Here is a 71,884-nt window from a genome sequence, read left to right as displayed (position 1 = left end):
AGAGCTATGGGACAGTCACTATGGTCTCTTGAGGCTCGCAGAGGGAACACAAAAAAGAAAGAGGGTGTACCTACAAGCACCTCTCTCACCCTCCAGCCTAGCAGATCTCACCATCCATCGCGGACCATATGCACCCCTCCACCCTTCTCTGAGACTTGCTATTTTCTAACTCCAACCTGTCAGCACATAATATATATTTTAGTACATTTCTTTGCTTATTTATATAACCAGAGCTCAATTCAGCTTTAGCCCTTAAAAATTCTCAGCTTTGATCCTACTAATTCCATAGCTTTGAAAGTCTGGAGTTTTCCCAGGAATTTTTGTTAATTCCCAGGGATTTATACTTCTCAGCCTGCTTTGTTTTCAACTCTGGCTTCTCTTTTTGCCTTGCATAAAGACAGACATAGAATTCAGCCACCATTCCAGAGAGCTCATCTCTATCTGGCACCCCTGGTTGGCCTCCTGTGCCCTAACATTCCTGAGGGCTGCATGCTTCACACCTACATGCTTCACAGTCACCTAAGGGCTGGCATCTCCTACCTCCTGCACCAGGTTTTCCGGCAAGAGCCTCTTTCACTTCAGAGAACCTTTCAGGTTCTCCCCAAAACATCCACTTTTTTTTTTGAGATGGAGTTTCGCTCTTGTTGTTCAGGCTGGAGTGCAATGGTGCGATCTCAGCTCACCGCTACCTCTGCCTCCCGAGTTCAAGCAATTCTCCTGCCTCAGCCTCCTGAGTAGCTGGGATTACAGGCATGTGCCACCACACCCGGCTAATTTTATATTTTTAGTAGAGATGGGGTTTCTCCATGTTGGTCAGGCTGGTCTTGAACTCTCAACCTCAGATGATCTCCCCACCTTGACCTGCCAAAGTGCTGGGATTACAGGCATGAACCACTGCATCCAGCCAAAAACATTCACTTTTACAAGAAAGCTTTAGTGACCAATGTGGCCTCTGTTAAAGATACTTTAAGATTGGCAAAAAGGGAGAGAGGTGCCTGTGGCAAATCTTTTTTTAAGAAAGTTTTTAAAAATTTGTGGAAAAATACACATAACAAAAATTTACCACTTGTGATACTGTGATTTATAATAAGAAATATATTTTAGCTTTTGTTCCCAGTTCCTGGCATAGAGCTCCTAAAGCCCTGGTAATTTCCTAAGCAATGGGGCGCTAGAAGAATCTTTGGTCTTTGACATCAGTCTCTGGCAGAGCTCTTAAGCCCTTGGACATTCCTGGGGGTTGGGGTGTCTTTTGTTCTAATGAGGTGACTCTTGGTAGGCTCTTATACAGAGGCTGGTCACCAGAAAGATTAGGGGATGATTAGAAGCTTGGAATTTTCAGCCCTACCACCCATTCTCTGGAAAGCAGAGAGGGACTGGAGATGGTTAATAATGGATCCTGCCTATATGATGAAGTGAAATAGAGGGCTAGCCTGATTAAGCCCACCAAACAACCTGCCTTGCTTGCTTTTCATTGCTGACTTCTGGTTGACCTGAAAACCTATATAGTGAAAACTCACATAGCCAAACAATATCTAACTAAACTCCCACTAGCTCCTTATCAATAATATTTCTGATGTACATGCCACTATGGTAATGGTTGCTTAAAGTTGTTTCTCAGGAGCTAGGGGGAAGCTCTTATCCAGTTTGAACCAGTTGAGACCCCTGACCCTTTGGCTGGGCCTGCACAAATGTGCGAGATGTCAGAGGGCCCAAAATTCCTCCCTCAGATCATGCTAACATTGCCATTTTCTGAATATGTGTCCTCTAAAGAGCCACAAACCCTGGCTGTGCTTGTGCAGACCACCAATTTCCTCATTTTTCCCACCTCCAGTCACCTTTCCCCATGCCTTAGACCACCCCACTTCTTTATCCCATAAATGTCCTCAAGCCCTGTATTCAGGGAGGTAGATTCAAGAGCTGTTCTCCCATCTCCTCACTGGGTCGCCCTGCAAATAAGGTATTTTCTCTATGGCAAAACTTGTCATCTCAGTGATTGGCTTACGGCACAAGGTGGAAGAATGAGCCTGGTTCGGTATCAGAAGCCTCTATAAAAATCCCTGAATTACAGGGCTCAGAGAACTTCCAGGTTGGTGTATGTATCCACATACTGGGAGGGTGGTACACCTCAACTCCATGGGAACTGATGCTTTTGCTCTCGGGACCCTTCCAGACCTTGCCCTATGTCCCTCTTCACATTTATCTGTGCCCTTTATCACATCCTTTATTTTAAGATAAGCCAGTAAATGTAGGCAAGTGTTTCTCTGAATTCTGTGAGCTGTCTTAGCACATTATTGAACCTGAGGATGGGATCGTGGAAAGCCAGATTTTATAGCCAGCTGGTCAGAAGTACAGGGGACAATGTGGGACTTGTGACTGGCATCTGAAGTGGAGCAGTCTTGTGGGATTGTGCCCTTAAGCCATGGGGTTTATGCTAACTCTGGTTAGTGTCAGAATTAAATGTAATGTTAGGCAGCAGATAATTGGTTGGTGTTGGAGAATTGATTGTTGGGGGGGATCCCCCACCCCTACACATCTGCTGACAGAAATGAAGCATTAAGAGGAAAACAGCTGGTTTTTCCTTATTTACCATTTTAGTTGTTTTATTATGTGTACAGTTTAGTGGCATTAAGTAAATTCACATTGTTGAGAAACCATGGCCACTGTTCTCTCTAAAACTTTTCTTTTCATTTTGCAAAAATCAAACCTGGTACCCATCAGACAATAACTTCGTCAATTCCTCCTTCCCTGCAGGGCCTGGCAACTACCATCTTACTTTCTGTCTCTATGAATTTGAAGAATTATACAGTATTTGTGCTGCCTTATTTCACTTAACATAATGTCCTCAAGGTTCATTTAGCATAACAGTTTTGAGGTTCATGTAGTAGCTTGTGTCACAATTTTCTTAAGGCTGAATAATATTCCATTGTAGGTCTATGCCACATTTGATTTATCTGCTCATCTCTTGAACTCTTGGCTATGGACTTGGGGGTACAAATACCTGTTTGAGACCCTGCTTTCAATTCTTTTGGGTGTATCCCCTTAAGGGAAATTGCTAGATCAACAGCCAGATGCAGTGGCTCATGTGTGTAGTCCCAGAACTTTGGGAGGCTGAGGTGGGTGGATGGATCACTTGAGATCAGGCATTTGAGATCAGCCTGGCCAACATGGTGAAACCCCGTCTCTACTGAAAAAAAAAAAAAAAATACAAAAATTAGCCAGGTGTGGTGCCACATGCCTGTAATCCCAATTACTCAGGAGGCTGAGGAAGGAGAATTGCTTGAGCCCAGGAGGCAGAGGTTGCAATGAGCCAAGATTGTGCCTCTGCATTCCAATCTGGGCAACAGAGGAAGGGGAAGACTCCATCTCAAAAAAAAAAAAAAAAGAAAGAAAAAGAAAAAGAAGTTGCTAGATCATATGGTAATTCTGTTTTGAATTTTTTGAGAGACTGCCATGCTGTTTGCTGTAGCAAATACCCCATTTCACATTGCCACCAACAGGGCACAAGGGCTCCAATTTCTCCACATCCTTGCAAACATTTCTTTTCTTTTGTTTTTCTTTTTTGATACTAGCTATCCTAATGAGTGTGAGGTGGTATCTCATTATGGTTTGATTTGCTTTCTCATAATCATTAGCACGATCTCGGCTCACTGGAACCTCTGCCTTCCAGGTTCAAGTGATTCTCCTGCCTCAGCCTCCCAAGTAGCTGGGATTACAGTCGCCTGCCATCACTCTGGCTAATTTTTTTTTTTTTTTTTGTATTTTTAGTAGAGATGGGCTTTCACCATATTGGCCAGGCTGGTCTTGAACTCCTGTTTCAGGTGACCCACCCACTTCAGCTTCCCAAAGTGCTGGAATTACAGGTGTGAGCCACCATGACTGGACTTTTTTTTTTTTGAGTTGTAGTCCCACTCTGTCATCCAGGCTGGAGTGCAATGGCGCCATCTTGGCTCACTGCAACCTCTGCCTCCTGGAATCAAGTGATTCTCCTGCCTCAGCCTTCTGAGTAGCTGGAATTACAGGTGCACACCACCACACCCAGATAATTTTTTTTTTTTTTTTTTGTATTTTTAGTAGAGATGGGGTTTTGCCATGTTGGCCAGGCTGGTCTTGAACTCCTGACCTCAGGTGATCCACCTGCCTTGGCTTCCCAAAGTGCTGGGATTACAGGCATGAGCCACTGCGCCCGGCCTTGGCCTATTTTTCAATCAGATTTTTGTTGCTGTTGTTGTTGGAGAGTTGTAGGAGTTCTATATATAGTCTGGCTATTAACACCTTATCGGATATATGATTTCCAAATATTTTCTTCTGTTTTATGTGTTGCTACTTCACTATGTTGATTTTGTTCTTTGATACCCAGAAGTTTTAAATTTTGATGTAGTCTAATCTATTTTTTTCTTTTGCTGCCTGTGTTGTTGGTGTCATGTATAAGAAACCGTTGCCAAATCCAATGTTATGAAGTGTTCCCCCTATGTTTTCTTTGAAGAGTTTAAGTTTCTTTTAAAATTTACATTTAGGTCTTTGATCTATTCCTAGTTAATTTTTGTTTATGGTATAAGGTAAGAGTCCAACTTCATTTATTTTCATGTGAGTATCCAGTTTTCCCAACACCATTGTTGAAAAGACTGTCCATTCCCTTTTGAATGGTCTTGATACTCTTGTCAAAAATCTTTAGAATATATAAGCAATGGTTTATTTTTGGCTCTGTATTCTATTTCATTGTTCTACATGTCTGTCTTTATGCTTGTACGACACCGTTTTGATTACTGTACAATAAGTTTTGAAATCAGGCAATGCGAGACCTCCCGCGTTGTTATTTTTATAAAATTGTTTCGCTATTTGGGATTTCCTATGATTTTTAATATTTTTTTAAAATTCTGTAAAAATAGTCATTGAGGTTGAGACAGGGATTTCATTGAATTTGTATATCACTTTGGGTGGTATTGACATCTTAACAATATTAAGTTATCTAATCTGTAAACACAGGATGTCTTTCTGTTTATCGATGACTTCTTTAATTTCTTTAAAATACATTTTGTAGTTTTCAGTGTATGTCTTTTGCTTACTTGCTTTACCTTATTTCTAAGTATTTTAATCTTTTTGATGCTACGCAAATAGAATTGTTTTCTTCATTTCCTTTTCAAAATGCACATTGTTAGTGTTTAGAAATCCAACTGATTTTTGTGTTTTGATTTTGTATCCTGCAACTTTGCTCAATTTGTTTCTAACTTCTAACATTTTAAAAATGCAGTTAATAAAGTAATACCTGTCTGTATTTTTAAAATTGGAAAATACAGAAAGGAAGAAGAAATAAATATCCATTACCCAGTCACAATTATGTTTTACATTTTGGTGTTCCATTTGGTTGGTTTTCCATCCTTTTTAAAAATCAAGCTGCAAAGTAGCACTTATATATCCCATCATATGAACCTCCCTTTACTATTTTGAGGATTTTGATGGCTATATGATATTTGATCAAGTGGACATGCTATGGTTTACATAACCATTTCTTTGCAATAGGACTTTTAGTTTGCTTCTAATTTATCACTTAACTAATACTACAGGGAACAACTTTGTACATGAAATTTTTCTATCTTTAAAATTGTTTCCATAATACAAGGTTTATTAATTATAAAAACAGTTCCGACAGTTCACAATTGTGAGAACTGGAAGTGCTTCCTTCTCACCTTCTTGTCTTTTTCTTTAGTGGTAACCACTGTTAACAATTTAGTATGCAGTTTTCTCTTAGTTTTAAAATTGTGATAGAATACATGCATATGAAATTTACCATCTTAACCATTTTTAAGTATACAGTTAAGTGGTATTAAGTTGTGAACCCAAAGTATTTGGGACAGATCTCAATCAATGTAGACAGTTTATTTTGCCAGTGTGAAGGATGCACCCATGACACTGCCTCAGGAAGTCCTGACAAGGATGCAGGATTTTTCTCGGCCTTTTTGCTGGACTCACGGTGGGGGTGCCCCATCTACTCAGCCTGCCACATTCAGCCCTCTTGTGAGAGGAAGTATGTGAGTGAGTGAGTGTGTGTGGGATCTGGCCGGCTGCTCTGGGCGCTGACACAGGAGCAAGCTCCATGCAGTGCCTGCAGCCAGACCAGGCATGTAGCCTTGAGGGGAATGCAGTGGCACCCGGACAAGGGTGCCTGTGACCCTGAAGCCCCAGAGCGGGTGTTAATGTGCTAATTAGTTCTTTTAGTTCTGCTTTCCACAGCCTGATGGACGGCAGATTGTTAGCAGCTCAGTTGGCCCCTGGCTGTGTTGCGTGGGGTTGCTGCACTCTGACAGCGAGGGCAAAGAGCCAGTGTGACAGCCTTTCTGGGTACCCACACTCAGTGGATCCCAAGCTCTTGTCCAGTGTCCAAGAAGAATGAGGTCACACTTGCTGATTGAAGGATGGTGGGGACGGAGAATTTTATTGAGTGATGAAAGCAGCTCTCAGCAGAGGGGAGCTGGAGAGTGGACGGGAAGGGCAGGTCGTTTTCTTCCCCAGAAGTCAGGGGGTCTTTGCCCTCAAGTCAGGCCATTTCCTCTCTGAAGTCAGGCCTTCTCCTCCCCAAAGTCAGGCCATATCCCCTCTACTGACTGAGTCTGTAGTCTTTTTTTTAAATTATTATTTTATTATTTTTTAAAGACGGGGTTTCACCATATTGGTCAGGCTGGTCTTGAACTCCTGACCTCAGGTGATCCGCCCGCCTCAGCCTCCCAAAGTGCTAGGATTACAGGCGTGAGCCACCGTGCCCGGCGAGTCTGTGGTCTTTAGAGACACATGATGGTGGGACAGGCTGTAGGTAGTACTGGAAAAAGCAACATTTGATTGGCTAAAAGGCATTATTCAGAAAGATCCAATTGGGAGAGGGCAGGCAAACAGGAATAGAAATTACCACTCTGCTCCATAGGTTTCAGGCTGTTTTTTGACTTAAAGGTGGGGTTTCACTAGGGACTCACCCTATCTGCCTATGATTTCTCTGCCTCCTGTCTCTATTAATAATGACATGTGCCCAAGGGGGTCGGGGCATGGCCTAATTTTATACATTTTAGGGAGACATGAGATGTCAATAAAGTACATGTAAGATGTACATTGGTTCAGTCTGGAAAGGCCACACAACTTGAAAGAGTGGGGCGCTTCCAGGTTATAGATAGATTTAGAATTTTTCTGCTTGGCAATTGGTTGAAAGAGTTATGTTATTATCTACAGACTGGAATCAGGCCTGGCATGGTGGCTCATGCCTGTAATCCTAGCACTTTGGGAGGCTGAGGTGGGAAGTGGGTGGATCATGAGGTCAAGAGTTTGAGACCAGCCTGACCAACATGGTGAAACCCTGTCTCTACTAAAAATACAGACATTAGCTGGGTGTGGTGGCTTGCACCTGTAATCCCCGCTACTCAGGGAGGCTGAGGCAGGAGAATGGCTTGAACACAGGAGACAGAGGTTGCAGTGAGCTGAGATTGTACCACTGCACTCTAGCCTGAGTGACAAAGTGAGACTCTGTCTCAAAAAATAAAATAAAATAAAATAAAATAGTGAAATAAAATAAAGACCTGGAATCAGTAGAAAGAAATGTCTGGGTTGTGACTGATTAGGAGTTGTGGAGACCAAAGTTTTATTACGCAGATGAAGCTTCCAGGTACAAGGCTTCAGAGAGAATAGATTGTAAATGTTTTTCATGAGACTGCAAGAGTCTGTTCTATCAGTAATTTTGAAAGGGAAGAGGGCATAATGAGACCTATCTGCTCCCTGCTCCCCATCATGGCCAGAACCAGTCCCCCTAGTTAGCCTTGGAATGGTCTTGCCAAGAGAAGTCCATTCAGATGGTGGGGCAGGGGGTGGTTAGAATTTTATTTTTGGTTTACAAAGTACATTCACATTGTTGTGCAACCATCACTACCATCTGTGTCCAGAACACTTTTTATCTTGCTGAACCCAAACTCAATACCCATTAAACAGTAACTCCCTGGAATTCTCCCCTTCCCTCAGCCTCTGGCAACCACCATTCTACTTTCTGTTTCTATGAATTAGACTATTCTAGAAATTTCGGATAAGTGGAACTATTCAGTATTTCTGTTTTTGTAACTGGCTTATTTCACTTTGCAAAATGTGTTCAAGGTTCAAACTCGTGTTGCAGCATGAGTCAGAATTTCTTTCTTTTTTAAGGTGAATAATATTCTATTCTGTGTATTTATCACATCTTGCTTACCCATTCATCTGTCACGAAACACTTGGCTTTCTTCCATCTTTTTGCTATTGTGAATAATGCTGCTGTGAACACGGGCATATGGTGATCTCTTTGAGACCCTGCTTTTCAATTCTTTTTGGGTCTATACCCTAAAATAGAATTGCTTTATCATATGGTAATTCTATTTTTAACTTTTTGAGAAACTGCTATACTGTTTTCCAATGTGACTGCACCATTTTTAATTCCCACCAAAAGTGCACCATGGTTTCAATTTCTATACATCCTTGTCAACACTTTTTATTTTCTGTTTTTTTTAAATAGTAGCTATCATAGTAGGTATGAAGTAGTATCTCATTATCATTTAATTTTAGTTTTCCTTTTTTTTTTTTTTTTGAGGCAGGGTCTCTCTCTTATTGCCCAGGCTGGAGTGCAGTGGCACAATCATAGCTCATTGCAGCCTTGACTTCCCGGGCTCAAGTGCTTTTCTCACCTCAGCCTCCCGGGTAGCTGGACTTCAGGTACGCACCACCCTGCCCAGCTAAGTTTTGTATTTTTTGTAGAGACAGGGCTCTGCCATGTTGCCCAGGCTGGTCTCAAACTCCTGGGCTCAAGTCATCCTCTTACCTCAGCCTCCCAAAGTGCTGAGATAATAGATATGAGCCACCATGCCTGGCCTGATTTGCATTTTCCTAATGATTAGTGATTGTTCTAACAGTTTTTTTTTTTTTTTTTTTTTTTTTTTTTAGTGGACTCTTCAGGGTTCCCTACATAAAATATGTCATCTAAGAAGAGAGAGAATTTTATATTTTTTTGTTTTACCAATGTAGATGCTTTTATTTATTTTTCTTGCCTGCTTGCTCCAGTGAGGACTTCCAGTACTGTGTTGAATAGAAGTGCGAAAGCAGGCATCTTTATTCTTGTTTATGATCCTAGAGCTTTTGGTGTTTAACCATTTAACATGTTAGCTGTAGGCTTTACGTATATGGCTTCATTATATTGAGGTAGTTTGCTTTTATTTCTAATTTGCTAAGTACTTTTCGTCATGAAAATATGTTGAATTTTGTCAAATGTTCCTTCTGAATCAGTTGAGGTGATCATGTGGTTTTGCACTTAATTGTATTTAATTCTGTTTATGTGGAAAAAAAATTTTTTTTTTTTTTTTGAGATCAAGTCTTACTCTGTCACTCAGGCTAGAGTGCAGTGATGTGATCTTGGCTCACTGCAACCTCCGCCTCCCGAGTTCAGACTCTCTAGCCTCTGGAGTAGCTGGGATTACAGGCACCCACCACCACGCCTAGTTAATTTTTGTACCTTTAGTATAGATGGGGTTTCACCATATTAGCCAGGCTGGTCTCGAACTCCTGACCTCAGGTGATCCGCCTGCCTTGGCTTCCCAAAGTGCTGGGATTACAGGTGTGAGCCACTGGGAACGGACACATTAATTGTTTTTTGTATGCTAAATCATCCTTGCATTCCAGAAAGGAATCTCACTTGGTCATGGTATGTAGTAATTTTAAAGCATTGTTGAATTCTGTTGGCTAATATTTTGTTGAGGATTTTCACGTCAGTGTTTATCAGGGATACTGGTCTGTAGTTTTCTTTTCTTGTAGTGTCTTTGTTTGGCTTTGGTATGGGGTAATGCTGGCATTATAGAATAAGTGGGAAGTGACCTCTCTTCAGTCTTTTGAACAGTTCAGGGGGATTGCTGTTAATTTTTCTGTAGAATTTTCTAGTGAAACCATCTTGTTCTAGGGTTTCTGTTCAAGTTTTCTGTTTCTCCAGATTCACTCTTGGTAAATTGTGTATTTCTAGGATTTTATTAATTTCATCTAGTTATCTTATTTTTCATCATGTAAGTATTCACATTACTGTCTTATGATCCTTTTTATTTCTGTAAAAGCAGCAGCAATGTCTCCTTTAACTTCTGATTTTAGTTATTTGAGTCTTCTCGTTTTCTTAGTCAGTTGGCAGTTTTGCTGATCTTATGGAAGAACCAACTCCTGTTTTATTAATTTTAAAAATTGTTTTTTATTCTCTATTTTGTTGATCTCCGCTCAAATCTTTATTATTTCTTCTTCTCTGCTAGGTTTCAGTTTCATTTGTTCTTCTTCTAGTTCCTTAAGGTATAAAGTTACATTATTGATTTGGGTTCTTATGTGTTATATAAGCAATTACAGCTGTACATTTATTTTTAGTACTGTGTTTGCTGCATCCCACACATTTTAGTACATTGTGTTTTTTTCATTTGTCTCAAGATATTTTCTAATTTCCCTTGTGATTTTTTCTTTTGATCCATTGTTATTTAAGAGTATATTGTTTTGTTCTCTCTTTTATTGTCTTTAGAGATGAGCTCTTGCTCCGTCATCCAAGTTGGAATGCTCAAAGCTCACTGCAGCCTCAAATGCGAGGGCTCAAGTGATCCTTCTACCTCAGCCTCCTGAGTAGCTGGGATTAAGGAATGTGTTGTTTAATTTTTATGTATTTGTGGATTTTTCAGCACAACTTTTGCTATTGGTTTCTTTCCATTGTGATTGAAAACAATATTTTGTATGATTTTAATCCTTTAAAAATCATTAAGACTTGTTTTGTGGCCTAACACATGAGCTATCCTGCAGAATGTTTCATATGCACTTTTAAAACAGTATATTCTATTGTTGGGTAGATTGTGTTGTTTATGTCTGTTAGGGCCATTTGGTCTATAGTGTTGTTCAAGTTCTTGTATTTCCTTATTGATCTTCTGTCTAGTTGTTCTATCTGCTATTGAAAGTGAAGTACTGAAGTCTCCTACTATTATTTTCAAGTTGTCTATTTCTCTCTTCAATTCTGTCAGTGTTTGCGTTATATGTTTAGGCTCTAATATTTATTGCATAAACGTTTATAATTGTTACATCTTTTTGATGAATTGACCCTTTCACCATTATATAATATTCTCCTTTGTTTCTTTTAATAGTTTTATTTTTACTTAAAGTCTATTTTTAGGCTGGGAGTGGTGGCTCATGCCTATAATCCCACACTTTGGGAGGCCTAGGCAGGTGGATCATCTGAAGTCAGGAGTTCAAGACCAGCCTGGCCAACATGGCGAAACTCCTTCTCTACTAAACACACACACACACACACAAATTAGCCAGGTGTGATGGCATGTGCCTGTAGTCCCAGCTACTCAGGAGGCTGAGGCAAAAGAATTGCTTGAACCTGGAAGGTGGAGGTTGCAGGGAGCCGAGATCATGCTACTGCACTCCATCTTGAGTGACAGAGTGAGACTCTGTCTTAATTAAAAAAAAAAAAAAAAAAAAGAGTCTATTTTTTTTTCCTTCGTGTTTCTCTCTGTCTCTCTCTTCTCTTTTTGGAATTCCAATAGTGTATAAATTGGTTCATTTGATGTTGTTCTGTATGCTTCCTAGGCTCTATTCACTTTCCTTCATTTTTTTTCTTTTTTCTTCTCAGATTTGATAATTTCAAATGATATTTCCTCAAGTTCACTGATTCTTGTGCCCATTCAATTCTGATGTTGAACCCCTCTAGTTAATTTTCCAATTCAGTTAGTTTATTTTTCAACTCTAGGCTGTTTGGTTCTTTTAAAAAATAACTTCTACCTCTTTGCTGATATCCTATTTTGTTCATGTACTGTTCTCCTGATTCCTTTAATTCAATGTCTTATTGAGTATATTTAAGACCATTTTTTTAGTCTTTGTTCAGTAAGTCTGAAACTTGTGTTTCTTTAGAGTTGATTTCTGGAGATTTATTTTGTTACTTTGATCAGGCCATATTTCCCTGTTTCTTTGTATGCCTTGAGGTCTTGTACTGGAAAGAAGGCATTTGAAAAAATGGCCACCTCTCCTAAGGGACCCAAAATCCACCCTTTCTACCTACGCAGTGCTCCACTCTGCTGGTTTGTGCTGCTCTGTCTTGATATTCCCCCCAAAATATTTTAAATTAATTTTTTCATTTTCATTTTCTTTTTACTTTTATGAGATAGAGTCTCACTCTGTCGCCCAGGCTGGAGTGCAGTGGTGTGATCTTGTCTCACTACAACCTCTGCCTCCTGGGTTCAAGCAATTCTCCTGCCTCAGCCTCCTGAGTAGCTAGGACTATGGGCACACACCACCATGCCTGGCTAATTTTTATATTTTTAGTAGAGTTGGGGTTTCACTATGTTGGTCAGGATGGTCTTGAACTCCTGATCTCAGGTGATCTGCCTGCCTCGGCCTCCCAAAGTGCTGGGATTATAGGTGTGAGCCACTGCACCTAGCCTATTCTTTTAGTTTTTATGCAGAGCAACTCAACTGTCCCATGACCATACCCAATCTGAACACCTAAACCCATCTTCATATGGAGAATAGGCCTCTGTTTTGTATATCCAAACACTTAAGGTTTCTGCAGAGTAATATTTGTGGTTTGTTTTGAATTATATCTATGGATACTTTCTCTGTAAATCGTTTCCTTATTTTTCCCTTTCTAGTTTTTTCATCAAAATAATTCTGGTCTGTAAATAATGCTCTTTTTTTTTTTTTTTTTTTTGAGATAGAGTCTTGCTCTTTACTCCAAGCTGGAGTGCAGTGGCATGATCTCGGCTCAGTGCAACCTCCGCCTCCTGGGTTCATTTGATTCTCCTGCCTCAGCCTCCCTAGTAGCTGGGACTACAGTTGTGTGCCACCATGCCCAGCTAGTTTTTGTATTTTTAGTAGAGACAGGGTTTCATCATGTTGGCCAGGCTGGTCTCAAACTCCTGATGTCAGGTGATCCACCCACCTCAGCCTCCAAAGTGCTGGGATTACAGGCATGAACCACCATGTTATTTTAAATAATTCTTAAAATTAGTAATTTTTTGGCCAGGTGTGGTGGCTCATGCCTGTAATCTCAGCACTTTGGGAGGCCAAGGCATGTGGATCATGAGATCAGGAGATCAAGACCGTCCTGGCCAACACAGTGAAACCCTGTCTGTACTAAAAAATACAAAAAAATTAGTTGGGCATGGTGGCACACACCTGTAGTCCCAGCTACTTGAGAGGTTGAGGTGGGAGAATTGCTTAAACCCGAGAGGTGGAGGTTGCAGTGAGCTGAGATCGTGCCACTGCATTCCAGCCTGGGTGACAGAGTGAGACTCTGTCTCAAAAAAAAAATTAGTAATTTTTCTTGAAAAATATTTTTGTATATTTTATATAACTTTATACCTAGGCGTTTTATTATATAAACATTTAAATATATGAATATATTTATATTTAAAAATCACATCTATATGATGAAAGCAGAATATCTATATATCTGCTTTAGTTCTGATTCTTAGTCTGGCATATAATTAAGTTGTAATATTAACAGCTGTGTGATTTAAAATTTTAAGCTGCTGAAATGAAACTCTGTATCCTTTCTTTAGTTTTATTTCTTCACTTACCTAATAATTCTAATTATCTTCTACTGGTTATGCTCCTTTGGCTGAACCCTGACTGCTACACACCCATATTCTGAGGCTTTGCCAGAGGTGACAAGCCTGTTTTCTTTTACAACGTCAGATTCTCTGAAGTCCTCTAACCTCCAAAGGACTTAACTTCAAGACTCCTCTACTCTTTCTTCACTGTAAGATTTTTCCCCCGTCCCTTTACACATCCTATCATCTCTGGCATTACTATTTATGGCCTGATTCTGCCTTGAATGACCGTAAAGCCCCCAAGACTCACATGTGTAAAAAATCCTTCGTAGTTTAAGTTTGATCAGCTCCTAAGAGAGAATTTCTGGGTGACAGAAGGAACTATAAAAATGGTCCATCAACTGCATTCTTCAAAAACGTTGATGTCATAATAGGCACAGAAATGCTGGGGAAGTTTTATAGATTTAAGGAGACTAAGGACATGTAATAACTAAATATAGTATGAGGTTCTAGACTGGAACACGTACTGAAAGAAAAGGATGCCATAAAGAACATTTTTGGCTAAATTGACACAAATAAAATAGAGTAGATTAAATGAAATTCCATGTTTCTGTTCAATTTACCAACATTGATAACTATACTGGGGGTAGGAAACAGAACATCCTATATTTTAGGACATACTGAAATATTTAGGGGTAAAGGGTAAGATATATGCAACTTACAATTTGATATGTCTTGGATTTGTGTCCCTGCCGAAATCTCCAGCTGTAATCCCCAATGTTGGAGTTGAGAGGTGATTGGATCATGGGCGTGAATTTCCCTCTTGCTGTTCTTGTTACAGTGACTGAGTTCTTATGACATCTGGTTGTTTAGAAGTGTGTAGCACTGCCTCCTCTGTTTCCTGAGGCCTCCCCAGCCATGCTTCCTGTACAGCCTGTGGAACCACAAGCCAATTAAACCTCTTTTCTTTATAAATTACCCAGTCTCAGGTAGTTCTCTATAGCAATGTGAGAAGAGACTAATACAAAAGTGCCAAATTTTAGACAAAAGAGTAGTAATGTAGATGTATGTAGAGAAAGCAAATGGAGGCCAGGCGCAGTGACTCATGCCTGTAATCCCAGCACTTTGTGAGGCCAAGTGGGTGGATCACTTGACGCCAGGAGTTTGAGACAGCCTGGCCAACATGGAGAAACCCCATCTCTACAAAACATACAAAAAATTAGTGGGTGTTGTGGTGCACGCCTGTAATCCCAGCTACTCAGGCGGCTGAGACGTGAGAATCCCTCGAACCTGGGGAGCAGAGGTTGATCGTGCCACTGTATTCCAGCCTGGGAGACAGAGTAAGACTCTGTCTCAAAAAAAAAGAAAAAAAGAAAAAAAAATGGAACAAGATGCTAAAACTCGGTGAATCTGTGTCACAGGAATAGTAGTGCTCTTTAGTATTCTTGCAACTTTTCTGTAAATTTGAATTTTTCCAAATAAAAAGTTTTAAAAAATAGCCCATGACTCTGTTCCCCTAAATTTTATCTTCCCTTTGAGAGTCTCTGATTTTAGTCTCACAATTACCCAAGATGTCTGCTAGTCCAGCTTGAAATGTTATACCAGATTCTGTCTCAGGCAAGCACAGTAGGATATACTTATATCACAACTGAGGTTCTAACATCCATGTTTACAGAATATAGAAAAGGAACGTGAGGGGAAGTTAAGTAAAGAATATACATTACAGGCCGGGCACGGTGGCTCATGCCTGTAATCCCAGCAGTTTGGGAGGCTAAGACGGGTGGATTACCAAACATCAGGAGTTCGAGACCAGCTGGCTAACATGGTGAAACCCCATCTCTACTAAAAATACAAAGAATTAGCTAGGCATGGTAGTGGTGTCTGTAACCCCAGCTACTTGTGAGGCAGGAGAATTGCTTGAACCTGAGGTGAAAGTTGCAGTGAGCCAAGATCCCACCACTGCACTCTAGCCTGGGCAACAAGAATGAAACTTTGTATCAAAAAAAATTAAAAAATATACATTACATACAAAAATACAAAATGAATGTAGAAATACAAAGAATCACATTTACATGACTTCAGATACTGAGAATCAGAGTGTAGATTTTGGAGTCAGTAACATCTGAGTTCTAACCTTTGCTCTGTCACATGCTAGTCATGTGACCTGGTACAGGACATTTTACCTCTTTCTACTTTAACTTCCATATCTTGGACAGGGGCTTATAAATCCTCAGTGTATCTAGCAAAAAAAAAAAAAAAATTATGAAATATAGGAAAAAGTAGGAAATGTAGAAAAAATGTCTAAATATATATATATGAAGAAGATTCCTGAAAAAGACGGGTAAGGAAGAAAACTAGACACCAAATGGTTTCCTACTCCAAGATTTTAGAGACTTCACTGGTATTCCTGGAGTCTGAAAAGTTTTGTGGTTTCCAAGAATTTCTGCTTGCATTGCGGTAGGAAAAAGATTGGGGAAAGAAAGGGACCTTATTTCCTACAGTCCTTCTGAGGGCCACATGAAAGCCATATGTGTACTTATTTAGTACCTAGGACCTTCTGACGCTTCCTTATATTGCTAGTGGAAGTATAGATTGTTAAACCTCTTCAAAGGTATTTTGGCAACATCTATCCAAATAAGAAAATGCAGATGTGCAAAATGAAGGTTGTATAGGAATATTCACTGCAATATTGTTCTAAAAGCAAATTCATTAAGGGATCAGTTGAATACACTATTATCTATTCATATAAAGACTGCAATCATTATGCGACATCTTCATATTCTGACAAGAAATGATTTCCTATACATATTTACCATAGAAAGCAAGTTGTGAAAGGAATGCTACCTTTTTGGAAAAGGGGTTGGGGGGAGGTTATGCACATACCTATCTACCTCGCCAAGGTGCTTACTTACATTGTCTCTGGAAGGCCACACAAGAAATTTAACTTTTTCAGAAGAGGAGTTTGGAGACACGGGATGGAGGGAAACTTTTCAGTCTATTCCCTTTTATATGTTTTACACTTGTTACCAAGTACACATGTTACCTTTTAAAAACTGTTTTTTTTTTTTTTTTAAAAAACAAATTTACCACTACTTCTTACCACCAAAACCTTCCCCCATCACTTAGCTCTTCTCCAGGGACTTGACTAGTGCTGGCAGCTCACCACCCCTTTTTTCTCCAGCAAGAAGCCACTGGTTTAAGGGAAATATGAGAGGTGGGGTGGAAATACTCAGGTGGACATTTACTTTTCACTCTATATATTTTATTTTTATATTTACAATCATGTGCATGTAACACTGTTACAGGAAAAGGGTCCCAATCCAGACCTCAAGAGGGTTCTTGGATCTTACTCAAGAAAGAATTCAGAGTGAGCCTGCAGTGCAAAGTGAAAGCAAGTTTGCTAAGAAAGTAAAGGAATAAAAGCATGGCTATTCCATAGACAGAGCAGCCCTGAGGGCTGCTGGTTGCACATACTTATAGTTATTTCTGTAAGGTCTTTTAGGCTGACTGACCGTGCTGTGGATAGCATGGTAACCTATGCAACCTGCATGTACACTCCAGATGAGTTCCTGGAACTGGAAAGTCTGAAGCAACTGGAAAACCACAAAAGGAGAAGAAATGATCAACCCCTGCAGTGCCTGATTAACTTGAGACATTCTTCCATTGTTCCTTATTCCTGCCTCAACTGATAAGGCAATTGGACTTTGTAACCAATCTTGGTCAACCTCGTGATTCCAGACTGTACGACCTCTTCCCAGCTTGCAAAAACTGCCCTGACCTGTAACTTCTGTAGCTTTCCACTGCCTACCCCAAACCTATAAAACCAACTCTTATCCCACTGCCCTGCACTGACTTTCTTTTTGGACTCAGCCTGCCCTCACCCTGGTGAATAAACAGCCACGTTGCTCACACAAAGCCTGTCTGGGGGAGGGGGCGGTCTCTTCATTCATAGCATGTGTTTTAACAATTTCCTGATGATATGTTAAACAAGGGGTGAACTATTTCATGCCTCCCTTTTTTTGGACCATATAGGGTAACTACTGACCTTGCCATGGCATTTACAAACTATCCTGGTACTGGTGGGAGTGTAGCAGTGAGGACGACCAGAGGTCACTCATGTCATTATTTTGGTTTTGGTGGGTTTTGGCTGGTTTCTTTACTGTTTTATCATCAAGGTATGAACTGTATTTTGTGCTGACCTCCTATTTCATCCTGTGATTAGAATGCCTTAACCGTCTGGGAATGTAGCCCGGTAGGTTTCAGCCTCATTTTACCCAGCTCCTATTTAAGATGGAGTTGCTCCGGTTCACACGCCTCTGCCATTACTTTTTAAAAACAAAAAAAAATCATTTTTATTAAAAAAAAAAAATTCCAGACTTCTTCCCTCACCCCACAACCCCCTAGCCCTTTTCATGAGATAAGCTCCCAGCTGGTCCTCCTCTAGCAAAAAGCCCAGGGCTTTCTGCTCTTGAGGGAGAGGAATATGGGTTTGGGGAACAACCCCAGAAGAAAGGTGATGGGTTAACTGTTTAGAAGGTTAGTGTTGGTTCTTTTATTCGATTAAACAGGGATACAAATATATCTACCAAGGAGTAGATAAGGGAGAAATAAGGACACTTTAAAAAAATTGGAATCGTTAAATGTGAAGCGAATTTGGAGTTAAAGAGCCAAACATTACGAAATAAGCAGAGGCGAGCACGCGCTGCATACCGGGATGTGTAGTCCTTCCAGGGCGGGCTATAGCGCGCCTGCGCAGAGGCTCCGTCGCTTCTCCGGGCGCATGCGTGCAGCAGCGGCGCCAGGACTGATTGCACCCTCGCGGCTGAGGCGGTGTTGTGAGCTGGGAGCTCGGCATGGCGGTGCCCACTGCACCTATGGGGCCCTCGGCATTGGGCCAGACCGGTCCCGGCTCGATGGCCCCGTGGTGCTCAGTGAGCAGCGGCCCGTCGCGCTACGTGCTTGGGATGCAGGAGCTGTTCCGGGGCCACAGCAAGACGCGCGAGTTCCTGGCGCACAGCGCCAAGGTGCACTCGGTGGCCTGGAGCTGCGACGGGCGTCGCCTAGCCTCGGGGTCCTTCGACAAGACGGCCAGCGTCTTCTTGCTGGAGAAGGACCGGTTGGTGAGCTGCCGGGGTTCGGCCCAGGCTAGGTAGAGGGACTGCAGTGAAGCGAGGTGCGGTAGTGGGAGAGCGAATGGGGGCGAACGAGGCCGCGGGAGTGAAAGGAGAGTGGGCCTGAGGGAGGGGGACGAGGAGAGTGTGGAGATGAGGAAGGAGTGAGGAGAAGGCGGAGTGTGGGGGTGACGGGGTCGTGAGGGATGAGGAGAGGAAGACTGGGGAAGTGCGGAAGTAAGGAGGTTGGCGATAGCGGGTGGAGGTGAGGAGAGAGTGGATGGGACCGGGCTGCCGGGGACATCCTTACTCGTGTGGAGCCGAATCGTGTGCTGATAAGGAGTGACTAGGGGCTGTAGTAGTGGTGGTGAAGAGGGCCCCTTTGGAAGTGATAGGGCGTCCCGTGGGAATAAGCGGCTGGGTTAGGAACGTTGATGGTAGAGTAAGGGTGAAAAACCAGGAAGGAGGAGGAGGCCAGAGAGGGCACAAAAGTAAGGGCATAAGTGTATAAGCTCAGAGCAACAGGAGGACTGGGGGAGAGAGAAAGGAGAAAGGGCTTGGAAGAACTGGATTCTGAGTTACCCTTATCTTTATTGATCCCAGCATACCTTGGTTTGAATAAGGTTAAAAAGTTACATGGGGAGGCAGCTTCATCTATGTGAAGTGACATCTGGATTCTGTTCTTTCAGGTCAAAGAAAATAATTATCGGGGACATGGAGATAGTGTGGACCAGCTTTGTTGGCATCCAAGTAATCCTGACCTATTTGTTACGGCATCTGGAGATAAAACCATTCGCATCTGGGATGTGAGGACTACAAAATGCATTGCCACTGTGAACACTAAAGGTGACTATTCAGAGAGAGAGAGGGTAATAGGAAGATAACTGCTTGTATTCATTCAGCAACCATGTTCTGAATGTCTTTTCTGTGCCTAGTACTCGGCTGTGTATGTGACATTCTGAGCTGAATAAGAGTTTCCATCTCCAAGGACTTCCCGTGCAGGGAGAGAGACATATATATATATAAATAATATATTTTATAATGGAGAGGTCTGCAAGGTGGATACCCAGAATAGAAATGAAAACAAACGTCTGCCTAGGGGAACCAGGGAAGGGCTGACCAAATTTGAGCAAACTCTTAGGATAGCCATAGACATTTAGTGGTCTGGGTGCAGGGGGTGAGTAATGGGGCGGAGGGCACAGCATGTGCAGAGGCATGGAGAATTTGGAAAATTCTGTTGAGTTAGAATGGTTGAAACCTGTCTTGGTGGTCTGGGAGAAAGTGACCAGAAAGTTGTGCAGTACATTTATAGGCTCTGTTATAAGTGTTGAGGCCATTATTATATGGACTCTAAGGTTTCATTGATCATAAGATGCTCCATTAGGAAAGAAAGTTGGTAGATAACTGTGATGCACCCAAAATTTTGAAATGCTTCCTGATACGTTTAAAGATATAGTATAGATATTAAAATGTGAAAAAAATATGCGTTTTAGAATGGAAAAGTTGATGAGATTTTTAATTGATGTGTTCAGTGTGGGCCACGGACTTTGTTGACAAGACACCGGAGGCAGAATGGTGTGGTGTTTTCCCCAAGTATACGGCTGCTGATGCATGAGTGATTCAGGGTGAACGTTAAAAACGATTTATGTAAATATTTTAATGTCTACTAGAAGAACTAGCTCATAGAATTTATTACTCAATTGAAGCTAAGTTTATTTTTAATTTTTGAGACAAGGTCTTGCCCTGTTACCCAGGACGGAGTGCAGTGGCACAATCTTGGCTCTCTGCAGCCTCTACCTCCTGGGCTCAAGCCATCCTCCTGCCTCTGCCTCCTGAGTGACTGGGACTACAGGCACATGCCACCACGCCTGACTAATTTTTAGTAGAGACAGGTTTTGTCATATTGGCCAGGCTGATCTTGAACTCCTGGACTCAAGTGATTTGCCTACCATGGCCTCCCAAAGTGCTGATATTACAGGCATGAGCCACCACACCCAGCTGCTAAGTTTATTTAAGTAAATATTTTGGGTCAATTTTAAGAAAAATTTTGAATAAAGAAAAGTATAGTGTTTAATGGATAGGACAAAAATTGTGATGTTGGCATGTGAATTACTAGAGTTTGAGAATTGCTGGTGTAAGAGAAAAGGGGGCTTTGGGGTCCAATCTGGGTTTAAAATCTTGGCTCTGTGACTTCATAGCTTTGATACTTTGGCTCATCTTTTTATCTTTTATTTTCTTTATCTATAAAATGAGAATAATAAAGTATATCTTAGAGGAGTATTGTGAAGACCAAATGGGGAAATGTTTAGATAAATATGCTGGACTCATTGTTGAATCATAAGTGGTAGTTCCCTTCTCTTGTCTAGGACCTTAATGAGTAAGCCCTGAAGAAAGTTCTGGTCTTCTTTCTAGGATAGCAAAATAAATTTGTGGAGGATTATGAGCAAACAGATTATCTTGTTGATTATGTCTGGGTTCCCAGGGGAGAACATTAATATCTGCTGGAGTCCCGATGGGCAGACCATTGCTGTAGGCAACAAGGATGATGTGGTGACTTTCATTGATGCCAAGACACACCGTTCCAAAGCAGAAGAGCAGTTCAAGTTTGAGGTCAATGAAATCTCCTGGAACAATGACAATAACATGTTCTTCCTGACAAATGGCAATGGTTGTATCAACATCCTCAGGTAAGGGGGACTACCTTAGGGGACTGTCATATCTTTGTGCTGAGTGCTGTGTCAAATATAGAGATGAATTAGATGTGAGTCTTTCCTGAACTTAAAACACAAATAGTAAGAAAGAATCCTAACCTGTCTTAAGTACAGTTGAGCATTATATTTTATATACTCTATGTTTTACTGAGTCCTTACAGAAATTCTAGGGGGTTGGTTGATGGTTTTCTTCTCATTTGACAGATGAGAGGTGAAAGGTTACATCAGAAGTCAGCTAGTGTGTTCTAGAACTGGATGCACCGTGAATTATGGCTAATTTGTGCTTTTTTTTTTTGAGACAGACTTTTGCTCTTGTTGCTTAGGCTGGAGTACAATGGCGCGATCTCGGCTTACCACAACCTCTGCCTCCTAGGTTCAAGCTATTCTGCCTCAGCCTCCCAAGTAGCTGGGATTACAGGCATGTGCCACCATGCCTGGCTAATTTTGTATTTTTAATAGAGACAGGGTTTCTCCATGTTGATCAGGCTGGTCTCAAACTCCCGACCTCAGGTGATCCGCCTTCCTCGGCCTCCCAAAATGCTGGGATTACAGGCATGAGCCACTCTTAAAGTTTCAACTTAAATATCACTTTCCCTTCAGGGAAGTTTCCCTGCTACCCCAAGGTTAGAGGTAGGTTAGAGGCTTATCTTCTATAGGAAGCACTTTTCCTTCTGTATTGTAATTGCATGTTCATTTGCCCATGTCTCCTGTTGGACTGTGATTTCCATGATGGTAGGGACAGTGTTTGCTTTGCTTAGTGTTGAATCCCTAATGTCTAGTCCTGTACCTGCTCCATGTAGTAGGATCTTAGTAAATATTTGTTCTCTAAATGAATGTAATTGTGGAATTGAAATTCAGGTCTGTTCAATTCCAGCCCTCCACTATCCCAGGTGAGAAATGCAAGGTCAAGTGAGATAGGTTCTGTGAGAGAAAGTCCAGGAGTTTGCTGTGGAATTAGAAGGAAAGAACATACATACCATATTGGGGGGTTGAAGGAGGCAGCTCGTGAGCTTGATCTGAAAGATGAGCAGAATTTTAAGAACTGACAAAACAGGCGTGAGTGAGCATGACTTATTTGAAGAGTGGCTAGGTCAGGGTTGTTGGGGTGCGGTAGCAGATAAGGGAAATAAGAGAGGGCATGATAATGGGAAGATGAAATCTAATTTGGGACTGGATTGTAAAACGCCTTTAATTTTATGCTTAGTATCTTGGATTTTATTTTGTAGGCAGTGGGGATTCTATAACTTTTTAAGAAAAAGCTTTTTATTATAAAACACAGATATTGAAAACCACATAAAACAAATGTATAGCTTAATGAACTCTTATAGGCTTTACTCCTGTGCAACCCCACCCGGCTCGAGAAATAGTTCTTTCCGGCCACCCCAGAAGTCCATCTGTGTGTTTTGTCGTAATTACCACTCCCTTCCACAAAAGTAAACACTATCCTGACTTGTATAGTGTGTCTTCATAGTTTATCGACCACATGTGCAGCTCCTAGATACCCTAGTTTTGCTCATTTAAAAAAAAAATTTGATATGTCTTTTGTGTCTGTTAAATTACTCAAAAGAAACTTCCTAAAACATAGCTGTTGAAAAACCAGACTGTTCATATGTGGAGATGCTCCCAGTTTGGCTTTTGCTGATTCCATATGCTGTTTATTTGTTACTCTGTTTTATAAAGAGATGCTTCTCATCTGTGATTTGGTTACCCAGTAGTACAGTTCATCTAGGGAAGGCAGGATAAAATTTTGATTCTTTCCTTTTGTCAGATAATGATTTAGTTTTCTGCCACCTCCAAAGAGGATCAGTTAGGTTTTTTATTTTTAAAGAATCATTATGGGCTCATGTTTTTAAACACAGTTGATGTGTTTCCATCTCTTGTAATCGTTATGCTTATTGAAGCTCAAATTATCCCATCTTTGGCCAATAAGAACCTCTTCAGGTTGGTTCCTGAACGCTTTTTTGATATAATCCCAATAGTCTTCTGTTTCTTGCTCTCTGGTTTGATAAGATGTTCCAAGTTCATCTTGTACATTTTTCGCCTTAGATTTCTTGCCTCAGACCTTTAATCAGAAAATTCTCTAAGAAGCCTTACATTCTGGCTGGGTGCAATGGGTCATGCCTGTAATCCCAGCACTTTGGCACTTTTGGAGGCTGAGGTAAGTGGATCACTTGAGGCCTGGCAAACATGGAGAAACCCCGTCTCTACTAAAAATACAAAAATTAGCTGGGCAGGGTGGCACAAGCCTGTAATCCCAGCTACTCAGGAGGCTGAGGCAGGAGAATCGCTTGAACCTGGGAGGCGGAGGTTGTAGTAAGCTGAGATTGTGCTCCAGTAGCCCGGGCAACTGAGTGAGTGAGACTCCACCTCAAAAAAAAAAAAGAAGCCTTACATTCTTTTACTGAGAAATGACACTGAAGTTAGAAATGTTCATTACTGCTGGGTTGGCCTAGGAATTACATGTGTGTATATATATATTTAAAGATAAAATATCTTGTAAATTCATATTGATAACTTCCAATTAAAATTGAGGACTCCAGGGATTTTACTAAACCTCTTCTATATTACAAATATATTTCTTTCCTTCCAAATTGAGTATTCTGGTTCTCAAGGGCACAGGGGATCATAGAATTAGAATATCTGATGGTTACTTATTACCTGTATCCCATGGTAAATATATAGATGTCTCAGAATTTCAGTATTACTGCCACTACCACCAGCGTGATGACTTGAAACAAAAAATATTTTTGCTTTTTGCATGTGCTCTTTCCATTCTTCCCCCATTAAAAAAAAATGGTACTACGTATTGTAGGAGTGTACAGCTGTTACATATAACCTCCTTTTAAACCACATATAGTTTTTGCAAGAAACTGTATATTCAGTGTTCAGCACTAGTCCTTATACTTGTAGTCCCTTGTCAGTTTTCTTGTTGAAGCTCATTCTGTAGTTAAGATTCCTCGGGAAGTGTTGATGTGAACATTACTCCTGGAGTTCTTACCATGACTTATTTACGTACTTGTAAAACTTACAATTTTATAAAACTGTATTGTGCTTATTGTTTGTATCTTTATGTTTGAAATTTAGTTTTGCTGGATATAAAAATCCTTGATTCGTATTTTCTTGCTTGTATGTCTTTCTTAAATATGATACTCCATTTTCTTTTGGTGTTAAGTGTTGCTCTCAGAAAGCCTAATAATCTAATTTTCTTTTTCTTTAAGTCCGCTAATTTTACTAGACTATTTCTTAATGTTGGTAGCGTTGGCTGTGTAGTCTTAGGTACGCGTTGTGCGTTTTAAATAATGTAGTTCAAAATCTTTTTATTTCAGGAACGTTATCTTGAATGACAGTTTTTGGTGGTATTCCATTGCCTTTGGATTTCTTCTTCATTGTCTCCTATGATTATTTTAGCACCACAGTCCTCTTCTGCAGTTTGATTGCTGTCTGTCTTGTGTCTCAGTTACCCAGAACTGAAGCCTGTGCAGTCCATCAACGCCCATCCTTCCAACTGCATCTGTATCAAGTTTGACCCCATGGGGAAGTACTTTGCCACAGGAAGTGCAGATGCTTTGGTTAGCCTCTGGGATGTGGACGAGTTAGTGTGTGTTCGGTGCTTTTCCAGGTAAGTGACTCTATCAGCACTTTCCTTGTTGGGTACATTAATTTGATTTCATCATGAGTGACATTGTACCCTCCTCTTACTTGGAAATTCTCATGACCACTCTGTCATAGGCTGGATTGGCCTGTAAGGACTCTCAGTTTCAGCCATGATGGGAAAATGCTGGCGTCAGCATCGGAAGATCATTTTATTGACATCGCTGAAGTGGAGACAGGTAACCTCATGAGAATCTACTGTCTTTCATCTTTGGCAGTGAGGACTTCTGTTATTGTGATCTCATCTCTGCACGTGACCACTTTACCAGCATTATCATGAATGAATTTGTCTCCTTTAGACAAGTGTGTTTATGTTTTGGCTGTGACTGCCAGGGATTGAGGGAGCAAAGAGTTAAGAAATAAACCGGCATGTCTGAGGAAAGTGATTTAGGAAAATATTTTGATTTTTTTAAACTTTTAATTTTGGCTGGGTGTGGTGCCTCACGCCTGTAATCCCAGCACTTTTGGAGGCTGAGGCGGGTGTATCACGAGGTCAGGAGATTGAGACCATCCTGGCTAACGTGGTGAAACCCTGTCTCTACTAAAAATACAAAAAATTAGCTGGGTCTGGTGGCACGTGCCTGTAGTCCCAGCTACTCCGGAGGCTGAGACAGGAGACTTGCTTGAACCTGGGAGGCAGAGGTTGCAGTGAGCTGAGATCACGCCATTGCACTCCAGCCTGGGTGACAGAGCGAGACCATCTCAAAAAACAAAACAAAACAAAAACAAAAAACTTTTAATTCTTCTGTTATAATAAAATCTTTAAATCACAGAGTAGGAGGAAGAAGAAAGCATCACCTGTGGTGCCACCATCTAAAGACAAACTTTTTTTAAATATTGTGGTATATTTCTCTTTATCTTTTGCCTATATATGAACTTGAAAAAACATTTTTTAAAATTTAAGGGATTACCAAGTTTTTGCTTTAAAAACAACAGAAGCTGGAAATAGAAAAATGGGAGGAGAGTATTCATTTTACAAAAGAATTTCCTCAGATTTGTTTTTTAATGTTGCTTTATTGTTTTTGGAAATCTGTGACACTCTTTGTAAAAAGATTGAAACTATAGAAAACCTTGAAGAAGAAAGTAAAGAATTTGAAATTCTACTATGTAAAGAATGCCCCTGTTAGTCATGTTGTGGTGAGCATTGTCCAGCATCCAGCCATGCAGATCCTTCATGTAATTGCATGTCCCTGTGACACAGTGACACTTTCCTGCTCAGTGACCTGCTCTTGAGTTAACCCACCTGCACTTCGATCCTGCTCTGCCCCCTGCTGGCTTGTGGGCTCTCTGTGCCTGGGGGTGCTCTGTAAAATGAGGTAATGATTGAATCTATCTCATAGGATTAGTAGGTGGATTAAACAAATTAACATAGGTAAGTACTTAATGGATGTGTCCTTTATTATGAACGTATTGATTGGTTTTTCTCTATTGTTTTCTATAGGGGACAAGCTATGGGAGGTACAGTGTGAGTCTCCGACCTTCACCGTGGCGTGGCACCCCAAAAGGCCTCTCCTGGCATTTGCCTGTGATGACAAAGACGGCAAATATGATAGTAGCCGGGAAGCCGGAACTGTGAAGCTGTTTGGGCTTCCTAATGATTCTTGAGAGGAGGTTGTAGGGAGAGGAGGCCCTGGCAGAGGTCTTCCTTTATGGGGTTGGTTTGATCTGTTCTCTTGGGGTTGGTGGGCACCCTAAATATTTGTAAATTGGTATAAATTGTAAACGCCTCTGGTCAGGCTGCCCACTCCAGTTCTTTTTTTTTTTTTAATTACCATTTTCAATTTTTTTTTTTAAAGAAAGAAAGAAAAAGAAAGAAAAAAAGAATGAAAGAAAGAGGAAGAGAAAAAGGGAGAGAGAACGGAAATCTTGCTCTATTGCCCAGGCTAGAATGCAGTCTAAAAATGGATATTAAAAACCTCTTTTATGCCAATAATTGTGCTTAACAATGGAGACAGGAAGGAATAAGGGAGGAAAATAACAAACAAGCAGCCAACCAATATTTCATTTAAACCTGTGAAATGCTATGCAATTACTGAGGAGTGATTTGCTTCCAATTATATAGTCACTTTGGAGTAGGTGTGATGTGGTAATGAGAAGAATGTATTGGGATGGAGAGTTCTGTAAATGTTTATTAAGTTTACTTGTTCCAGGTCTGAGTTCAAGTCCTGGATATCCTTGTTAATTTTCTATCTCGTTGATCTAATATTGACAATGTGATGTTAAAGTCTACCACTATTATTGTGTGGGAGTCTAAGTCTCTTTGTAAGTCATTAAGAACTTGCCTTATGTATCTGGGTACTCCTGTATTGGGTGCGTATATATTTAGCATTGTTAGCTCTCTTGTTGCATTGATCCTTTTACCATTATGTGATGTCCTTTGCCTCTTTTGATCTTTGTTGCTTTAAAGTCTATTTTATCAGAGGCAAGAATTGCAATTCCTGCTTTTTTTTTTCTTTCTCTAATTTGGTTGGTAAATCTTCCCCCATCCCTTTGTTTTGAGTCCTTGTGTATCCTTGCATGTGAGATGGGTCTGGATGCAGCATACCGATGGGTTTTGGCTTTTTATCCAATTTGCCTGTCTATGTCTTTTGATTGGGTCATTTAGTCAATTTAAATTAAGATTAATATTAATATGTGTGAGTTTAATACTGCCATTTAATACTAGCTGGCTGTTTTGCCCATTAGTTGATGGTTGATGTAGATTCTTCATTATGTTGATGCTCTTTACCATTTGGTATATTTTTGAAATGGCTGATACTGGTTGTTCCTTTCTATGTGTAGTGCTTCTTTCAGAAGCTCTTGTAAAGCAGGCCTGGTGGTGATGAAATCTCTGAGTACTTGCTTGTTCACAAAAGATTTTATTTTTCCTTCACTTATGAAGCTTAGTTTGGCTGGATGTGAAATTCTGGGTTGAAAGTTCTTTTCTTTGAGAATGTTGAATATTAGCCCCCACTCTCTTCTGGCTTGTAGCGTTTCTGATGAGAGATCTGCTATAAGTCTGATAGGCTTCCCTTTGTGGGTAACCTGACCTTTCTCTCTGGCTGCCCTTAGCATTTTCTCCTTCATTTCAAACCTGGTGAATCTGATAATGATGTACCTTGGGGTTGCTCTTCTTGAGGAATATCTTTGTGGTGTTCTTTGTATAACCTAGAGTTGAATATCTTCCTGCATTGCTAGGTTGGGAAAGTTTTCCTGGATAATATCCTGAAGAATATTTTCCAGCTTGGATTCATTCTCTTTGTCACATTCAGGTACACCTATCAAATGTAGATTAGGTATTTTCACATAGTCCCATATTTCTTGGAGACTTTGCTCATTCCTTTTTACCCTTTTTTCTCTAATCTTCTCGTTTTATTTCATTGAGTTCGTCTTCGACCTCTGATATGCTTTCTTCTGCTTGGTCAATTCGACTGTTAAAACTTGTGCATACTTCACAAAGTTCTCATATTGTATTTTTCAGCTCCATTAATTCACTTATCTCCTCTTTAAATTGTCTATTCTCGTTAGCATTTCGTCAAACCTTTATTCAAGGTGCTTAGTTTCTTTGCATTGGGTTACAACATGTTCTTTTAGCTCACAGAAGTTTCTTCTTATCCACCTTCTGAAGCCTGATTCTGTCAATTCATCACAGTCATTCTCCATCAGGCCTTGTTCCCTTGCTGATGAGGAGCTGCGATCCCCTGAAGGAGGAGAGGCATTCTGATTTCGGGTGTTTTCAGCCTTTTTACGCTGGTTTCTTCCCATTTTTGTGGATTTATCCACCTGTCGTCTTTGTAATTGCTGACTTTCGGATTGGGTCTCTGAGTGGACGTCCAGCTTGTTGGTGATGATGTTATTTCTGTTTCTTTGTTTTCCTTTGGTGGACGCCCCTCCCTCACAGAGCTGGACCTTCCCGGGTTCAGCTGTGCTTGCTGTGAAACTCTCAACCGTCAGCGTTTCCAATTGCTGTTTTTTTGTGGGGGTGGGACCAGTCGAGCCTGATCACCTGGCTCCCCGCCTAGGAGCCCGCTTTTTTTTTTCTTTTCCTAATTGAACGGTCGATTCTCTCCCAGGTGCCCCAGTCGCCCGCCGAAAAGGCGCCGGGATCTATGCAATTTCCCGTGCGGCGACTGCGCCAGCTGAAACAGTGGCACTGAGATGCGTGACGCTTTCTTGTCCAGGAGTCTCCTGACCTGGCTCCCTGTTTCAGTCCCCTTTTCAATCAGCTGAATGTGTGACTCTGCCTTCCCGGAGCTCCAAACGCCAACTAAAAGGGCACCCAGTCCTGCGTACTCCGCACTGAGAACTGCCGCGCCGGGACGCTGGCAAAACAGCTGCGCCAGCCAAAAGAGTCACGCTGGTGACCCATGAGGCTCCTCCGCTGGGCATCTCTTGGTCCGTGGGCAACAAAAATTCGTCTGGAAGTGTGGCATCCACCCACTCCCTGCACCTTCACTGGGAGCTGCAATCCTGAGCTGCTGCTAATCGGCCATCTTGGATCTCTCTCCTCAATCTTTATTTTTGTCCATTTCCATTAAGGCCTCAGCAATATCAGCCTTTTAGAAAAGGCTGGTTTGCAAGTCAAATGGAGTCACTTGGCCAGCTGATTTCTGAACATGGGGTGGTCCTGGTTGTTCAGTGTCTATGGTGCCTCACAGAAGAGACTGGCAGGAAGTCCTTTGCTTGACTTATTTACTTGATGTTACCTTCTTGAAGAGGTCTGCACCCCAGTTACCAGGTGTAGGTTCCCCCCACCCCCCCAAAATAGGAAAAAATGTCAAAGAAGTAAGATGAGGATCTGTGGGTGGGACAGCGTGTTGGGTGATCAAGGTTCAGTCTTCACGTGCAGCTGCCTTCTGAGCCACGGAGGGGGATGAAATCCAAGTTGCAGTCTCCTCCCCCAGAATCACCTTCTCCCACTGACTGAGATTATCCCTGCGTGCTTTAAGGAGAGGCTTCATGGGAGGGAGGATCTGGGTAAGGGTTGTATAGCAGGGAATGGCTACAGCATTGTAGAACTCAAGCTGGCCTTGTGGGACTTCATCCTTCTTGTCTCTGTCCATCATAGGAATAGGCTGTATTCCCAATTTCTTCATTTCATCACCCTCAGCCCAGAATTCTGCATATATATCTTTTGCCATCAATTTTGTAACAGGCCACAGTTTTGTCACAGAAGAAAGATCACAGGCAGTCATGATCAAACCAATTACGTGGTCTCTATGTGATTGATTATTAAGGTTTAGCGATCTTGTATGGTACATCTCCTCCAACTGTTTCCAAGTATAAAGCAAGGTCTGTGGCAATGATGGCTTTGTGGATGATCTCAAGCACCTGGTCATATTCACTGGAGCTCAGGGTGGAGAAGATACTGTGCCCTTCCAACTGGAGGATGGACACCGTCTGGGAGAAGTGCTGCTGCTCCATGGTGGAGGTGGAGTAGAGAGCTGCCAGAGGGTGGTCGAACTTCTGCAGGTAGCTGTTAGTAAAGCGCCTGTGGTCCAGGTCGTGACACAGACACGCAATCAGCAGTCCTTTGCGCTCAAGGTCTGTGAAAAGCGTGTGGTTGTTCTGAAGTATGGTGTACATGCAGTGCGCTCCAGTGACCGCATGCTTTCAGTTGTGATAGGGAACTCGCCGGTAGTTCTTCACAGACATAATAAAATGACACAACTTTTCAAGCTCAAAGCAGGATGTCCCACAGGACCGATGAACCATATGGACAAAAATTCCAGGCCACATGTTTTCGAAAGGACCAGTGTCAGTGGAATAATTCAATTTCTTTGCAGAGATGCATGGGAGGTGTGAATCGCATGAGGCCTTGCCACTCTTCTGCAGTACAAATGCTATGGTAGGCCAGCTTTTCCATTGTTACACATTTGCCAACACCTATCACGCTTCCTTGGCTGACGATGGGCATGCACAGGATGTTCTGCGTGGTGTAGCCTGTGTATAGGTCTACTTCTCTGTTAAAGCGTGGGTCTGCATAGGCATCTGGAATGTTCAGGACTTCCCCTGTTCTTGCTACATGGCCAGCAATTCATTTCTCTATTGAAAATCTTATCTCTTTGGTCTTCTTGAAGACAGGTTTTCCTTCCTTTTCCTCTCCAGTATCAAAAAGGTCTGAATATAGCTCCTTGTTCTTGTGGTCTACCTGGAAAAGTGCACGACGATCGGCACTCACCAGGTTTTTTGCATATATCATTATGTGTTCAAGTAGAGAATCTATTGCAACTATGTTATCAAAATATGTTTTTGATACATCGAGTATAAAGTCATTCAATTCAGTTTGGCAAGGCCTCTGCATACCTGCACCTGATGTATTGCTACTGAAGCCCGGGCAAGATTTGCTGTTGCAACCTCTTGGTGACTAAGACAGAAGGCTTCTTTGCCCCAGTGCTGTTACAGCTCAACAATACCAGTCAGGTCACCAATTGCAGTGACAATTGGTAAGCAAAGAACAGACTGGATGCTAGTCTGTGATCCCAGTCCAGTACATCGTGGAAATCGTTCATCCCCAAGGATGTCTTTTACTAGCAGTGTTTTCCAGGACTTGGCCACATAAGCAGAGATGGTGGTGCCCTGGGTGATGGGCCCAGCAGGGATGAGGCGGGGTTTTCCTTCCTTTATCCTAGGTGGTATGAATATGCACAGGCTATTATTGCACTCTCCAAGGAAATACAGTGCAAATCCATCAGCTTTTGTGGCTATTTTTATGATGCTGCTCAGTTCATAGAGGAGTAGCTGGTTGTCTCCTCCTGCATCCAGCCATTGTTCTGTGCAGCTGTTTAGTTCATATACAACTCCCTGCATATTCGTATCTTGGTACTTTCTGACTTCCTTAGGAGCCGATTCATCTTCTGATTTGTTATTCTTCCTCTTCAGCCATTTCTCTACTCTCTCTGCACTAAAACTTTCAGATACAAATTCATCTAATATCTTGAGGTGAAGAGAAAGATATGCCTTCACTTTTTCATCGGTAAAGGCTGCCTCCTCCTCCTGGGGCCGTCTCCCTGCCTCTCCCTGACCTCAGGAGTCTTTTGCTTTTTTTGTGTATTAGCTCTTTCCATTCTTTGCCCCGAGCATGAGTTAGCCTTTGTGGACTCTGCAGTGTGGGTAGTGACCCAGCGTACCTTGTCCTCCAGACCTCCTGTCTTCTCTGCTTTTGGGTACATGTTATACTTTGTGGACTTTGATAAAACTTGGACAATACCTAGTTTGGAGGGAGGGGAATGGAAGAGCATGGAAGTTTTTTAAAATAATTAAAAAATATATAATTTTGAGAATTGAGAGGAAGATCCAAGATGGCCACTTAGGAGCAACTCAGGATTGCAGCTCCCAGTGAAAGCGCAGAGAATTGTTTTGTAGAAGCTTCTTCTATGTGTCATCCTGTTCTACACTGTGTACTATGTGTCCCTGAGCATGGGCTGCATAATGTTTCAGGTGCATGAGTTGGATGTCCTGGCATCATTCAATTTCAAGACAGTTCCCTTATGGCCCAACATATATTACAAAGTTCTTTTAGTTTTAACAGAAGTCACCTACTTTGTTTGTGGATTGCTTTTTGTTCCAGTTGTGGAAGAATGGGTTTGGGATTATGCTATTTGAGTAACTATTCTTCATGTTGCCATCACTTCAACTGTTATGTTGGAATTCTCCTTGACATCACATTGGTGGGCTACTTTAGGTATATCGGAATTGTTTGTTTAGATTCTCTAATGCACAGAAATAATGTTAAATAGAATAACTGTGGAAATAGATTTGATTTTCTCACAGATTTTATAATTATTATCTAAGATAATAATACCTAAGATAATTTAAAAAAAAGTTTTACTGAAGATGGATTCCACTGGTTGTCTCTTTTGGCCCAAATATACTCTCAGGCCAACCCAGATACCATCCATGGGAGAGATGCTACCATCATAACATGTATTGGAAACAAAAATACATTGGTAAATAGACATATAAGAAGTATAGTGGCCAAGCGTGATGGCTTACGCCTCTAATCCCAGGACTTTGGGAGGCCGAGTTGGGCAGATCACTTGAAGTCAGAAGTTTGAGACCAGCCTGGCCAACATGGTGAAACCTGTCTCTATTAAAAATACAAAAATTAAAGAAAAAATTTGAGAATTGAGCATTTAATAAACTGACTTTTTTTTTTATTATGGAACTTCTAAGACTTAAAATTATTATGTCCTTATGTTGCAGTTTTGTGTTTTTTAATTTCAGAAAGAGAATTTAAATATTATAATTCTTTCATTTAATGTCACAACCAAGAGCTCTCTGAAATGTAAGGACAAAGCTAATTGGATGACTGAACAAAAATTTTGGCTTTGAGCTTCCTGGTGGCAAAGTGAAGAGGAGAGTAAGTCAGTTAGCTTTCTTATTAAAAAGAAAAACTTTCTGGTTCCTCATGGAAAGCAAAGCTTTATTAGTTCTTCCTTCTAAAAGAAATGGCTTATGTAGGGGATTGTTACTTAAGAGGTATTTTTTCATTATATTGTAATGGTTTTTGGTGTTAAAGCAGATACTGAGGCATATAGAAATATGTTGGTAGAAAATTTTAGAAAAAGATAAGCAAAAAGAAATATATTCCTAGCACCAAGAGATAACCACTATTAGAATTTTGATGTGTATCCTTCCAGAAGTTTTCCCATGCCCATATTTATATGTAAAAATATGTCTATTTTCATATGAATCTTGAAGGGTAGACAAACCAAGTGTGGCAAGATAAGTTAGGCAAGGTGCCCACCACCATGTTGGGGAGTATTAGAAACAACAAGTCTTAATAGACATTTGTAGTTACTGGGCATTCGCTACATGTCTGCTACTATAAAGCACCCTTTTATCAGCTGTTACTCAGCGTTTGCCGCAGCCTTCTTAGGTGGGTGTTATCACCATTTTTACTACCTCAGGGAGTTTAAGTAACTCAGTGTTACTCATCTAGTGACTTCAGATCTAGGGGAGCCTTCGCTTGCAATGGGCTACTCTGTTTCGGCAAGTATTACCATTCCCACTTCACAGAGGCATAAACCATGGCCATGAGAAGTCCACTGTTGGCCCAGGTTAGTCAGTGATCTGTTGAGCAGGTGCAGTAGTGTGCACAGTAGTATTTGCAGTAGTGTTTCTCACCTTCCCTGATGAAGGGTCTTTGCAATTGCAAACCAACTTGCCACCTCATTGGCAGAAGTTGAGTGTTGTTCATGTCACTATGAGTAAATTTTGATGCATTATTTCTTGTTTGTGCAACCATCTGTCATTCCTATGGTCTCTGCCATGTTTAAATACTCCCTCTAGAACTGGAACCAGATGCTGAGGGTTTGGGCTACGTCTTAATATTTGATTGATTCCCTCTTCCATCCTCATGGATTTTGTTCTCCTCTGAGTTTATGTAAATTAGTGATCCACACTACCTGTCACTTAAACAAGATGAAACTTTGCATTTAACTAGTGGGATACTTCTAACAACAGGAAAACACACATTCATGAGCAAAAGAATCCTAGTGTGTGTGAGTTTTTGCAGACTGTCAAGGTCTTGATGACACCATCTCTGTGCCTTGGCTTTGAAGTACCGGAGAAGTTCAAAGGTGGGTCCATCCTGAGGAAAAGACATGTGTCCCAGACCTGGGGCCCCTTTGGTTTGTGTGCATTTTCTAGTTTTGCAGAGCTGGAAGGATGCCATTCAGAGTCACAGCTGGCCACTTATGTGGTGTGTCGAGGCATTTTCTGCAGTTGCTGCTCCACACATCGGCAAGTCAGGAGTGAGTTGGGAGGTTGGCTATGGGCTAGATTTTAGTTGGCAGGGAAAGTCTAAGATTTGTTCCACTTGTTCACACACACACTTATTCATCATGGGCCCAAACAGACTGCAATATCAACGTACCAATGACCCATTGCTGTGTTGGCTGGAACGACAAATCAGACTGATAGGTAGTTAAGTTTATAGTATCATCTCTTTTGCTGAGTTCCTGATATCTGGATGGTGTGAGATCCAGAGTAGGATGAGCCATGCCAAATGGGAAGCTTGTGAGGTGTATGTGCCTTGTTCCCCCCACCTTAACTTGTGTGGGTGGGAGGCTGAGCAGCTGGAGTCCTGGGAGAGGGCCCTGAGTGGGGTTAGGAGGGGCAGGGAGTCCTGGCTAGAGGCAGGTAGATCCAAGGAATAGGCTAAGCCCAGAGCAGGCTCCTAGGAAGTCTTGCAGGGGCAGCAGGCGTGGGACTGGGGGAGAGAAGAGAGAGCATCTGGTTGGGGTGTGATGTGATGTGTGGGTGGGCTCAGTTTAGAGTGGCCAGGAATGGAGTAGAAATGCCTTTGAGCCCTTGCCTGTTTCTACTCCTTAAAGGTTTTAGTTACAAAAGGGACATTTAGAAATGTCTCCCTGCTTTGGAAGGAAAAAAGCCTATAGACAGAATTAAAGGGTAAGTCCTGTCTTCAGGTAGAGAGTAGAGGTTGAATATTAAATAGAATGTGTTGCAAACTCAGAGGTACGTGGATGTAGGTTAGGTGTTGCATTCTTTTCTCTCTCTGACATTGTGGTGCAATGGAAATAACGCTGGCTTCATGGGCAGAATCAGATTTGAATCCTGCTCCAGCAGTGATTTATGTGAACCCACTTTGTTCTTTCATTTAGTGGGGATAGTGAATCCCCTTTTCCTTGGGTCGTTAAGAAGCTTAAACAAGATACAGTGTCTGTAAAGTGTCTAGCACAACACCTGGCATGAGGGAGGTGCTTAATAAGCCTCCCCCTTGCTTAAGGTGGAGCAGCTCCTAGTGAGAGCACAGGGGCTGGCTGCAGAGACCTGTCACCGGTCCATCAGCCTTCTCAGTTCCAATGCCGCCGCCAAGCGAGCCACGTTTGTTCATCATTCCAGAGTGATTGCTGTGAAGGGAGAAGATGGATCCATAACACCCCGGGCACAGTGGGAGGTTCAAAGGAGAAATATGAGATCTGCTTTCTGTTTGCAATCTGTTTGGGTGCATGATGGATAAGTGTGTGTGTGAACAAGAGAAACGTAAGTCAGACTGCACAGCAACGGGTGAAGGACGAGGAGGGTAAACTCCTGTTAGCTGAGGTTGCTGGGAAAGGGTTGCATGGGGAGGGGGTGGCCTCAGTGCAGGCCATGGATAGAGTGGAGGTGAATGCAGGGGCAGGTCAGGGGACAGATGGGGGCAGTGCTGCAGCTTGGAGCCAAGCCAAGGTGGTGGCCGTCAGTGTCCTGGATGTGAAGATGGTCGGGGCAGCAGGAGACGGTGCTGGAGGGAAGAGGGAGGGAGAGGTGCCAGGCTCTGGGTGGTTTCAGTTTGGGCTGGTTGGTAGTGAGGCTGCGTGAGTACGTAAGAGATGGAGATACCTGGGTTCAGATCCTTTCCTGCCATTGGGAACAGGGAGACTTTGGCCAAATTACTTTACCTCCATGATTTTGCTATCTCTAAGATGTGCCTGATAGTGTGATTCAGGAGGTCAAGAGTTGTGGTAAATGCCTGGCACTGTGGGTGTGCAGGAAACAGCAGCTTTTGTTATGTAGGTGCTAATACCATATGTTTGTGCTGTATAACCTTCCTACCTTAGGAAGGGGCTTTCACTGTCCCCTTGGCTCATCACATTGTGTCTAAAAGGGAGGGATATATAGGCTTGTAAAGAAGATACTGTAGTCTTGAAAAGGGGATGGGATTTGGAGAAAATGAATATTTGACACGCTTATTTTTTATTACCCATTGGTAGAGCTAAGGCTATTTAACTTTCAGGAACACTAAACTGGAAACTATTCAGCCAATGATTACAGATTTACTAAGAGTTTACATGTTTGGGATGGTTAGTGATACAGAGCCATAAGTCGTTGAATTTGAAGACATCCAGCAAGAGGCATAAGTCGTTGAATTATAAGACATCCAGCATCTTAGTCTTTAACCACTTAGAAGAAGCAGACCCGCGTGTGAAAACGTGCCCACCTGACCAGCAGTGTCAGTGATAGAGTCACCGGGTACAACTTGCCCGCTGTCAGGGACCACTGGGCACCATGGATCTACCAAGGACAAGTTGACAAATTCACATTTCCTGTTACCTTCCTGATAAGGTTACTAGAATACAGGTCAGGGAATGGTGCAGATGCAGCAAGGAATCTGTCCAATCATCTCAGGATGTCCTTGAGGACCAAAGGAGTCCTAGGCTGGCACAGGTTGATTTGTAGCTGGTCATCAACTATACCCTGAGGGGGGATTACAGTCAGCCTGGAGAATAGCTTCTCTCCTGAAGTATCATGGTTGAGTTCAGGTTGAGGGTAATCAGGCCTGTGATTGTTTATTGAACGTTTACGATGGGCTGCGTCTCCTCCAAAATGGCGACCAGAGTGCTTTGCTCAACACATAGGAGGCCACCTTGCCCTCTGTTGAGTTGACCACAGATTGAACTTGCCTGGCTAGGACTGTACAAGGGAGTCGGATAAATCAGACCACTGTACCTGGGACCTATTTTGCAGGCAGAAACTGGTTCAAGTAGGTTAGAGAAGTTGTCCAGTGTCAAACAGTCTGAATGAGTTTGAAGCCCATGTTCCTTTCATCCCAGCTGTTTAAGTTCAGCCTAGTCTAGATGTGGCTTAACAGTAACACAGATGTAAAGGCTTAGCATCTTAGGAGTTTGACCATCAACATAGGATTCATCTGGTTCTTTGTGGGAAAGGTCACACTGCTGATGGGCAGAAGCCAGGGGACAGAGAAGCTTTAGCTTGGAGACCTGGAAACAACACATTAAGGGGAAGAGGGTTCATTTATTCAGCCAGTCACTCAACCCCTATCCTGTGCCAGGCCTGACTGGAGCACTGAGGGTACAGAGGTGAAGGTCCCACAACCTGGTGTGCAGATGGTGACAATTCATGTGAGTGGTTTCATAAGAAAGCAAGACAGATCCCACCTCTCCCTTGCCTAGAACACTCCATTGGCTTCTTGCTGCACCTTTCTCAGATCTAATCTCAAGCTGCTTTCTCAGCATTTAGGTCTTAATTTAGAAACCCTCTCTAAGCCCTCAGGTTAGAGTGGTCCTCTCTAACCTAAGTTTTAATGTAGCCTCCCTTTGCCCCATTGCTGGATTTCTTCCCATCTACTTTATTCAGTGTACTTATTGAAAGCTACTTATGTTTGCTTCCTTTGTGGCTGTCTCCCCAAGTAAATTGCTAAGTGTCCTGGCAATTTTGCCTGACATGTCCATTGCTGTACCCCACATCTCCAGCACTGTGCCCAGTAGTACTCAGCAGGTGTTCAATAAATAGTCATTAAATAGGCTGGGTGCGGTGGCTAACCTGTAATCCCAGCACTTTGGGAGGCCAAGGCGGGCCGATAACCTGAGGTCAGGAGTTCGAGACCAGCCTGACCAACATGGAGAAACTCTTTCTCTACTAAAAATACACAAAAAAATTAGCTGGGCATGGTGGTGCGTGCCTGTAATCCCAGCTACTCGGGAGGCTGAGGCAGGAGAATTGCCTGAACCCAGGAGGCAGAGGTTGCAGTGAGCCGAGATCGCGCCATTGCACTCCAGCCTGGGTAACAAGAGCGAAACTCTGTCTCAGAAAAAAAAAAAAAAAAAAAGTCATTAAATAAATGAATGCATGAGAAAGAAGTTATCAATTTGGGCAGAATGACAAGTGGTTGTTAGTCCTTGCTTGGTGGGGATGTGCGAGGGGAGGAGGCAAAAAGCTGGGATCCCAGAGTGGTAGGTGCTATAATCCCCAGTTCACACGGTGGGAAGCAGGTTGTGTTTCCTTGCTCCAGTGACACAGCTTTCAGGCAGAGAAGCAGGATCTATACATTTGTGTGCAGCTTCAAAGCCCAGGTCTTTATCAGGAGGTCCATTTTTCTTGATCCTGGCTATATGCTGGAACCACCTGATGTTCAGTCTCCACACCAAGCAAGCTTCCCAGGGGATTCTAACAGCCAACTGGGTGGAGAACCACCATCCTAGGCCCTGCTGCTTCTCTGGTCTGTAGAAAGGTGAGTGTTGTCACAGAAATGGCACAGCAGTGCCCGGAAGTAGAGGAAGAAGGCTTTCTGAAGAAGGTACTGGGGTTTGTTCTAGAACGGTGGGTAGGAATCTGCCGGGCAGCTCTTGGAGAAGGTTTGAGGCAGAGGGGCTGGTCTCTGCAAAGGCATGGAGACACGAACCATCCTGGTCTGGCATGGACAAGGAGCAGGGCAGAGGGGCAGCCAGGGTGAGGATGGATTCCTTGAACAGTCTTGGATTGAGGAGAGTGTTGACTGATGCTTTTGATCTCTTCCACTTTGTCTGTCATGGTCTAACCTATCTCTTTTCTGGATGTGGTTTTGTTTTTCCTTTTTTTTTTTTTCTTTTTGAGACTGAATCTTGCTCTGTCCCCCAGGCTGGAATGCAGTGGTGCGATCTCTGCTCACTACAACCTCCACCTCCTGGGTTCAAGTGATTCTCCTGCCTCAGCCTCTTGAGTAGCTGGGACCACAGGTTTGTGTGACCATGCCCGGGTAATTTTTATATTTTTAGTAGAGACGGAGTTTCACCATGTTGGCCAGGCTGGTCTCGAACTCCTGACCTCAGGTGATCTGCCCGCCTCAGCCTCCCAAAGTGCTGAGATTACAGGGGTAACTCACCACGCCCAACAGGATGTGGTTTCTTGAGGATCCTTTCAGGGCTTTGGCCTCTCCCAGCTCCTATCCCACTATTATTAGGGTCACAAGATGGAGGTCAAGAGTGGGATTTACCCACAAAGGCTTTTTGGATGAAATCAGCTGGATATTGGCTTGGTCACTTGGTTAAAGACCAGAACCTGTGCTGGGAAGCCTGTGCCTGTTTGGATGTCAGAGCCCACAGGCGTAGGACCCTGGCCCAGCTTCCACACCAGTTTGGCCCTATTTGCCTTGGAAACACTTCGGCTGTGGGGTCAAATGGTCCCATGCCCTGATCTTGGCCTTGCCGCTTGCTGGCTCTATGAACATGGGCACATCCTGTCACCTGTCCCAGCTTCAGTCTCCATTCTGGGCAGAAGGATTTTCTCACAGACAAGGACTAAGTATCCTCCTGTGGGCTCGGGACTGGGGGAGAGCTTGCACGTGATACAGGAGATGTTTGATCAGGTTCTCCCTCTCCAAGGCCTGCTTCCAATGGATTTAAGGAGCTGTGAAGGGCCTGACCACTGTGCTGAGTTAGGCCCAAGGCCGGCCAGTGGAGCTGTAAGGCTTTAAAGAGTTAAGAGTTGTGTTTTAGGAAGACCACCTGGGTCAGTGTGGAAATGTCATGATTTAGGGACAGAGTTTTTGAAGCAACTCTGTCTAGTGCAGCGCTTCTCAAGCTAGGGTGCATCTGAGTATCTGGAGGAGCTGTTAAAGCACGTGTTGCTAGGTCCCACTCTGTGAGTGCCTGATTTTCTAACAAATTCTCGGGTCACTGTTGCTGCTGCCACTAATGTCCACAAAGTGGTAAGTCAGATCCAGGGACCTTGCCCAGGATGTTGCTGGATTTAAACTTTAGATATTCTACTTGTAGATAGCTGTGTGGCCTTGGCCAGGTCCTCTAACCTGCGTGAGCCTCAGTTTCCTCATCTGTAAATTGAAATGCTACGTACTTCTAGGATGCAAGAATCCTATGATTTAACGTGTGTAATCCCTCAGCACAGTGTCTGTGGTCAGCATTTAATAGAAGATCCTTTTATTATTTTATTAATACCAGTGAGGAGTCTGTTGCAGAAGTCCAACGGAGAGATGAAAAAGAGGCTGAACTAGGCCTGTGGCTGAGGGATGGAGGACATCTGTTTTCTCAGTGGCTCAAAGCCTATCATTCTCCCTCACTGGAGAACACGTTGCTTCCTTTCACAGCGGGAACTTGCTGAAAACCTGCCTGCTGGTGCCTGTGTGGCCTCTAGAGGGCAGTGGAGCCAAGGCTGCAGATGGAGCATTGTGTGCCCTCTGGGCTGGGGCTGGTCTGTGCATTCAGCCTTCCTTCCCTGTTCTGAAGCCTAATTGTGTATTTGCATTGGACTGTCCCCTCCTCCTTGGCTCTAATGCTTTTTGGAAAACACATCACAGGGCATCTCTGATTTCCTGCTTGTCTTGTAGCCTGGGATTAGCAGTAGCTGAAGCGTGCTGCTTTCTGGCAGTTATGTTTATATTTCTCAAGGGCACAGGCAGTGCAGAACACGGGGGCCTGCTCCCTGCAGCTCAGTAGATACTAGGATGAACCACAGTCGCTCTTCTGCCAGTTCAAAATTTGGGGCCTGTTCCATCTTGCATTTTCTCCCCTGCTTCCCAGTCCTCGCCAGCACCCTTTGATCCTGTGGGTGGAGAAATGAAGATAACTCCAAATCCTTAATCCATTTTGAAGGCTGGCTGGAAGCAGGGTTTTCTATGGGCCTGGTACACAGCACTGGTTGAATTATTTCTGAGAAGGCCAGGTTCTCTTTCAAGGTTATAGAAAAACCCAGAAGCACATTTATAATATTGGACAATGTACCTTATCCTAAGCCCTGTACATTTGCTTGATTCCATAACAGTAATAAAAGATACCAGTGACAGCAGGTCCACTCACTGATTGTGTAGTATGAGCCAGGCACTATGCTAAGTGATTTTCATGTGTTAACTTCTAACCCTAGTAACTGCCCATGAGATTGTTAATCCTGCAGAAACTGAGGTTCAGGGAGGTCACAGTAACACACATAGGGCCAAAGAATGATGCTATTAGAAATTCAAACCAGTGTGTCTGACTGCAACTTGCTAAAAACCTGCCTGCTGTTCACGCTCCTTCCTCCAGAATCACTGGGCATGATCGATTCCATTTTTAGCCCAGCTCTTTCCAAAAGACATTAGACTTTAGAAAGGAGAAGGCCATGGTTATTACAAAACAGTCTTCAGTACTCATAATCCTATAGCATAAGATCCAGTTAAGAGCAGGGATTCAGAGCCAGATTGCCTGGGTTCAAGTCCTGGCTCTGCCACTTACCATCTTTGCAACGTTGGGCAAATTCTTTGATGCCTAAGCCTTAGTATTTTCATTTGTAAAATGCAGAATAGTAGTAGCCACCTCACTGGTTTGCTCTGAGGGTTAAATGAGATAATACATGTAAAGTGCTTAGATTAGTGCTGGGCACTAAGTAATATCTCAGTAGATGGTAGCTATTGTCATCATCATCATTCTTAACCATTATGCTGTATTCACCCACATATTCTCAGTGCCTGACATATATTAGGGGTTGGTGAATATTGAATAAAGTGATCTTTTGGATTCAGGATTTTTTTTTTTTTTTTGAGCTTTGGAGGGTGCCAGGTGCTAGCTTGATATAAAAATGAACCCATGTTAGACTCTGTCCTCAGGACTTCTCAGTCTGGTTGGAGAGACCAGGCATGGGTGTGAATTAGTGTAAAAGGCAGAAACTATGGAGGTCCTGATGTGGGCCAAAGCACTTTTGGATTGGGGTGCAGGCCATGGGCCAGCTTCAGAGGAGGTGGCTTTGGAATTAGGCCTTGAAAGGTGGGAGGAGAAGAAGGAGGGGGAGAGTGGGTTAGGCCAGATAATTCAGGCTTCTCTGGGTCTAATACACCAACAAGTTCACAAACAAACATTGAGTCAAATTGGGTTTTTATTCATTCAGCAAATATTCATCCAGCATGGTTGGAGTCATGCTCTGAGACATTATGGTGGCTTTGAACTAGGCCCTGCCCTCAAGTGCCCTGGGTCTAATGGGACAACAGCCAAGGAAACAAGTGATGGTTATTCAGTGTGATGAGGGTGGTATTGACTTGGAGCCTCTTAGACGTGAGTGAGAGGCACCCAAGTCAGACTGGTTTAAGCAGAAAGGAAATTCACACTGGCTCATTTACCTGGAATATATTCAAGTATGGCTGGGTTTGGGGGTCTCAAAATATATCTTTAGGAAACTGCTTCTCTCTTTCCCCTGCTTTTCTCTGTGTTGGCCTCACTCTTTGGCAGATTGTCCCTTTGCAGTGTCACAGGTGGCCTCCAGCATCTCCTGGCTTCCAGATTACCAGCTCAGGGAACCCCAGCAGAAGGGGGAAGCCTCTTGATTAGTAGTTTACTCTGGTGTTGTGGAATTGAGTCTCATCAGACATTGTCAGTCACATGCATTCACCATGGCTGGGGGATCGCCTGCTCACCCCTGTGAGGAGTACAGAGATACAGGGTACATTAGTTTTGCCCAAATCACATGGGCTGAGGTAGGTGGTGGGGGGAGGGAAATGTTATTTCCCAAAGAAAATTCAGATGCTGTCACCAGGCAAAACCCACAGATGTCCACCACAACTACCACCATGGAACAGAATAATTCACCTGGTAAGCACCTGGCTTGGGACTCCAGTTTCCAGGGATGGAATCTCAGCTCCACCATTTATAAGTGTGTGACCATGGCTGTGTCACTTCACCGGTCAGCCAGAGTCTCAGTGTCCTATCTGCAAAATGGGAGTGATGGCCCACATTGCCTGCTTGAATCAACGTGAAAGCACCTTGCAGAGGGACCGAGCAGGCTCAGGTAGGCAGTGCTGCAGTTTGGTGCGGCATGAGCTACGATGACTCTGGCGTGTTATCCGACCAGTTCTGGGGCAGCTGTCTGCAGAGAGCAGCCGGGCATAGCAGAAAGAGCCAGGCTGCCCTGGGTTCAAAGCCTGAACCTCCTACTTATGAGCTACACATTCCTTCATGACGATCACCTTTCCTGCCTCCCAGGGTTGTTGGAAGTGACGAGGGGACATGTAGACAGCCTGGCACGTGTCAGTCTGTGAGTGGTGATAGCTGTGTTCATAGTACAGTCGTTTCTCCACAGTGTGTCAGGAGTCTAGGTGCGAATCTAACAGGACAGACCCCATGCTCTGTGAACAAAAGCCCATCTTTCTGGTTAAAGGGTGCATTTGGCAAGCAGCCAAGGGCCCTGGGAAGGCTTTGTGCAGCCCGGCCCTGCCCTCGTTCCATTCAATGTAGGATGGGTACAGCCTCATGGAAGTTCATGTTTCACTATTAATTACCCCCCAGGCTCTATTATCAGCCTGTCTCTCATTCCCACCACAAGGCTGTAACAGATTCTCATCTGGAGTGTGTTTGCTCTTCTCCCCCATCGCTGGCAGAGATCTGGGATCAGCTCTGCATTAGGACAAGTTGTAAGTAAACACACATTTGCTCAAATGTGGCTCTCCTCCCATGCTGTAGCCTTATCTTGGATTTGGGCAGCTTCAAATCAGGGAGCCAGAGTGTTTGGAAAGGACCTTATAAGTCATTTAATTCAGCCTACCCATTTTACAGAAGAGTAAATGGAAAATCTGGGGTCAAGTTGCCATGTTTATATGAACTACTGGGGATACAGATAGAGCTGGAAGTCAAGTCTCCTGACTGTTAGTCCAAAACTTTTCCCACAAAAACCTGGTGCTTCGACCATTTAGTCACTCCAGTAACACACATCGAACGTTTACTAGTGTATTCCAGGCCCTATTCTAGGTACTATGAAAACAGAATTGAATAAGAAACAATCTCTGCCCTTGAAATGCCTAGGAACTTTCCATTCACCCATCCATCCATTTGAACTTTCATGTTTCTGTCCATGCAGTCATTGATCTGTTGTTTATCTTTTCATTTGTCTGTTCATCTCACTACCCATCCATCCCCCCATTCATCCAGTATCTATTAATTTTTCCATCTGTCTCCTCTTCCATCCATCCATGAATACATCTGTTTATCTCTTTATCCATTCATCCAGTCATCCATGTGTCTGTAAGGCCCCAGGTCCTAGGCTGTGCTGGGGTGGAGATAAGTATGAAACAATCTTTGCTGTTCAGGCTTTCACATGTAGTGGGGACAGATGCAGAAACCTGCATCGAAGGACGTGTAAAAGGCTCTGGTATACGAGAAAGGTCTTGCAATTCCGTCTCTTATTTCTGTAAAGGCTTCATTCTAAAGGTTAGAGTAGTGCTGCATCTGGGTAGGAGTTTCCCAGTGGGGAAGATGGGTAAGAAACTTCTAGGCCGGGGGAACAACGGGGGCAAAAGTGTGAGGGTGTCCGGTGGGTGTAGGAGGAAGAGGAGTTTCATGCCATTTGGTGACTCCTTCAAGTAGCAAACTGGGCAGTTCTAGTCAAGAGGGTTTGTCAAAGCCTATTTGGAAAGGACCTTGAATCCCAGAGCCAGAATGCCACCCTGTGGGCGTTTGGGAGCCACTGCATGATTTTCAGCAGGAAGTGATGTAGGTAGTTGAGCATTTCAGAGAGACCACTTCAGGCAGTAGGACTAGAGGAAGAGGGGCTGTAGGTGTGAGGAGTGTTTAGAGCCTGTTCTGACAGCCTTAGGAGGGTTGACTTCCTGTCTGAATCAAGGTGTCCATAGTAGAGATGGGGCCTGCAGGGTGGGGTTTGAGGGACCTATGGAGAAAGTTAGTAGAACTTGAATGGAGATGTCAGAGATGTCTGACAGGGGGTGCGGGGGGCGGGATGGAAGGAGGGGGTATGGAGGACAATGCCATTTGCTTAAAGACTACAGGAGAAAGAGGGTTGTGGGGGATGCTGGAACAGAATGCATTCAGTTTTAGACGAGCTGCGTTCGAGGTGTCTGTGGGATAGCTGGGGAGACATTTAGGACACAGTTAATTATAGGATCTGGAGCTTGTGAGAGATGGGGCTGGGGGGAGCCGATGAGACATCTGGAGTGTGGAGAGTGCCAACTGCACACAGAGCAGAGCAGCAGGCACAAAGCTGGAGTGGAGGCCTGGCATGGACCATCTTACTAGAGGCATGCACCTTTAGGACTGCAGCAGGCTGTCCCAGAGAGGGAGGAGAGCGAGGAGTGTGTGAATTTCGATAATTGTACTATGGTTACATACACTGTTGACATGAGGGGGATCTAGGGGAAGGGTATTTGGAAATGATATGTGTTGTCTTTGCAACACTTTTGTAAGTGTAAGATTATTTCAAAATAAAAGTTAAAAAAAAAGACTGGAAGTAGATTGTACTGGGTGCAGCAGTGCCTCCTTTATTCATTGTGTTATGTTTTTGTTTGATGTTTTTGTTCTGATGTACATATTGACGTACAATAAACTACACATATTTAAAATGTATAATAAGCATATGATAGTTTGATAAGTTTTGACATACGTATTCTCATATGAAACTCATCACTTCAGTCAGGGTAGTGAATACACCTGCTACCCACAGACAGTTCCTCATGCCTCTTTGTCATTCCTCTCCGTGCCTGCACCTCTCTCCACAATAGACGACTGCTGATCTGCTTTGTGTCACTGTAGGCTACTTTGTCTAGAGTTTCATATAAATGGAATCATATAGCATGTACTCTTTTTAAAATTATTACTTAAAAAATTGAGGTAAAATATGTATTTAGTTTACCATCGTTACCATTTTTAAGCATCTAGTCAGTGGTAATAAATACATTTATAAGGCCTGGTGCAGTGGCTCGCACCTGTAATTCCAGCACTTTGCGGGGCTGAGGCAGGCGGATCACCTGAGATCAGGAGTTTGAGACTGGCCTGGCCAACATGGTGAAACTTGTCTCTACTAAAAATACAAAAATGAGCCAGGTGTGGTGGCATGTGCCTGTAGTTCCAGCTACTCAGGAGGCTGAGGCAGGAGAATCGCCTGAACCCGGGAAGCAGAGGTTGCAGTGAGCCGAGATTGTGCCACTGCACTTCAGCCTGGGTAACAGACTGAGACTGTTTCAAAAAAATAAAAAAATAAAAAGAAATAAATATGTTTATATATATATTTTTCTCCTCTCATCACCTCTCTTCCTTCCCTTTCCCGGCCTCTGGCAATGACCAATCTACTCTCTATCTTCATGAGATCCACTTTTTTAGCTCCCACATATAAGTGAGAACATGCAATATTTATCTGTCTGTGCTTGGCTTATTTGACTCAATATAATGACCTGTAATTTCATTTATGTTTCTGCAAGTGATAGGATTTCATTCTTTTTTATGGCTGAATAATACTCCATAGTGTGTTTTTGGTGGAATCTTTAAATTTTTTCTAGCTATAAGATTATGTCCTCTGCAAACAAGGCTAATTTGACTTCTTCCTTTCAGATTTAAATGCCTTTACTTCTTTTCTTGCCTGATTGCTCTGGCCCAGCATGTACTCTTTTGTGTTGCTTCATTCAATCAGCGTAATTATTTTGAAATTCATCCATGTTGTTTGCAAAAATAGTTCATTCCTTTTCATTGCTGCAAAGTATTCCATCGGATGGATATATCATAATTTGTTTTTCCATTTTAGCAGTTGATGGCAATTTTCTTCCAATTTTGGGCTGTTACAAACAAAGCTTCTATGAACATTTGTGTACAAGTCTTTGTATGGATATATATTTCCTTTTCTCCTGGGGAAACACCAATGAGTGTGTGGCTACATCATACGGTAAGTGTATGTTTAACTTTACCATCATGAGAATGCCATTTCCTCCACACCTTCACCAACACTTGTTATAGCCAATCTTTTTACTGAAGTCATTCTTATGGATACATAATGGTATCTCACTGTGGTTTTAATTTGCATTTTTCTAAATGACTTACATTGTAGAGGATCTCCTCATGTGCTTATTTGCCATCTGTATGTCTTCTTTGGTGAAATGCCAATTAAAATATTTTGACCATGTTTTAAAATTAGCTTGTTTGTTGAGTTTTGGGAGTTCTTTGTTTATTCTGAATATAAATGCTTAATGAAATATATTCTTCACAAATATTTTCTCCTTGTCTGTGGCTTGTCATTTTATTTTTTAAAAGTGTCTTTCAAAGTGCAGAAGCATTTAATTTTGATGAAGTCCAACTTATTGAGATACAGAATGTACAAGGAACTCATGTACAAGAACTTCAAATGTATAAGAACTTTGTTATCTTATGGATGGATCATGCTTTTGGTGTCAGATATGAAAAATCTTTGATATGATATTCAAGGTCAAATATTTTTTCTATGTTTTCTTCTAGAAGTTTTGTAGTTTTAGGCTTTATATTTAGATCTACAATCCATTTTTTTTTTTTTTTTTAAATACATGATTACAAGTATGTATCCAAGTTTGTCTTTGTGCATATGGATATCCAGTTGTCTTAACACCATTTGTTGAGAAGACTGTCTTTCGTCTACTGCATTTTATTTGCAATTTTGTCAAAATTCAAATATGTATGTGTTTATTTTTTGACGCTTTCTTCTATTTCACTGATCTATGTGACTATTTTGATGCCAACACCACACTGTCTTGATTAATGTAGCTTCATAATTCTGAAATCTGGTGGTCCTAACCCTTTAACTTTGTTCTTCCTTTTCAGAGGTGTGTGTGTGCGCACATGTGTGTTGTGTACATGTGTGTGAATTCTAGCTTTGCATCTTCCTATGAACTTTGTAATTAGCTTGCCAATTTGTACAGAAAAGCTTCCTGATACTCTAGCTGGGGTTGTGTTGAATATATGCAACAATCTTGGGAGAATTCATATGTTAATAATATTTCCTGATCTTTTAAAAATTGATATATAATATTTGTACATACTTATGGGGTTCATGTGATATTTTTGATAGGAACAGGAGGCAGAGAAATTCCAGGCAGAAAAGGGCAGGGTCCTGGCAAGGGCTCCACCCTCAAGCCTAAAATCATGGCCTAAAGTGAGAACTTTACATCCTCGTTTTCCTGCTTGAATGTTGCCTTTTCAAAAACTACCCCTGGCCCACTCTGCACCCCCATCCTGTATCCATAAAAACCCCAGGCTTCACTGGCAGACAGCAGAGAAAAGGAGAAGAGAAGAAGCAGTTGAACATCAGAGAGAAGCGGTTTGACTTCAGAGGCATGGCTTGATGGTGGGACTTTGGAGAAAAATACCTTCCTGTTCCATCCCCTTTCCAGCTCCCCTTCTAACTGAGAGCCACTTTCATTGGCAATAGAATCTGCCATATTCACCATCCTTCAATTCATTCATGCAACCTGATTTTTCCAGATGCTGAATAAGAGCTCAGGTGGCCACGGATGTGGACACTAAAGGCCGTCACACTGATTCTCTGCTCTCACTGCTGGAGAGCAAACACCTCAAGTGAAAAGGCACTTAAGTGTTAAACTGAACTGTTTAACACTTAAGCTATCCATGGATGGCAAAGCTAAAAGAGCACACTGTAACACACACCCTTTGGGGCTTCGGGGATCACGAGTACTCCCTGCTTGGCACTGCCTTGGGCCTGTATGGAATTTTGCCCCTGTTGGCACCCAGAAGCACTTGCCTTGGCTCCTGAACCTGCTCACCTGTGTGCACCCCCTCCCACGAGGGGTTGAGAGCTGCAGGCTGAGCAAGTGAGGCACCCTTATCATGAGGCCTGCAAAGGGATCAGGGAAAATTTCCTGTTTCATTTTGTTATATGCATAAACTGTTTAATGATCAAATGAGGGTATTTGGGGTATCCATCCCCTTGAGTATTTATCATTTCTGTTTTGGGAACATTTCAAGTTCTCTCTTCAAGCTATTTTGAAACATAAAAGACACTGTTAACTGTAGTCACCCTACTTTGCTATCAAACATTAGCACTTATTCCTTCTATAAAGCTGTATGTTTGTACCCATTAACTGATCTCTCTTTATCCCCCCTGCACCACACATACCCTTCCTAGTCTCTTCTATCCATCATTCTATTCTCTGCTTCCATGGGATTAACTTTTTTAGCTCTTACATTTGAGTGAGAACATGTGATATTCATCTTTCTGTGCCTGGCTTATTTCCCTTAACATAATGACCTTCAGTTCTATCCATGTTGCGGCAAATGATGGGATTTCATTTTATAATGACTAAATAGTATTCCATTTTGTATATATACCACATTTTCTTTATTCATTTGTCCACTGATGGATACTTAGGTTGATTCTATATCTTTGCTATTGTAAATAGTGCTTCAATAAGCATGGAGTGCAGGTATCCTTTTGATATACTGATTTCTTTTCCTTTGGATAAGTACCCAGTAGTGAGATTGCTAGACTGTATGGCATTTCTGTTTTTAGTTTTCTGAGAAATTCCCATACACTTTTCCATAGTATCTGGTGTATTTTATATACCCACCAGCAGTGTATAAGAGTTCCCTTTTCTCTACATCCTCACCATCATCTGTTACTTTTTGTTATTTAATCACCATTCTACCTGGGGTAAGAGAATATCTCATTGTGGTTTTGATTTGCATTTCCCTAATGATTAGTGATGTTGAGTGTTTTAAAATATATCTGTTGACCATTTGTATGTCTTCTTTTGAGAAATGTCTATTCATGTCCTTTGTCCATTTGTTAATGGGATTTATTATTATTATTTTTTACTGTTAAGTTGTTTGAGTTCCTTGTACGTTCTGGATATTAGTCTCTTGTCAGATGGACAGTTGGCATATATTTTATCCCATTCTGTGGGTTGTCTCTTCACTTTGTTGGTTGTTTTCTGTGCACAAACTTTTTAGTATAATATAGTGCTATTTGTCTATTTTTATTTTTGTTGCCTGTGCTTTTGAGGTCTTAGCCACCAAAATCTCTGTCTAGACCAGTATCCTGAAGTGTTTCCTCTACATGTTTTCTTCTAGTAGTTTTATAGTTTTGGGTCTTATGTTTAAGTCTTTAATCCATCTTGAGTTGATTTTTGTATATGGTGAGATATGGGGTCCAGTTTCATTCTTCTGTGTAGGGATATCCAATTTTCCCAGCACCAGTGATTGAATAGGGTGTCCTTTCCCCAGTGCATGTTCTTGGAATCTTTGTCAAAAATCGGTTGACCGTAAATACGTGGATTTATTTCTGGGTTTTCTATCCTGTGATAATTCTTAACCAATACAAGGCATATCTCTAGGTTTACAGTTGTCTTTTAAAATACTTTGAATATATTGATCCATTGTTTGTCTTCTTGCTTGCATTGTTTCTGAAGAGAAATTTGTGTTATCTTCATCTTTATTCCTCTATATGTGACATTTTCCCTCTATTTTAAGATTTTCTTTATTACTGATTTTGAACAATTTTATTATGATGTGTCTGGGTGTAGTTTTATTGATGTTTCTTGTTCTTGGAGTTTATTGAGCTTCTTGGATCTATGGATTTATAGTTTTCATCAAATCTAGAACATTTAGGATGTTATTTCTTCAAATATTTTTCTGTGTATTCTTTTCTTTGGGAACTTCAATTGCATGTATATTAGGCTGTTTGAAGTTATTCCATGGTTTACTGGGGTTCCTTTTATTTTTTTAAACTATTTTTCCTTTGTGAGATTTATTTTGGATAGTTTCTATTGCTGTGTCTTTAAGTTCACTAATATTTTCTCCTGCAATGACTAATCTGCTGTTAATCTCATCAAGTATATTTTTTATTTCAAACATTGTAGTTTTCATCTCTAAAAATTCAATTTGGGTCTATAAAAATATGCTTTCCATGTGTCTAGTTAACTTTTAAAAAATATAGAATATTTTCAAAATATTATAATAATATAATACAATATGCTAAAATATAGTAACTTAATGTCCTTCTTTGCTCTTTCTGATATTCATGTTAGTTCTAGATTGGTTATGACTGATTTTTTGCCTCACTATGGGTTATGTTTTCCTGCTCTTTTTTATGCCTTATTTAGTCTCTTATTGGATATCATGCATTATGAATTTTACCTTGTTGGTTGCTAGCTATTTCAGCATTCCTAAAAATGTTCTTGAGCTTTGTTTTAAAAAGCAGTGAAATTATTTGAAAACAGTTTATTTTTTGTGTCTTGCTTTGAAGATGAGTTGTATAAGACCATAGCTGTATATAGTGTTAGGCTAGTTATCCCTCACTATGAAGGCAAATCTCTGAGTACTCTACTGAATGCCCTGTGGAGCTTGAGGCTTTACAATCTGGCTGGGAGGAACAGGCACTATTACTGGCCCTCAGAACTGGAAGCTGTTACCTCAAATGCCCTTGAATGCTTTTTTCCCCAGCCTTGGATAATGCATGTACTGCTCAGTGCTTTGCTAAATGCTCTGGGGGGACTCAACAGATAGCTCCAGAGTTCTCTGTGTAGCTGTATACTCTTTGGAATCTGCCCTGCACACTGCAGACACCTTAGTATCTACAAAGTTCTGTCTCCCAGCTCAAATTTGACAGACCTCTGCCTTGCTTCCCTCTCCCTCCCTGCCCTACAGCCTGGACTCTCCGGGCGGCGAGACAGGGCAGCTTTAGGCTCACTTTGTTTGTTTTCTGTCTCACAGGGATTATTATCTTTTGTCGCCTGATGTCCATTGGCCTGAAAACTGTTGTTTCATATTTTTTTTTTTTCTGGCTTTTGGTCATGTCAGGTGAGAGGGTAAATCCACACCCTGTCATTCCAATTTGCTAGAAGTGTTGCCTTTTGAATATATTATTTTTTTCTTTTAAAACCCACATTAAAAGGAGCCTTCCTCTGTAACAACAACCAACAGCTTGACGAAGTGTGTTCCCATTATCCTGTGAATGCTCTACTTTTCAAAGTAAGCCTGTGAGGTGGGTGTCATGTCATCCCCATTTTACAGATAAGGAGACAGAACCTCAGAGAGGTGAAGGGACTTGTCCAAGATCACACAGTCTATAAAGGCAAAGCCAGGATTAAACCCATGTCCCCATTATACTTGTTGTTCCCAGAGGAGAAACGGAACCACATGAAGGGCTGGTATCATTATATTTTTGTGGGGAGAGATCAATAAATGTGGGCTCAGAGAGTAATATTTCAAGGCCTACGGGGCTAATGAGCCTAGGAGTTTGTGGAGAGTCAGAGATCTCCATGGATTGTGTTTCTAGTTCCCCCACCAACTTCTTCAGATAAGGGAGTGTGCCTTTTACCTCATGTATCCTTCCAGATAGGAGAATTGGGCTTTTTGCCAGAGCTGTAGACCTGGGGGTCTGGAACTTGGCCTGGATTTACGAGCGTTCATGGAAAGTGGAGAGGAGGGATTAGGGAAGAGGTAAGGGGTAAGGAGTACTAGTTGCTCAAGTTGGGATGGTCAGAGAGGCAAGGGAAGGGAGGAGGGAGTACCAGAAGGCCAATGGGTAGGCTTGCAGGAGCTATGGGTGGATGGCGTGGCCTTGCGGGACAGGATCTAGGTCCAGCTGGCTCCCATTGTCTCCTGGCATGTAGAATTATCCCTGCTCCTCCCCTTTTTCTGAGTGAGAAAGGTGGGAAATAAAATAATGAAGCCGTGAGTAGGTGAGGTGTTAGGGAGACAGCTTGCCAGGGTGGGCAGCACAGATGACTGGCGGGTGGGGAGGGAGGTGGTGGGAGGCTAATGTGCAGATCCTCAGATCTCTGAGAAACAAGGTGGAGGAAGACTCAGTCTGGTGTGCAGAGTTGCAGGTGGGGGCACTGGTGGGTGCTACACCGAGGCACAGGTGTTTCCTGGGAAGAAGGTGATGTGGTCTTTTTTTGGCTATGGAGATTTTGAAATGTACTTGGGTAATTTATTTTTAGTGAGATTTCCTTCTGACTAGGTTATTTAAAGTGTAGAATAGAATGGAACATAATAGCTACCATTTATTAAGTATCTACCATATGCTTGGAATGCATCTCATGTGCATCAGCCCACTTCATATCGCATTTACCCTGTGAGGTAGGTTCTGTTACTAATTCCATTTACAGGTGAGGAGTCTGTGTCTCACAGATATGGTGGTTCATTCAAAACCCCTCTGCATTTATTTTACTTTATTGATTTGAGATGAGAAAGATGTTCATGGGGGAGTCAGAGCCTGCTTCCATAGAAGTCATCCAATATTTTGTATTGTTTTGTTTCTTCCCAGGGCCTGCTCTTCCACTTGTTAAATTCCGAGCTGGAAGGTGGGGTGGAATGGGGGCTTGGGAAAGAAATCTAGGATTAAAGACTCAATGGATACCCAAGAGAAAAGGAAACTCAATTGTACATTTTCATAATAACCCTGTTTGATAAATACCATTGAGAGAACTCCAAATATTTTGTCCACCTGAGAGCAACCCTCTGACTTCAGGGAAACAGGAGCTGTATCTCCAGCACTGCCTCCCTGCCTGGGGATGGGCATTTGACTCTAGCTGTGCCAATCATACCATTTCACCTCCATGGCAATAGTAATTGGTCCAGGCATGAGCACATGACTCAAACCAGGCCAATCACATCCTTTTCTGAGATTTTTTATTTAAAATCGGAGCTCATAACCCTATTTACCCCTTAGCAAAGGGTAATGGTGGGTCTTGTTAGATCATCTGACAGACACATTCTTAACCTGGTGGAGACACTGACTTGAACAAATTAAACAGATACGCCAATAAAGTAAGGAAAAGATGGGGAGTTTCTCTTTTCTCCCTCCCAAAGCCCTGATTTCTGTTTAGAAGCTATATAGTTCTAGAAACATCAACTCTCCCTATCCCCATGACTCCAGAGGGGACCACTTGGCCTGGGCTGGGCGTGCAGCACATTCCGTTTCCCCGCTGCAGAAACTGCCCAAGATGGGCAGTTACCAAGGCTGGTCCAATCAGAGTGAATTAAAGACTTGTACTGAATGCTGAGGTGCAGTGTCTCTTTCCTGTTGGATGAGAACCAGGAAGCATGCAGCTACCCAGTGAGCTTCCATTTTGGGACCAGCAAGCAAGCCAGTCTTAGAATAGTTTGTATTTATTTATTTATTTGTTTATTTATTTTTTAAGATGGAGCTTTGCTCTGTTGCCCAGGCTGGAAGGCAATGGTGTGATCTTGGTTCACTGCAAACTCTGCCTCCTGGGTTCAAGCTATTCTCTTGCCTCAGCCTCCCAAGTAGGTGGGATTACAGGCTCCCGCCACCACTCCTGGCTGATTTTTGCATTTTTAGTAGGACAAGTTTTCACCATGTTGGCCAGGCTGTTCTCGAACTCCTGACCTCAGGTGAGCCACCTGTCTTGGCCTCCCAAAGTGCTAGGATTACAGATGTGAGCCACCATACCCAGCCTGAGATTGATTCTTAAGGAGGAGACATAAGCAGAGATCCTGAGTCTAGCCAGTTCTTCCCCAAAGCCCACCCTATCTCTAGCTTCTCCTTATATGGGAGTCATAAATCCCCTCTATGGTTTAAAGTATAAACACAATCTTCTCAACTGACGAGTTAGTCTTGATGCTATTTGAGTTCTGGGTCTTGTCAGCTCAAAAGCCATGTCCATGGGTTTTTCCCTCACCAGTGATTTGTTATATGAGTGATTACACTCTTGTTTTTCTTAAAAAGTATATTTTAACAATTTTAATGAAAACTTAGAAACACACGAAAGTAGAATAGTGTCAGATTGGTGCAAAAGTAGTTGTGGTTTTTGCCATTGAAAGTAATGGCAAAAACCACAACTACTTTTGCGCCAACCTGATATAATGCATGTGTTCTCAACCAGGGTTAAGAGAGTTTCAAAGGGGGCAAAAATTTGTTCTTGGGGAGGGAGTGAATAAATCTTAGGCACATCTCTAAATAAGATACTTTTAAGGCTGGACATGGTGGCTCACACCTGTAATCCTATCACTTTGGGAAACTGAGGTGGGTGGATTGTTTGAGTCCAGGAGTTTGAGATTAGCTTGGGCAACATGGCAAAACCCTATCTATACTACAAAAAATACAAATATTTAGCTTGGGATGGTGGTGTGCACCTGTAATGTCAGCTATTTGGGAGGCTGAGGTGGGAGGACTGCCTGAGCCCAGGAAGTCAAAGCCACAGTGAGCAGTGATTGCACCACTGTACTCCAGCCTGGGTGACAGAGTGAGACCCCTATCTCAAAAAAAAAAAAAAAAAAAAGAAAAGAAAAGAAAAGAAAAAAATTATAACTACAATATTATCACACCTAAAAAATTTAAAATACCTTCTTATTATCATAAAATACACAATGCTCAACTTTTTTTGTTTGTTTTTGTTTTTGAGACAGAATCTTGTTCCATTGCCCAGGTTGGAGTGCAGTTGCGCGATCTCGGCTCATTGCAACTGCTGCCTCTTGGGTTCAAGTGATCCTCAGCCTCCTGAATAGCTGGGACTACAGGCATGCACCACTACACGTAGCTATTTTTTTGTTTTTTTGTATTTTTAGTAGAGATGGAGTTTCACCATGTTGGCCAGGCTGGTCTTGAACTCCTGGCCTCAGTGCTGGGATTACAGGTGTGAGCCACTGTGCCCAGCCTGAAGTTTCTAATTGGATGTCTGAATCAGATTCAAATCAGGATCGTTGCCATTAGTTGATAGATATCTTAAGTTTATTTAACATAAAGTTCTCCACGGGTTCTTTTTCTTTTTTCTTGCAATTTACTTGTTGAAGACACTGGGTCATTTGCCTGTAGAGTTTCTCACAGGGTGGATTTTGTGGATTGCATTCTTGTGGTATCATTTAACACGTTCCTCTGTGCTTTAAGTGGTTGCTCATCTTTATTGAAATATGGTTGATTTACAGTAAACTGCATATGTTTAAAGTATACAGTTTTATAAACTTTCACAGATGTATACATCCATGAAACCATTACCACAATTGAGATAGTGAACATAGCCATTGCCCCAACGGTATCTTCTTGACTGTCTCACTCCCCCATGGATGCCACCCTCCCATAAGAAAACACTGTTCTGATTTGTGTTACTATAATTGAGTTTGCATTCCTTAGTGTTTTAGATAGAATCTAAACACTTTTTTAGACTTTTTTGTCTGGCTTCTTTCACTCAGCATAATTACTTTTGAGATTAATCTATGTTGTTTGCATAAATATTTCATTCCTTTTTATTGCTCAATAATATTCAATTGAATGGCTATATCATAATTTGTTGATGGCCACCTGAATTATTTTCAGTTTTTGGCTATTACAAACAAAGCTGCTCTGAACATTTGTGTACAGGTTTTTGTATGGATATACATTTTCTTTTATCTTGGGAATTTCCTAAGAGTGGAATGGCTGGATCACATGGTAAGCATATGTTTAACTGCACCGCTGTGAGAATGCCATTTCCTCTACATTCTCACCAATACTTGTCATGGTCAGTCTTTTTTCATTTAACCCATTCTATTAGGTTGGTGCAAAAGTAATTGCGGTTTTTGCTCTAGATAGTAATGGCAAAAACTGCAATGACTTTTGCACCAACCTAATAATATGTGTGTAAATTTGTGTGAGTGTGTGTGAGTTCTAGCTCCTTTGCCAGAATTTTAAAATTAGCTTGCCAATTCGTACAAAAAAAGCTTCCCGATATTTTGATTAAGATTATGTTGAATATAGGGATCAATCTGGGGAGAGCTGACATGTTAAATATTGACTATTTTCACCCGATAGCCAGGTTTATCTTTCTACTCGTTTGTCTTTGAGAGCTTCTTTCAGCAAGGTTTCATAGTTTAGAGTCTTCTGCATCTTTTGTCAACGGTCTCCGTTTCACATTTTTAATGTGAAAATGATATTTTAAAAAGTTGTAATTTCTGATTCCTCCTGGCATACAAACATATAATTGCCTTAGTCTACACATCTTGTATCCTGCAATCTTGCCCAAAGTGATTTATTAGTACTAGTAGCTTTTTTGCAGATTTATTTGGATTTTCTACGTACACAAATACAGTTTTACTTCTTCCTTTCTACTCAGGATGCCTTTTATGTATTTTTTTTTCCCTTTTATTACTGGCTACAAACTCCAGAACTAACTCCAGTGATAGCTTGTCTTGTCTTGTTTCTGATCTCAGGAGGAAAGCATTCAGTGTGATATTTGTTGTGGGTGGTTTGCAGGTGATTTTTATCAGGGTAAGTTCTTTTCTATTCCTAGTTTTCTGAGATTTTTTCTAAAAAAAATCAGGAATGGGCACTGAATTTCTTTTGAATGCTTTTTATATCTGTGTAAGTGATCATATGGTTTCTGTTTTTTATTTGTTACTATTGTGTGTTACATTGATTGATTTTTCTAATAATGACCGACCTTTAATTTCAGACACATAGTCAGTCCAATTGGTTATTATTCTTTTAGTATGTTGTCAGATTCAAATTGCTAAAATTTGTTTAGACTTTTTTTTTCCCCTCTCTGTATTTATGAGTGTTATTGGTCTGTAGTTTTCTTTTCTTTTTTTTTTGAGACGGAGTTTTACTCTTTTTACCCAGGCTGGAGTGCAATGGCGCGATCTCGGCTCACCGCAACCTCCACCTCCTGGGTTCAGGCAATTCTCCTGCCTCAGCCTCCTGAGTAGCTGGGATTACAGGCACGCGCCACCGTGCCCAGCTATTTTTTTTGTATTTTTTTAGTAGAGACGGGGTTTCACCATGTTGACCAGGATGGTCTCGATCTCTTGACCTCGTGATCCGCCCGCCTCGGCCTCCCAAAGTGCTGGGATTACAGGCGTGAGCCACCGCGCCCGGCCCTGGTCTGTAGTTTTCTTTTCTCACCATGTTTTTTTCTAGTTTTGGTATCTGGGTAATGCTTTCTTCATGGAACAAATTGGGGGGATATTTGCTCCTCTTCAATTTTTTGGAAGAGTTTGTGTAGAACTGGTGTTTCTTATTCCCCTAATATTTGATAACATTCACAATGAAGTGATTGGGACTGAAAGTTTTCTTTGTGGGAAGGTTTTAACTACAACTGCAACTTCTAAAATAGATAAAGGGCTATTCCCCTTAACTATTGCTTCTTCAGTGACCCTTTGTGGTTTGTATCTTTCAGTGAATTTGTCTACTTAATGTAAGTTTTCAGATTTATTGGCATAAAGAGTTCACAATATTCTCTTATCCTTTTAATGTCTGTAGAACCTGTAGTGATACTACTTCTCTTATTTTTGATCTTGATAGTTTTTATTTTCTTTCCTTTTTTCCTGATCTATCTGGCTAGAAGTTTATCAATTTTATTTATCTTTTTAAATGACTGGCTTTCATTTGTATTGATTTTCTGTATTGTTTTTCTATTTTGTAGTTTATTCATGTTCACTCTCACTATTTTCTTTGATGATGATGATGATGATTGCTATTATTTGAGATAGGGTCTCGCTCTGTTGCCCTGGCTATAGTGCAGTAGTGTGACTTGGCTCACTGCAACCTCTGCCTCCTGGGTTCAAGTGATTCTTGTGCCTCAGCCTCTTGAGTAGCTGGGACTACAGGAACATACTACCACAATTGGCTAATTTTTGTATTTTTGGTAGAAACGGTGTTTCACCATGTTGGCCAGGCTGGTCTTGAACTCCTGACCTCAAGTGATCGTCTGCCTCAGCCTCTCAATATGCTGGGATTACAGGCACCCAGCCACTTTGTTTATTTTAAATTTAATATCTCTTCTTATTTCTAGTTTTGTAAAGGGACAGTTGGACTCACTGATTTAAGATCTGATTCTTTTCTTTTCTTCTTTTTTCTTTTGAGACAGGGTCTTGCTCTGTTTCCCAGACTGGAGTATAGCTCACTGTAGCCTCAACCTTCTGGGCTGAAGCAATCCTCCCATCTCAGCCTCCTGAGTAGCTGGGACTACAGGCACGTGCCACCATGCCCAGCTAATTTTTGTATTTTTTGTAGAGACAGGGTTTCACCATGTTGACCAGGATGGTCTCGAACTCTTGACTTCATGATCCACCTGCCTCGGCCTCCCAAAGTGCTGGGATTATAGGCGTGAGCCACCGCGCCCAGCCCAGATAACACACTTCTTATGACTTGAATCCTTTTGAATTTATCGAGACTTGTTTTATGACCCGGAATGTGGTCTATCTTGATAAATGTTCTATATACACTTGAGAAGAACGTGTATTCTGCTGTTGTTGGATGGAACGTTCTGTAAATGTCCATCGGGTCAAATTGATTGAGAGTGTTGTTCATCTTCTATATCCTTGTTGACTTTCTATACAGTTGTTCTATTCATTGTTGAAGATATTAAAATTTCTGACTATAATCGTGGATTTTTTAAAATTTCTCTCTGTAGTGCTATCAGTTTTTACTTCATGTATTTTGAAACTGTTATTAGATATATAGATGTTTAGAATTGTTATGTTCTTTTAATTGTCCCCCTTTATTACAAAATGAACTTCTTTTTATCTTATAATAGTCTTTGCTCTGAAATATACCTTGTCTAATATTAATATAGCCACTCCAACTATCTTTGAACTGTGTTAACATGCTACATATTCTTCCATCTTTTTACTCTTAAGCTATTGGTGTCTTCATATTTAAAGTGTGTTTCTTGTAGACAGCATATAGTCTGGTCCTGCCTTTTAAAAAATGCAATCTGATAATTCCTGTATTTTCATTGGGAGTGTTTAAGATTACTTACATTTGATGTGTTTATTAATATAGTTACTTTTAAGTCTATCATCTTATTATTTGTGTTCTATTTCCCATCGTTCTTTGTTTCCTTTTTCCTTTTGTTCTAACTTCTTGTGGATTAATTTTCATTTTATTTTTTAAAATTGACAAATAATATTGTATATATTCATGGAAAATATAGCGATGTGTCAATACATATAATGTATGGTGATCAGATCAGTAGCTAGCATAGTCATCATCTCAAACATTTTATTGTTTCTTTGCTTTGGGAACATTCAGTATCCTTCTGGATTAATTTTTTTTAATGATTCCATTTTATTTTCTTTTATTTTTTGAGACAGAGTCTTGCTCTGTTGCCCAGGCTAGAGTGCAGTGGTGCATTCTCAGCTCACTACAACCTCAACCTCCTGGGTTCAAGTGATCCTTGTGCCTCAGCCTCCTGAGTAGCGGAGATTACAGGTATGCACCACCATGCCCAGCTAATTTTTTTGTATTTTTAGTAGAGATGGGATTTCGCTATATTGACCAGACTGGTCTCCAACTCCTGGCCTCAAGTAATTCACCTGCCTTGACTTCCCAAAGTGCTGAGATTACAGGCGTGGACCACCGCACCTGGCCTGTGATTCCATTATACATGGTGCACTATTAGTAAATTTATTAGCTATAGTTCTTTGTTTTGTTATTTTAGTAGTAGTTTTAGGGGTTACAAGGTATATGTTTACTTTTTGCAATCTACAAGCAAGTACTGTTATAATACTTCATGTGCAGTATAAGAAGCTTACAACAATGTGCTTCTATTACGTTCTTCCTGTTCTTTATACTATTATTGTCATGTATCTTACTTTTGCTTATGTTTTAAAATCCACAATACATTGTCAGTATTTTTCTATAGTGAATTTTACATAAGGATTTTCAAAAAATAAGAAAAAATCTTATATATTTACTGACATAGTTGCCATTTTTGGTATTCTTCATTCCTTTGTCTAGATTATCATTGGTATTATTTTTTTCTGCCAGAAGGACTCACTTTAATATTTCTGATAGTGTGGGTCTGCTGGTGATTAATTTCTTCAGCTTTTGTAAGTCTTCACTTTCATTTTCAATATTTTAGCTAAGTATAGTGAAACTATTTTATTGTCAATTATATTGAGAACGTTTTCTTTCAATAGTGTAATGTTACTCTGCTGTCTTCTTGATTGCCTTATTTCTGACAGGAAATCTGTGCCATCCTTATTTTGGTTTCTCTCTACATGACATGGCTTTTTCTCTAGCTGCCTTTAAGATGTTCTCTTGCCAACTGGTCTTTATAAATTGGATTATAATGTGTAATTTTCTTCAGTTTTTTTTTTTTTGATGTGGTTGTGTGCTTGGATTCTAAAGAAGCTTCTTGGATCTATCTATGGTAAGTTTAGAAAATTTTTGGTCATTGTTTCTTCACATATTTTTTCTGTCCCCACCTCGCTCCTGTTATTTGGTGACTCAAATTATATACATCATTGGCTGCTTCACCTTGTTCCACAACTCACTGATGCCTTTTAAAAATCAATAGACTTTATTTTTTAGAGCAGTTTTAGATGTACAGAAAAATGATGCACATAATTCCCATATGTCCATTCTCCCCTCTCCTTCCTATAGTTTTTTAGTGTGACACATTAGTTACAATTGATGAACCAATACTGATGCATTATTGCTAACTCAGGTCTATAGTTTACATTAGGGTTCACTCTGTGTTGTACATTCTAGGTATTTTGACAAATGCATGATGTCATGTATCCACCATTACAGTAGCATATAGAACAATTTCTCTGCCTTGAAAAAAATCCCTGTGCTCCACCTGTATGTACCCGCTTCCTCTCTTTCTGGATACCGCTGTCTTTTATTGTCGCTCTAGTTTTGCCCTTTCCAAAATGTCATATAGATGGAATCGCACAGTATGTAGCCTTTTTCAAACTGACTTCTTTCATTTAGCAATACCTATTTACGCGTCCTTCATGTCTTGCCATGGCTAGATAGCTCATCTCTTTTTATCCATCAGTAATATTCTATTGTATATATGTTTATTTTTACCATTCACCTACTGAAGGACATCTTGGTTGCTTCCAGTTTGGGGCAATTATGAATAAAGCCATAATAAACATTCATATGCAGCTTTTTGTGTGGGCATATGTTTTCAACCCAATTACTTAAGTACCTAGGAACATGGTTGCTGGATTGTGTGGTTAAGAGTATGTTTAATTTTGTAAGAAACTGCCAAATTGTCTTTCAGAGTGGCTGCAACATTTTGTATTCCCACCAGCAATAAATGAGAGTTCCTATGGGTTTGCATCCTTATTAGTCTCTGGTATTGTCAGATTTTTGGTGCTATCCCATTGTTGGCTTGATTTGCAATTTCCTAAAGACATATGATGTGGAGCACCTTTTATATGCTTGTTTGTAATTCATATATCTTCTTGGATGAGGTGTCTGTTTAGATCTTTTGCCATTTTAAAATTGACTTTTTTGCTTCTTATTGTTGAGTTTTAAAAGATCTTCACACATTTTGGATGCCAGTCTTTCATGTGTTTGGCAAACATTTTCTCCTAATGTGTGACTTGTCTTTGCATTCTCTTATCAGGAACTCCCTCAGATCAGAAGTTTGTAATTTTAATGAAGTTCAATTTTTCAGGTATTTCTTTCATGGATCGGGGTTTTGGTGTTGTATAATAAAAGTCATTGCCAAACCCAGGGTTATTTAGATTTTCTCCTATGTCATCTTCTAGTAATTTACATTTAGGTCTATGATTCATTTTGAGCTAATTTTTATGAAAGGTCTGTGTCTAGATTCCTTCCCTCCCTCGCTCCATCCCTCCCTCCCTCTCTCGCTCCCTCCCACCCTCCCTTCCTTCTTCCTTCCTTCCCTCCCTGTTGTTTCTGCATGTAATGTTGCATGTCCACTTGTTTCAGCACCATTTGTTGAAAAGACTACCCTTGCTCCATTGCCTTTGCTATCCTTGAATTGCCTTTGCTCCTTTGTCAAAGATCTGTTGACTACTTGTATAGGTCTATTCTTTGGTCTCTGTTCTGTTCCGTTGATCTATTCATCTATTCTTTTGCTAATACTATACTGTCTTGATTACTGTAGCTTTACAGTAAGTCTTGAAGTCAGATATTAATTGTCTGTTCCCTGACTGTTTTTCCTTAGTACTGTGTTGTATATTCTGGGTCTTTCATCTTTCCATATACATTTTAGAACCAGTTTGTCAATATCCACAGAATAATGCTGAAATTTTGACTGGGATGGCATTGAATCTATACATCAGCTGACATCTTGGCAATATTGAGTCTTCTTCTCCATAAACATGAAATATCTATTTATTTAGATTTCTTTTCTTTCCTCAGTTTTGTAGTTTTCCTCATATAGATCTTATATATATATATTTTATTAGAGTTGTAACTAAATATTTATTTTTTAATGCTAATATAAATGGTATTGTATTTGAAATTTCAAATTTCAATGGTTTGTTGCCAGTATAAAGGAAAACAATTGACTTATGTATTAACCTTTTATTCTGGTAACGTTGCTACAATTGATCATTGGTTCCAGTTTTCTTTTCTTAATTCTTTAGGATTTTTTAAACATAAGAATCATGTCATCTGTGAACAAGGACTGTTTCATTTATTTCTTTCCAATCTGTGTAGATTTATCTCCTTTTCTTGTCTTAGGGTATGAGTTGGAACTTCCAGTACAATGTTGTGTAGGAATGAGAGAGTACATCCTAATCTTAGGGGGAAGACATCCAGTTTCTCATCATGAAGTATGACATTAGCTGTAGGTTTTTTATAGATGTTCTGTATTAAATAGAGGAATTTCTCCTCTGTTTCTAGTTTGCTGAATTTTTATCACGATGGAGGTTGGATTTTGTCAAAGGCTTTTTATCCATTTATTCATATGAGCATATGATTTTTTTCTTTGGCTTCTTGATGTGATAGATTATGTTTATTGACTTTTGAATGTTTTTAAAAACTACTTGTGCAGAGACTGTGATGATTTTAATTGCAGATGAAATTCACTTTGTTATCTTGTCTTTAGACTTCTTTATCACATCAAAGGTTTACTTGCGAAATTGGTCCTTTGTTCTTACTCAGTAAATCCATGTTACAGGATGAGCCAGGATTTAGATATGTAAATATATGTAACTTCTTAGCATCTTTCATTTCAAATTAGAACCACATACTTGGAATTTGCTGCTGTAGTCTCATGATAATGGCTGACAGAAGAAAAAGATCCTGAGGTTATCAGTTCTTGCTATTTATTTAGTCTTCTTGTTTGGAATGAAAAGTAAATAATTCACAAATATTACCACCTAAGCACCTGTTTCAAAGGAAACATCAGTCTTCAGCTTGCAAAATGATGTCTTTATAATTAAGGACATAGTGGCAGAAGACCCATGTTAGTTGCTTTTTTCTTCCTGGAGAAGTTGACAGGATAACTGCAATCCTGGGGGCTTCTCCGTGTTGAATCTGAGAGGTGGAACAAAAAGAAAAGTGGCCTTTTCCATTTCAAGCCACGGAGGTAATGTGTAGGGAAGAGACGTCCACATTTCAAGAATAGAGAAAGTAACTGGATAAAAAAAGCAGGGCTGCTGCTTTAGGAGACAGCGTAGAGACACTTGCCAAGTCCAGATTTTTTTGTTGAGATGCATATAAAAGCACCTAAACGTTGAGAAAAAATGTTCTTCCTATGATAAGGAAACTGCACTGGGGTTGATTTAAAAAGATGTCAGAAGTCGCAGAGAAGTGGTTCTCAGGCCTTTATGGAACACTGTTGTGTTTGAGAATCTGCTGATATTATGGACCTTCTTCTTCCTACAAAAATGTGTAATTGTGCATACAATTTCCAGTAGTTTATATTCCCCTACTTAAGACCTTTGCTTTAATGTAGATTATTACTCTCCTCTGTAAGGGAGGGAGGAAAAATATTCCATTTCTTTCCTCTGGCCAATATGTTTTCTCTTCTCCTTGCAGTCTAACAGTCACACTTGGCCTCCCAGAGACCAGCTGGTCCCCTGGCCAAGAGGCCAGTTTGCAGCAGCATGCCTCATTCTACCATCGTTGCTGCTGTTTGAATGTCAGACCAGCTTTGCATACCTGTAATAAATTCCACTTGGCCATGGCATTTGTTTTTAAAAAATACATTGTTGAATTTGATTTGCTAATGTTTTGCTGAGAATTTTTGCATCTGTGTTCATGAAAGATATTGATCTGAAGACTTCCTTTCTTGTAATTTATCTGATTTTGATATTAGGGTAATGCTGGACTCATGGAATAAGTTAAGAAGTGTTCCCTCCACTTCTATTTTCTGGAAGAGATTATAGAGAATTGCTATCATTTCTTCCTCAAGTGGTACAGTTTATCAGTGAAATCAACTGGACCTGGTGTTTTCTGTTTTGGAAGGTTATTAATTCTGGTTCAATTTTGTTATGGATACATGTCTATTCAGATTGTTTGTTTTTCTTTGTGTGAGTTTTGGTAGATTGTGTCCATCAAGTAATTGGTCGATTTCAATTAAGTTATTACATTTTAGACTTAGAGTTGTTGATGCTCTTTTTATTTTCTTCTTTTTTCTTCCTGTGTAATTATGAGTAGTTTTAATTTCTATGTCTTTAAGTTTACTAATCTTTTCTTCTGCAATGTCTCATCTGCTCTTAATTTTAGACAATGTATTTTTCCTCTTACACATTATAGATTTTATCTCTAGAAGTTTGACTTGGGTATTTTTTATATCTTCCATATCTCTATTTAATTTTGAATTTATAGAATATAATTCTCATAACTGTTTTAATGTCCTTATTTGCTGATTCTTTTTTTTTTTTTGAGATGGAGTCTTGCTTTGTTGCCCAGGCTAGAGTTCAGTGGTACGATCTTGGCTCACTGCAACCTTTGCCTCCTGGGTTCAAGTGATTCTCCTGCTTCAGCTTCCTGAGTCCCTGGGATTACAGGTGCTTGCCATGACGCTTGACTTTTGTATTTTTAGTAGAGGTTGGGCTTCGCGTGTTGGCCAGGCTGGTCTCAAACTCTTGGCCTCAAGTGATCCACACACCTCGGCCTCCCAAAGTGCTGGGATTGTAGGCATGAGCCACTGCGCCCAGACTGTCTTTACTAATTCTTACATCTGTATCAGGTCTTGGTCAGTTTGATTTATTGATTACTGACTTCATTATGGTTTGTGTTTTTACCACCTCTGTGCATGTTTGATAATCCCTGACTGAATGCCATTTGTGAATTTTACTTTGTCAGATGTTGAATATGTTTGTATTTTTATGAATATTTGCTCTGGAATGCAATTTACTTGGAAATAGTTTGATCTTTCTGGGGTCTTGCTTTTATTATTTGTTAGGAAGGTTTAGAGCAATGCTTAGTCTAGGACTAATTATCCCACATGACTAAGGAAAGACCCTTGTGAGTACTCCACCCAATGCTCCATGAATTTGTTGGTTTTACTGTCTGGTGTCAATAAGCACTGTTCTTAGCCCTGTGTGAGTGACAGATACTATTGCTTTGACTCCTTTCAGATGTTTTTTTTCTTTCCCCACAGCCTCAGGTTTCTTTTATATTTTGTTTTGTTTTGTTTTAGAGATGAGGTCTCACTGTGTTGCCCAGGCTGGAGTGCAGTGGCTGTTCACAGGCACGGGCATCACACAATAATCTGAAACTCCTGGGCTCAAGCGATCTTCCCACCTCAGCCTCCTGAGTAGCTGGAACTGTAGGTGTGTGCAAGCATGCCTAGCCTAGCCTCAGGTATTTTTCTTGCATACATGAGTGGACGAGTATTCTTTCATTTCCTTGAGGGAGACCCACTGCAGATTTCTGGTGCCCTTTCTCTGGGCAGTTATCTTTTCTCCACAACCTGGTCTAGAAACTCTGCTTTGGTCTCTCTTCCTGGAGTAGAAAATCTCAAGACAAAAAGGAGTTTGTAGGCAGATATCAAGAACCTATTAGAAGAAATTCCTTACTCTCATATGCACACATAGGCCAATGGAGATATTCAGCCCTGAAAAGTAAAAAGAAGCTTGCTTTCCAAATGGTTTATCAGTTACTATTTTCTTTCAGTGAATGGAAGATTTTAACACCAAGAAGAGTTTGTAGGCAGACCCTGAGAAGAAGCTCTAACTCCTCAAGTTAGGGAGTCTGCTGGGATTTGCCTTACTTTGTCTGCCCTGGGTTGTGGTTGGGAATCTCTGTTAATACAGTGATGGGGGGAAATTACAGGGCTGATCTTATTTTGTATCTCTCAGAGATCACTGTCCTTTGTTGTTGTCTGATGTCCAGGGTTTTGGAAACTGCTATTTTATTGTTTTATGTATGTGTGTATATGTGTATATATATGTGTGTGTGTATATATATGTATGTACACACACACACACACACACACAATCTTGGCTCACTGGAACCTCCGCCTCCTGGGATCAAGCAATTCTTCTGCCTCAGCCTCCTAAGTAGCTGGGATTACAGGCGCCTGCCACCATGCCAGGCTAATTTTTGTACTTTTAGTAAAGATGGGGTTTCGCCATGTTGCCCAGGCTGGTCTTGAACTCCTGGCCTCAAGTGATCCACCCGGCTTGGCCTCCCAAAGTGCTGGGATTACAAGTGTGAGCCACTGTTTCCTGGCCTATTTCATATATTTTTAATGGTTTCTTGGTTGTTTTTAATGATAGGTTAAGTCAGAATTCTGTTACTTCATCTTGACTAGAAGCAGTAGTTCTTTAAGTTTTTATTATGAGAATTTTCAAAGATATAGAGTTGTTAAAAGAATGATACAATGATTATTTGTATACTTACCACCCAGATTCAGGAACTTAGTATTTGTGTGTGTGTGTGTGTGCACGCGCACGCACGTGCACGCACCATGTTTATATATTTGCTGAACCATTTGAAACTAAAGTGTAGAGGTGTCAGGACATATCACCACTAAATCACTAAATACATTGGAATGAAACTCCTAAAAATAAGGAGATTCTCCTGCATAATCACACTACCAGAATCACATCTAAGAAGATGAAATCATTCCCTTTATCATCTGTATTAGTTATCTGCTGCTGGGTAACAAAGTACTCCAAAACATAGCATTTAACACCGCAAATATTTTTATCTCACAGTGCCTGAGTGTTAGATATCTGAAGGCAGCTTAGCTGGATGGTTCTGGCTCAGAGTCTCTCATGAGGTTGCAATAAATCTTCCAGTTGAAGCAGACGTCTCCAGACTTTTCAGTGGCTGATGTGTGGAAGCCTGAGGTCCTTTCTTCATTGCCCCATCCAGTCTACCTGAGCATTGTCACAACATGGCAGATGCCTTCACCCAAAGCAAAAGATCTTTGTGTGTGTGTGTGTGTTTGTGTGCACGTGCGCGCACATGAAAGAGAGAGCGAGCGAGCGCGCAAGTACCCAAGTCAGAAGCTGTAGTCTTTTATAACCGTTCACAGCAGTGACATACCATCACTTCTGCAGTAAGGTATTAGACACATAGACTAATCCTAGTATAATGCAGGAGGGACTACGTATGGGCGTGGGGGTGGGAATCACTGTGGCCCATCTTGGAGGCTGGTTATCTCACCATCTAATATCTAGTTCATCTTCAAATTTCTCCAAATGGCCTAGTTAAAAAAAAGGAAACAAACCCAAGATCCATCGCATTTGGCTGTTGTATCTCTTTGGCCTTTCTAATCTATGACATTGGCTTTTGGAAGAGGTCAGTCTTCTAGAATATCCCACAATCTAGGCTTGCTGATTATTTCCTCGCTTGACTTGTTCCTGTATCCCCTTATTTTCTATGGATTGATTGTTTAGTCTACGGGCCTTTTAAATTCAGGTTAAACATCTTCCCAGGAAGATATCATAACCAAAGCTATGTACTTCACCCGGAGGCATAAGTCTGGAGGGATTGCTACTGGTGATGCTGTTTGATCATTTGATTCCAAGTGCTTCTTAAACAGACTTTCAACCAGACTACCTGCCTTAAGCCCCATCTTCACGCCTTTTTCAGAGGTACTTGGTGCCTTCAATTCCTGAGCCTTTCTGAAGTCTTACAGTGCTAATTGACTGGCTTCTGAGCTTCCCCGCTATTAGCCTAGGTTTCTCCTTCCTCTGGTCTGATAAAACAGTTATTATCCATCTAGTTTCATTAGTTTTGATGCTCTCATCACCTCTTCTCACTGGGACACTCTGAATACCTCATCTAGGCATCTGTTCAGATATGACTATGTGGTTCAAAAAAATTTTTTTTGAGACAGAGGTTTGCTCTTGTGTCTCAGGCTGGAGTGCAATGGTGCAATCTTGGCTCACTGTAACCTCCACCTCCTGGGTTCAAGTGATTCTCCTGCCTCAGCCTCCCTAGTAACTGGGATTACAGGCACCTGTCACCATGCCCAGCTAATTTTTTGTATTTATTTTGTTAGTAGAGATGGGGTTTCACTATGTTGGCCAAGCTGGTCTTGAACTCCTGACCGCAGGTGATCCACCCACCTCAGCTTGCCGAAGTGCTGGGATTATAGGTGTGAGCCACTGCTCCTGGCTTCAAATATTTGAAAGAAAGCTGCCTTGGTTATATATCTTTTCATAGTTCCTGTTTAGAGATCACTGTCCTTTGGTTTGTCCCAAACCAAACAAAACCTGCATGTTGACTCTCATTTCGATGAACCCTGTGGGGTGGCCCTCATTTTTGGGTCAGGGTAGCATTTTCCAGATTCACTTACTAAGATCTACAAAGGATTAGTGAATAGCTAGGGTGGCTGGGGACAAAGGCAAGTCAGTTTGGCCTCCATAGGAGGCTGCGATCCAGAGGTAAGAGCAGCCTTCCATGGGAAAGGGGCACTATAATAGGATTTGGTGAAATGGGATTTTACCCACATTATCCTTGAGCTCCTAAGGCATGGACTTCAGAACACTTTTTGTAGCTGAAATTAAAAAAGTAAAACAATTTACAGCAGGCAGAAGGAATGTCTTGGGAAACGTTTCTAGGGCTTTTGTGTTTCCTGAGGGCTTCTCCTGTCTCATTTGAGTTATTCCATTAAAAGAGCAATAATCCTGTTTTCTTGGGCAGGGGGCACTAAGGCTCATAGAATACAAGGGTTTGAGAGTCATACAAGCTGGGAGAAGGGAGAGGCCAGCCTGGAACCCAGGCTCAGGTAGGGAAGGGGAAAGGGGGCCTGACAATATTTGAACCTCAAATATTCGTACTGATCTTATTAGATCTTCCAGGCAACCATGTAAGGTCAATCTCATTATCCTCACTTCATAGCATTGACTGAGGCTCAGGGGGATGAAATGACTATTCAAAGACACACACTAAAGACACTCAGGAAGGTACCAAAGTATCCATGTGTTCCTGAATTCATCTGCAAAATGTTTTTTGCTTATGTTTTTGTCCATTTCCCAGGGTAAAGAATGCAAAACTTTCAACAGATTCTCAAAGGGGTCAATGATTCTCAAATGTTAATAGCCACTAATTTAAGCCAAGGCTTTTCTAACTCCAAAGCCTGTTCTCTGAGGCCCTCTCTGCCAGACTCTGGTTAAGAGAACGTTCTTTAAAGTCAAACCCATGTAAGAGCCAGATCTTACTAGCTGTTGAGACCTTGTTTCCCCATCTGTAAAACGGATTCAGCGGGGCATGGTGGCATGCACTTTTAGTCCCAGCCACTTGGAAGCCTGAGGTGGGAGGATGGTTTGAGCCCAGGAGGTCAAGGCTGCAGCGAGCTGTGATTGTGCCACTGCACTCCAGCCTGGGTGACAGAATGAGACACTGCCTCTTAAAAAGAAAAGGATTAATTTATTTCACAAATATTTTATTAAGCTCCTGGCTGCGATTCAGACACTGTTCTTGGTGGTGAGGACACAGCAATGAATTAAACAGTGTCTCTGCTGCTGTCATTCATTATTCTTTTTTTTTTTTTTTAAGAAGGATTTTTGCTCTTGTTGCCCAGGCTGCAGTGCAATGGCACGATCTTGGCTTACCGCAACCTGCCCCTCCTGGGCTCAAGCGATTCTCCTGCCTCAGCTTCCTGAGTAGCTAGGATTACAGGCATGCACCACTATGCCCTGCTAATTTTGTTTATTTTTTTTCAAGTAGAGATGTGGTTTCACCATGTTGGTCAGGCTGGTCTCAAACTCCTGACCTTAGTTGATCCACCTGCCTTGGACTTCCAAAGCGCTGGGATTACAGGCGTGAGCCTGGCCCTGTCATGATTCTTATATTCTGTGGGATGATAAGGATAATAAGCAAATCTGTGAGATATTTGTGAGATGGTGGTAAGTGGTACAGAGGAAAATGAAGTGGGGGGGGTAGGGCGTGCTTCAGGGCTCAGGCTAAATACTTTAGCACATTCACAGAGTTGTACAGTCATCACCACCGACCGTTTTAAAGCATATTCATTACCTCAAAGAGAAACCCCAGTCTTTTAGGTATCACTCCAAGCCCCATAATAACCCCTCTGCTCCTGCCCTAAGCAACTACTTACTTCTGTCTCTCTATGGATTGGCCTATTCTGTACATCTCGTAAAATGGAATCATATAATCTGTAGTCTTTTGTGACTTGAAGCTTCTTCAGATAGTCTGGATATAAGATTTTTAAAAATCTGATATGTAGTTTGCAAATATGTTCTCTCAAGTCTGTGGGTTTTGATTGCCTTCTCTTAGCAATATCTTTTGAAGAACAGAATTTCGATGAAGTCCAATTGATCAACTTTTTCTT

General features: G+C 41.4%; 1 protein-coding gene and 2 pseudogenes across 1 annotated transcript; 2 read left to right on the top strand and 1 right to left on the bottom strand.

Moving 5' to 3' along the window:
- The first annotated feature begins 18,400 nt into the window (after positions 1-18,400).
- On the top strand, positions 18,401-26,821 carry THOC3 (THO complex subunit 3). The gene is made up of 6 exons (XM_012466342.3): positions 18,401-18,673; positions 19,354-19,510; positions 21,147-21,351; positions 24,833-24,994; positions 25,105-25,205; positions 26,468-26,821. The coding sequence occupies exons 1-6, from the start codon at positions 18,407-18,409 to the stop codon at positions 26,629-26,631; spliced, it is 1,056 nt and encodes a 351-aa protein (XP_012321765.3). The 5' UTR covers positions 18,401-18,406; the 3' UTR covers positions 26,632-26,821.
- A 2,978-nt stretch (positions 26,822-29,799) lies between these two features.
- Positions 29,800-31,830, bottom strand: LOC135275168 (cAMP and cAMP-inhibited cGMP 3',5'-cyclic phosphodiesterase 10A-like; annotated as a pseudogene).
- A 256-nt stretch (positions 31,831-32,086) lies between these two features.
- On the top strand, positions 32,087-42,241 carry LOC135275151 (putative transmembrane protein 244; annotated as a pseudogene).
- The last annotated feature ends 29,643 nt before the right edge of the window (positions 42,242-71,884 follow it).

This window comes from Aotus nancymaae, unplaced genomic scaffold (genome assembly GCF_030222135.1).
Source record: "Aotus nancymaae isolate 86718 unplaced genomic scaffold, 86718_ANA_hifiasm-v0.15.2.pri h1tg000015l_1, whole genome shotgun sequence".
NCBI lineage: Eukaryota > Metazoa > Chordata > Mammalia > Primates > Aotidae > Aotus > Aotus nancymaae.
The sequence above is the reverse complement of the archived record's forward strand: the minus strand, read 5'-3'. Positions and strand labels throughout refer to the sequence as shown.

What these genes read in the sequence shown, in the direction of transcription:
- THOC3 (XM_012466342.3), top strand. Translation starts at nt 18,407, where the DNA reads ATGGCGGTGCCCACTGCACCTATGGGGCCCTCGGCATTGGGCCAGACC. An exon ending in TGCCACTGTGAACACTAAAG is followed by an intron (nt 19,511 to 21,146) that starts GTGACTATTCAG and finishes CTGGGTTCCCAG; the next exon opens with GGGAGAACATTAATATCTGC. An exon ending in CATCGCTGAAGTGGAGACAG is followed by an intron (nt 25,206 to 26,467) that starts GTAACCTCATGA and finishes TGTTTTCTATAG; the next exon opens with GGGACAAGCTATGGGAGGTA.